This window comes from Ursus americanus, chromosome 7 (genome assembly GCF_024610735.1).
Source record: "Ursus americanus isolate L20-20 chromosome 7, mUrsAme1.1.p, whole genome shotgun sequence".
In the NCBI taxonomy this organism is placed as follows: domain Eukaryota; kingdom Metazoa; phylum Chordata; class Mammalia; order Carnivora; family Ursidae; genus Ursus; species Ursus americanus.
Window position 1 is genome coordinate 34,327,061 of NC_142133.1, and position 64,123 is coordinate 34,391,183.

General features: G+C 43.0%; 1 protein-coding gene and 1 long non-coding RNA gene across 2 annotated transcripts; one reads left to right on the top strand and one right to left on the bottom strand.

The window, feature by feature from the left end:
* Positions 1-9,865: 9,865 nt before the first annotated feature.
* On the bottom strand, positions 9,866-28,309 carry LOC123786012 (uncharacterized). Its single transcript, XR_006777855.2, has 4 exons — positions 28,220-28,309; positions 23,877-23,989; positions 10,857-10,995; positions 9,866-10,184 (listed from the first exon to the last, which is right to left on the bottom strand). It is a non-coding gene; the product is annotated as an uncharacterized LOC123786012 (long non-coding RNA).
* Positions 23,217-49,391, top strand: PLEK (pleckstrin). The gene is made up of 9 exons (XM_045788138.2): positions 23,217-23,365; positions 33,501-33,656; positions 33,906-34,087; positions 35,719-35,810; positions 38,836-39,020; positions 40,379-40,483; positions 45,362-45,445; positions 46,306-46,375; positions 47,697-49,391. The coding sequence occupies exons 1-9, from the start codon at positions 23,324-23,326 to the stop codon at positions 47,834-47,836; spliced, it is 1,056 nt and encodes a 351-aa protein (XP_045644094.1). The 5' UTR covers positions 23,217-23,323; the 3' UTR covers positions 47,837-49,391.
* Positions 49,392-64,123: the final 14,732 nt, after the last annotated feature.

Sequence of the window (64,123 nt, forward strand, 5' to 3'; positions counted from 1 at the left end):
CAAAGATGACCTAGGTCAAAAGAAGCTGTAAAATATACTCGGGGAGCTATGAAAAAGAATTCAAACCTTATCTACAGAGAAGACTGGGTAACAGCAATCTATTTCCAAAAAGTACCATAGGTTTTGGGAAAGAATTAAATATCCATCAGCAATAGAACAGATACATTTTGGACAAGAGAATGCCATACTTCAATGAAAATGAACAAATTGAGCTATACGCAATAATAGAAATGCATCTCTCAATGCTAAACCCAAAAAACCCAAAAAACCACCACAATAAAAAAAACCAACCCAACACGATCCTCAGGAGTACAAATAGGATTCTACATAGTTCCAAAATACGCATAATTGAGCTAGAGTCATCAAAATAGTTTGGCATTGGCATACAGGCAGATATGTAAACTGTGGGATAGAAGAGAGACTCCAGAAATGAACCCTTGCATATATGGTCAAATGATTTTCAACACGGTGCCAAAACCCTTCAGTAGGGGAAAGGACAGTTGTTTTCAACAAATGATGCTGAGAAAAACAGAATAGCCATATGGAAAAGAATGAAGTGGGACCTTTAACCTACAGCATATACAAAAAATAACTGAAAATGGATCAAAGACCTAAATATAAGACCTAGAACTATAAAACTCTTAGAAGAAAACATAGGGGAAAAACTTCATTACATTGGTTATGGCAATGATTTTTTTGGTTATGATGCCAAAAGCATAGGCGATAAAAGTAAAATTAGGTAAATTGGACTACCTCAAAGTTAAAACCTTCTCTGCATGAAAGGACACAATCAACAGAATGACAAGGCAACCTATGAAAAGGGAGAAAATGAGAATCAGATTTCTGATAAGGGGTTAATATTCAGGATATGTAAAGAACTTCAACTCAATAACAAAACCCCCCAGATAACTTCATTAAAAAATGGGCAAAGAATTTGAATAGACATTTCTCCACAGAAGACATGCAAATGGCCAACAAGCGCCTGAAAAGATGCTGAACATCACTAATCATTAGGGAAATGCGCATTAAAACCACAACACAATATCACCTCACCTCCGTTAAGATGATTGTTACCAAAAGAAAAAAAACCAAAACCAAAACACCCCGAAAAACCCCAAACCAAAAAAACAAAATAGCAAGTGTTGAAGAGGGTTGGAGAAATGAGAACTGTGCACTGTTTGTGGGAAGGTACAATGGACAGCTGCTCTGGTAAACAGTACGGTGTTTCCACAAAAAATTAAAAATAGAATTACCATATGATTCAGCAATACCACTTGTGGATATACCCCCAAAAGAACTGAAAGAAGGGTCTTGAAGGAATGATTGTACAGTCATGTTCATAGCAGCAATATCCACAATCCCCCAAAGGTGGAAGCAACCCCAGTGTCCACAACGGGTGAATGGACACACGAAACGTGGTCTGTATATGCAGTGGGATATTATGCAGACTTAAAAAGGAAGGAAATTCGGACACGTGCTACAACATGGGTGAAACTTGAAGACCTGCAATGTGAGATAAGCTAGTCACAGAAAGACAAAATACTGTATGATTTCACTTATATGAAGTATCTAAAGTTAGTCAAACTCACAGAAACGGAAATTATGGTGATTGCCAGGGACTTTGGGGGAAGGGGGAATGGCAGTTATTTAATAAGTATGAAGTTTCGGGTTCGCAAGATGAAAAGTTCTGGAGATCTGTTGTGCAACGATGTTAATGTACTTAACATCACAGAGCTGTACACTTTAAAATGATTACGGTGGAAAAATTTGTGTTATGTGAATTTTACCGCAATTAAAACATTTAAAAAACAGGCAAAATTGCTGTGCTGTTTAGAAATACACTCCTCTGTGTGCATTTATGTGTGCACATAAATTACAATGGACACCCAGAAAATGATTACCACGCAGTCGAATAGTTGTGATCTCAGTGGGGAGGGAGAAATAGATGAAGGGGAAGGGCGTATGGAGGTGGGTAGGCTAGGCTGCCTGGAATATTCTATTTCTTTTTTTTTTTTTAATGATTTTTTATCATATTGTGTTAGTCACCATACAGTACATCCCCGGATTCCGATGCAAAGTTCGATGCTTCAGGAATATTCTATTTCTTGACATGGGTGATTGTTACACTTATATTTACTTCATAATTTTTCTTTAAACTGCTTATATGTTTTATGTATACATAAAAGTCCTATAATGTGTTTTATGTATACATATGTTTTATGTATACATATGTTTTATGTATACATGTGTATACATATGTTTTATGTATACATAAAAGTCCTATAATGTGTTGGCAGGGCTGAGGGGTTTTTTTTTTTTTGTTGTTGTTGTTGTTTTCTGATAGCTCCAGGGGAAAATCTTTCCTTGCCGTTTTTTAGCTTCTAGAGATGACTTGCATTCCTGGGTCATGGCTTCAACTTCTGTCTTCAAGGCCAGCAGCATAGCATCTTGCAATCTCTCTGCTTCTGTCATCATATTGTCTTTTCCTGACTCTGACCCTCCTGTCTCCCTATTATAAGAAAACTTGTAATTACACGGGGCCCAATTAGATAATCCCCAATAGTCTCCCCATCTCAAGATCCTGAATTTAATCATATTAAAAGCCTCTTTTGCTGTTTAAGGTAACATATGCACAAATCCCGGGGGTTAGGATGTGGGCATCTTTGGGGGGTCATTGTTTAGCCTACTGCAAAATGTTTATTGGTTTTTTTTTGGTCTTGGGTTGTTAGTTTTTTCATTATGGAGTTTTGAGACTTCTTCATATATTCTAGATAATGTGATCTGCAAATATTTTCTTCCAATCTATGCCTTGTCTTTTTGATTTCTTCATGGTATTTTTTTTTTTAAGGAGAAAGTTGTTAATTTAAAAAAATTCCAATTCATCAATTTGTTTTTCTTATGGATCATGAATTTACTGTTGTATCTAAGAAATCTTTGCCCAACTTAAGGCCACAACATATTTTGCCTCTTTTTCTTCTGCAAGTTTTCTAGTTTTACGTTTTGCATTTAGAGACATTATACACTTCAAGTTAATTCTTGCATAAGGTGTGAGGCATGTGTCTTTTTTAGGACTTTAAGTCTCGAATGAATAATGCAAAGATTAAAATACAGTTCGAATTCAGTGGTGGAAGTGGTGGTTCATGGTGTACATTCTGGAGTAACAGCAGCCTCTTGGCTGTGTTCCGGCCAGAGTACCCTTGATTTCTCTCCTCAAGTACCACAAGGTAACCATGCTGTAGATAAAAGTTGTATTTGTGTTCAACAAAACACAAACGATATCCCCAAATGACATCAACAACAAACAAAAACACCTTCCTTAAAAACCAGTTTGAGATGACACGTGCCCTTTTATCTACCATATTGAAAAATGTGCAAATAGAGGTTTTATTATAGGTACCGAACAAGAGTAAGACTGATTTATGTTGCACTGTTTATTTGAGAAGTTATGTGAGGAAACCTGAACGGAACAGTATAATTTTTATTTATCCCGATGGTATTAGATTGACATACAGATTGACGTCCTAGAATATTGCTTGTTTGGCCCACCCCTTCGTGCAGATCTCTGTTTAGGTGTCTCTTCTCAGGTTTCCATAAGGGAAAGAGATTTCCCCCTTTTTATTATAGTCTAATATGACGTTCCTATTTGGTTGAAATTTGGGAGAGGAGGGGGATGGCATATGGGTTTTCAAAACACTCTGGACCTTTAAATGCTTTCACATGATTTCTTTGTTTACCTTTGCCTTTATGCTGTTGTTCGTTCTGTTTATTTTATAACGGACATACAGGTTTACATGGATACTTTCTGAATGAGCACTCACAAATGCTCAATGCTCCAGGATCAGAGATGGGACACTATGGGCCTTGGCACTAGGTCGATCTGGGTTTCAATCCACGCTTTGGCACTTACTAGGCTTTAGAGAGTTTCCTAGTCTCTCTGAGCCTCAGTTTTCCCTTCTGCAAAATGGACATAATGATACCTTCCTAGGATGCCCAGACTCTGTGCTTTATAAACACAGCTCTGTAGAGGAGGCCATCGAAGGTGGAGAGGAGGCTGAATTTACATTCCTGGAACATTGACTGGAGAGAGCTCCGAGCTGGGTCCTGAGAGACCAATAGGCTGCTTTCTCTGACTTTGGCTTTTCACTGTGACAAAGCACGCGCCCCTCCCCCACTGCCTGTCTTTGCTGTTACCATAGCAATCCAGGTTCTATTTAGTCAGAGTTTGTGGCAGGACAGATCGGTTTTGTGATTTGTGAAATCTCACTCTCTAAAATAGGGACCAAACAGCCACAGAAGCAGTAACTACGCGGCGTGGGGCAGAACTTCTGCCACCTGTCACAGTAGGGAGAGAGCCTGTTGCTAGCCTGGCTCTGCGGGATATCAGGAGGGCCGGTACCTGAACTGATCCAATACAGTGTTTGAGAACTGCCCTTCATCCTTCAGCTTCCCTTCCTAGCAGTTTCTTTTTTTACTCTGCCTGCTTTCATATTCGGCCATCAAACCCCTGCTCTCAGATCATTGGTTGTTATGAACTTGACACGGAAGTTATTAATGGACATTAAACAGAGTTTCTTATCACTGACTTCAGAAAAGTTTTCGTTATGGGAATTTTCAAACATAAAAAAGCAGGTAGTATTCCTCACCCAATTTCAATAATTATCAGTTCATGACCAGTGTTTATTCTCATGCAATTTCACTTTCACCCATATATTTTTTTTAAAGATTTTTAATTTATTTATTTGACAGAGATAGACAGCCAGCGAGAGAGGGAACACAAGCCAGAGGAGTGGGAGAGGAAGAAGCAGGCTCCCAGCGGAGGAGCCCGATGCAGGGTTCGATCCCAGAACGCCGGGATCACGCCCTGAGCCAAAGGCAGACGCCTAACGACTGCACTACCCGGGCGCCCCGCCCTCACCCATATTTTTGAAGCGAATTTCAGAAATTATATCACTTAGTCCACGAATATTTCAATAGAACTTCTAAAAGACAAGGATTGGTGTTGTTGCTAGTGTGTGTGTGTGTGTGTGTGTGTGTGTGTGTGTGTGTGTGTGTGTCTTTAACATGACCACAATATCATTTCAATTGACCTTGGAATTAGTCTTTAGCACTCTTGGGGAAGTATGAAGGACAAAATTATTGACTTACACCTCTTCCCATGAAGGTTTAACTCTAACAAGAATGTCCCTCCTCTCATAAGGAGCTAGAAATTCAAACAGCAGAAACAACTATTTTCAGACAGTGGACAGCAGGTAGCAGAGACTGTGAAACTTGAGAGAAGGGAAATAATCAAGACGAGCCCTCTGATTGTCTCCGCTGACTGTCTGAAGCCATTTCCAGGCCGTGGAGCAGGCAGGAGAACTGAAACAGAGCCTAGTAGCCCCACGGAACTGAGGAGCAGAGACGAGAGGGAGGGGAGACTGGCTAGAATTTGCAAGGCAGGTTGTTCGTGGGGAGAGATGGAACGGAGAGATTGAGAATGCTCTAGATATCTGCAGAGCAGTCCGCTTGGACCTTTGGCTAACTACTGATCTGTGCAGGTATGGGAGCAAAATTCTACAAGGTCAGGAAAGAAAGCTGTGGGTTGATTCCTTCCCAGCAGTAGGGCTGGGAATAGTTTGCATTGCTGCCAGCCAGAGTGGGAAGACCTTACAGTATTTGCAGCCTGTTTGTTGGACTTCACCTTGGACGTTGTGGAAACAAACTGTTAACGGGGTAAAATCTATAGAAGACGTATGTAGATAAATATTGTCCAGTATAGGCCCCTGATACAGAACCCATGTTGTGATAACCAGTTGGCAGAGTCTCCTATTAAATCATAGGATAATTCTGAGGGGTAGAAAGATAAGCAGTGTGATCCATCTTTTAAGTTTCTTTCTTATTAATTTTTAACAGTTCTTGGATTATCTGTAAGCCTCTCCTTATCTGTTCCACTTATTACATAGGGAATGGAGAAAATGTATTTTTCTTTATGTATATGTATATTTAAGTTGTTATGAAAGTTATTTAATTATGATCAGAAAGCTTAATATAAACTCCTTATAATGCAAGCTATTAATTTTTTAGCATCCCTTACTTCAAAACCTATTGATTGATTTTCAACAGCTTCATAGGGAAGATGAATGTGATTAATTACCTTAGGCTACATTATTTTCCAACCTCTCTCTCCTGATGGGATGAGTAGAGGTCCATGCCCAACATCTGCCTATCTACTGCACACCTCGTCCACTCTTCTGGAATGTCTGCTGGGTAATATTCCAGTCCAAAATCATTGCCTATGATATACAATCTCGATTAATCATTTATAGGTTTACATATATGATAAAGCAGACCAACAACTGTTTTCCAATAAAAACCTTTATTTTTTTTTATTTTTTCAAAGATTTTATTGATTTATTTGGAAGAGAGCAAAGGCAATCACAGAGTGAGAGGGAGAAGCAGACTCGCTGCTGAGCGGTGAGCCCGACAAGGAGCTCGGACCCAGGACCCTGAGATCACGACCTGAGTCGAAGGCAGACGCTTAACTGACTGAGCCACCCAGGCGCCCCCAATAAAAACCTTTAAAGAAATCCTGTAACTACCAAACGTAGAAGAGCACTGACTTATTGAGGTGCGAATTACTTGTGCCTTTGACCAGACTTAGCCTGTGCCAGTGGAAGCAGTACTACCTTTTTACACAAACGGTAATGTGCAGTGTTACCGCTGTGCACCTTGATTTTTCACTTAACAATATTCATGCTTCCATTCACTTATCATTTAAATCTTATTTACAGAGTTGCTCGTGTGTCCCAAGTCCTGTACTGGATGCGGGGATGCAGCCTGCGTTCTGGTGCACTGTCCTCCCTCCGGGAATAATTCCAGGTTCAGACTAGCAAGGCAGCTAGTAGGACTCAGTCGGACCAAGACTAGCATGAAGTTTACTGCGGAGACCGAAACAGGTCCGGAAAAACAGCACGTGAAGCGTATTTGGTCTTCGCATTGGGAGTTCAAACATCGTTTCCATGAGCGAGGTCAAGGTATGTGTGATTTATTCGGAAACAGAGAGGGTACTGCCCTAGTTCCCCACCTGCCTATATAATTCCAGTTACAGCCCCAAGGCTCGAGGGCCGGTTTGCAGCTCTCCCAGTCAACAGGACAGATAACCAACTTGTGGTATCCACATTTACACAGGAAGTGGCGCCGTGAGAAGGCAAACCGGGATCAGCTCCCCAAGAGCGCCTGCTTCTTGCCCTTTCCTCACACACACACCCTCGCGGGGGAGATGGTCAAAACAAACATGCGGATCCTAAGGACGGCATTGGTGTTATTGTGACCAAGGGAGGAGAAAGAAATAGAGGATGGTGGAAGATACAGCTTTGTACCTTAGTGAGGGGAGCCCTCGTATATTTGTTATTTGCATGCAAGTAAATATAGCCAAGGCTTTTTGCTCAGAAGCAGATTTTCTGGGTCAAAGAATATGTGCTTTCTGTCACTTTGATGACCGTTGCCAAATTTCCTTCTGTCGACTTTGTTCTACTTAATACTCCCCCCAGCCATATGCCTATTTCCCTGCCCCTTCATCAACAGAGCGTGATCCGGGTTTTGAATCTGAGCCGTTGGATACGTAGACAATATTATCTCGTTCCTTTGTGCGTTCCTTTTATTATGAATGGGTTCACACATTTTTCATAAGCTTAGGAATCATTTGGCCTCCCTTTTCTTTTTTCTTTCTTTTTTTTTTTTTAAAGATTTTATTTATTTATTTGACAGAGACAGCCAGTTAGAGAGGGAACACAAGCAGGGGGAGTGGGAGACGAAGAAGCAGGCTCCCAGTGGAGGAGCCTGATGTGGGACTCGATCCCGGAATGCCAGGATCACGCCCTGAGCCAAAGGCAGACGCTTAATGACTGTGCCACCCAGGTGCCCCATGGCCTCCCTTTTCTATGAGCTGTTGGTTCATATTCTTTATCCATTTTCTTTTCTTTTTCTTTCTTTTTTTTTTTTTTAAAGATTTTATTTATTCATTCGACGGAGTTAGAGACAGCCAGCGAGAGAGGGAACACAAGCAGGGGGAGTGGGAGAGGAAGAAGAGGCTCATAGCGGAGGAGCCTGATGTGGGGCTCGATCCCAGATCGCCGGGATCACGTCCTGAGCTGAAGGCAGACGCTTAACCGCTGTGCCACCCAGGCGCCCCTCTTTATCCATTTTCTGTTTTTATCTTATTTTTTATGTGAATTCTTAGTACACTAGGGAAACGAGGTTTTTGTCTGTGATTGTATCATCACTTATTTTCAGTTTGACATTTGTCTTTTTGATTTGTTTGTGGTCTTTTTCTCATACGTAATTTTTTAAAAAAGATTTTATTTATTTATTTGACAGAGAGAGAGACAGCCAGCAAGAGAGGGAACAACGCAGACAAGGGGAGTGGGAGAGGAAGAAGCAGGCTCCCAGCGGAGGAGCCTGATGCGGGGCTCGATCCCAGGACTCTGGGATCACACCCTGAGTCAAAGGCAGATGCTTAACGACTGAGCCACCCAGGCGCCCCTCATATGTAAATTTTAACTTCTATGTAATTTAATCTATCAATCTCTTATGGCATCCCCATTATGGGATTATAAAAATAATTTTATCTCATCTTTTCTGATAAAGCTTTCCTGAAATTTTAAATATTTATATTTTTGATCCATCTGAAATTTATTTTGATATAAGCTGTGAGATGTCGAATCCAAATTTATCTGTTTTCTTTCCCATAGGCTATCCATTACACCACCATTTATTGAATAATAACTTCATAATATTTCAGAGTATATGTATCTGCTAATAATTACACCTAGAATATACACACTTTAGGCCTTTGCCAAAGACTATAATGTCCAACTTTTTGCTGCTCAACTTTTATCTTGAGCACTGTGATGAAAAATGATTTGTAGGGAGAACTGTTCAAAGGATATTCATCTGAGGGGCGCCTGGGTGGCTCAGTTGGTTAAGTGTTTCTTCTGCTCAGGTCATGATCTCAGGGCCCTGGGATCGAGCCCCGGATTGGGCTCCCTGCTCAGCAGGGAGTCTGCTTCTCCCTCTCCCTCTGCCCCTCCCCTCGCTCATGCTCTTGCTCTTGCTCACGTGCACTCTCTCTCTCTCAAAGGAATAAATAAGAAATCTTTTGAAAAAAGGATATTCATCTAAGATTTTATATATATGTGTGTGTGTGTTTGTGCTTGTTTGCTTATTTATTTATTTTTTTATTTATCTCAGGTTTTATTTCTGGATTAAGATAGATGATTAGAAAGTTATATATATAGGGGCGCCTGGGTGGCGCAGTTGTTAAGCGTCTGCCTTCGGCTCAGGGCGTGATCCCGGTGTTATGGGATCGAGCCCCACGTCGGGCTCCTCCGCTGGGAGCCTGCTTCTTCCTCTCCCACTCCCCCTGCCTGTGTTCCCTCTCTCGCTGGCTGTCTCTCTCTGTCAAATTACTAAATAAAATCTTAAAAAAAAAAAAAGAAAGTTATATATATATAATATATAAATATATATAAATAACATATATATAAATATACATAAATAACTATATATATATTGTTTAAACACCCTTCAGAAGAGAAGTCTTTTTTTTTTTTTTTTTAAAGATCTTATTTATTTGTCAGAGAGAGAGCACACAAGCAGGGGGAGCAGCAGGCAGAGGCAGAGGGAGAAGCAGGCTCCCCATTGAGCAAGGATCCCAATGCAGGGCTCAATCCCAGGACCCTGGGATCATGACCTGAGCTGAAGGCAGTCATTTAACTGACTGAGACACCCAGGTGTCCCAAGAGACACCTTTTTCAAGTTGAGTGTATATTTCCTTACCTCAGATTTGTCAAGAGATTTTTAAGAAATTGCTATACGAAATCCAAGATTGCGTTTATTGTAGGGATATTTTATTTATTGGTGTCTATATAAAAATACACAGTGAGCTTTTTTTTTTAAAGAACAAAAAATCAAGGAAGCTTTATTTCACTTGTGGAAATGGTGGCTCTCTTTGGGGGTTGATGTGAATTTAATTGATTTATCTTGGCTGCCATGCACCACAGACTAGAGGTGACCACATGCCAGGTATTGTGTGGAGCTTGCAGGTTCTGGAATGAGACCGACCTGGACCAAATCCCAGCCCATTCTCTCTATGAACGCAGGTGACGTGGGTAAGTCATTCCACTTCTCCGTGCTGGCCGCCCCGTCTGTAAGATAAGGTGATAGTAATATCTCCCTGGTTAAAGTGGGAGGATTAAATGAGTTTAAAATTAAGGATTTAGCACAGCGCAAAGACAAAGTAAACATTTAATAAATGTAAGCTCTTATTGTTGTGGATTCACGATGATCAAGGTGTTAAAAAGAACGCCATTTTTAAAACAATTGACAACATTTGGAAAATTAACCCGAGCCTTAGATGTGCTGACATTTGTCCCTCTCATAAGAGGTGAGTCATTTCTCTTTTGTTATCGTTCTTGATAGCTTACAAGCCAGGGAGCTTGAAAATATCCTAGAAACTCTGGGCTTGAAAAAGATCAAACTACCCCAAACCAACCAACCAAATATGAGCGAATCCTACTTATTTCATAGAATTATAGAATCTAGGTGTTGGAAAAGAATTTAGGTGTTGTCTAATCCAGCTTCCCTTCCTGGAGTTACTTGGTAAATATTTTGGTAAACCCGATTTTACCTTTTCTTCCCTACAAGTGAGACTAAGTTATCTTTTAAAGAAATGGGAAGTCTGTTTGAATCAGGATGAAATATATATATATATATATATATAATTTCTGAACTTTAAAGTGTCAAAATATTTTCAGAACCAAGTCATGATCAGCTATTTCATTTGGTTTAAATTCCGTTGGGAAAAGAGTTTCCTCCACCTTTTATGGGACGTCCGCTGCGAGAGGGTGCGCGACGTCGCCGCTGCAGGTGCTCTTCCCGGGTACCCCACCGTGTCCCGCGCAGGCAGGCGGTCATCAGCCACCACTGTCGCTGCTGCAGACAAGACGTTGTGCTGACCTAGAAATAACAGCTCGGAGCTGATGATGTCAGTAACTTTTAAAATAGCTTGTTTAAACATCTCTTCAGTGACCTCAGCTCCACTTAATGCCACTTAGCTCATCTGGAATTGGGCAGGAAATGTAAGAAGGATGGGCGACAGCTGGACCTCCAAGCCCAGCTGTATCTTCAGAAGCCTGTTTTAGGAAAGCACTTGTTTGAACAAGTTGAAGATTGAAGACACCCTTGGTGTCAGTGACCGTGATGCAGATACAGAAACTGCGTGTCCCCAGTCCCGCGAGTCTGGGGGAAAATCTGGCTCACGCGGCAGTTGCACAGCTGTGCACTGACCGTCTGTGATGGGGGGCTCTGACCCCCTTCCCTGGGCCCCTGTGTAATTAGAAGATTCTGCCAGAGATAGCTCACGTGGACTCATGGACATGGCCTGTCAGTTACTGTGGATTTCTCCTGTTGGCCCTCCTTAGATTCTCTCCTGCAACCCCTGCGGCCACTGCAGCCCGCGATGCCTGACATCAAGGACGCTGCTGTCTGCTCCGTGAGCACGTCTCCTGTGGCAGAGCCCAGCTGAGGGTGGTGCTGCGGCCAAGTGCGGATGGGCCAGAGCTCCTGAAAAGCTGTGCTCAATCTTCTGGAACCTTCCGTGCGCTAAAACTATACCAAAGCAGTGGGTACTTTGGCATTCATTAATGCCATTCCTCTGTTAATTGGACACCAAAGCTATGCTATAAAATCTCCAACATGCTGTCCCTATAACTATTGAGATATTTATGACATGCCCTTGTTAAAAATGTGGCAGTTTATTCCTCAGCACCTAGGTCATCACAGGACTCCACCCCTTTGCAGCCTAATAAAAATTCCACGTTCGCTATATAAAAATTAGCACATAAAGTCTCCAACTGGTTTGTGTCCTGCTTTTCCCACTCATGCCTACTGAATGCCATTAATATTATTCTACTTATGCTTCATAAATCAGTTAACCAAGCTTTTATTCTTGCATATTTAGATACCTCCCCCCAACGTCTCATTATTATAAACCGTACTGCAAAGAGCACCCTCATGGCTAGTCCCTACGCTCCCTCCCTCCCAGCCGTCATTATTTCCTTAGGAGGGAATATTCTAATTATTGAGTCAAAGGGGTTGTGTTTTGTAAGGATTTGATACACAGTATCTAGCTGCCCACTCAAATGGTGGGACTGATTTACATTCCCGCCATACTCTTGACAACTCTGGGTAAATTATTAAAATAAATGCTTACTGAATTTAAACAAAATTACTCTAGTAATACATGCACATTGCAACATGTTCAAACAACACAGAAGTGATTAAAATATGAGGCGAAAGCCCTCTCTCTTACTTCCACTTGGTGAAACATTTGGTAGTGCGTTGGTAGTTTTGTGTGTACCTTTCCAGACACTCTTGTGTCTGTGCCTGTGGAAGGATGCAGTGCTGAGACTTTGCCATCCACCTGCTCTGACGTAATGAAAATCAGCCGATGGAAATACAAAATCACTGGTTTTAATGGAAAACATTAATTCACCCTCTTTCATTCCCCTGCTTATTTCAGTCTTTTCTGGACTTTTTGACATGTTTAAAAGCTCATTTTTTTTTGATAATCCAAAAAATCCACCAGTATATTTATGAGTACATTAGAATTGGAATAATCTCTAAGGAATGCCATCTATTTCCCCAAACCAGGAAAAGGAAATTTGTTGTGTTTATTGTAATATTTGCATACTATGGAGTATTGAGAAAACAGTTAGAAATTTGTTGAGAATTTTTCTGTTGTGGTCTAGAGTTGGGAACAAAGGCTCATACTGTAGCCCATTTATCAGATTAAATGGAGTTCCATCTTTCAGATTGGGGGTCAAAAAACCCCCAAACAAAAAACAGCCCTTGGGCTAAATTGAGCTTGCCACCTTTTTTTGTATGGCCTGTAAGCTAACAATGGCTTTTACTTTTTTTTCTTAAAGATTTTATTTATTTATTTGAGAGAGAGCACAGAGGGAGAGGGAGAGGGAGAAGCAGACTCCCCGCTGAGCAGAGAGCCCGATTTCGGGCTCGATCCCCAGACCCCTGAGATCATGGTCCGAGCCAACACTTAATGGACTGAGCCACCCAGCCGCTCCTGCCTTTTACATATTTTAATAGTTGAGAAAAATCAGAAGAAGAATGACATTTTGTGACCCATGAAAATGATATGAAACTCAATTTTAGTGTCCGCAAATAAACTTTTATTGGGACACATCCACACTCATTCATTTACATATTGTCTATGGTGGCTTTTGTGCTACAACAGTGGAGCTGAATAATTGTGACAGAGATTGTATGACTCTTAGAGCTGGAAACATTTACTATCTGGTCATAGTACACAGAAAGAGTGTATTGTGCCCTAATTAAGATTTTCAAATGAAAAATAGATTAAATTTCATTACTAAGCAGACAAATCTGTTTATTAATGTATTAATTTAAAGATGCATGATCTCATGATAGATTCTAGAGAGGAATCAGACATTTGAGGTGCAGACCACAAATGAAATCTTGTAGAATGAGTGGACACCTATTTTTTTTAGAAGGATCAATGATCCCCTCTGGGATAAGCAAGTGTGGAAAGTATATGATCCTTGGGGGTATGTAATTAATCTGTCTCACAACATGGATTTAAATTTTGGGCGGTACTAGCACGTTGCTCTCCACAGAGACTTTGGCTAATTTCTATTTTCCCTAAGAGTATATGGTAGCGCCTTCTTGCTCTCACCAATATGAAAAAGATTTTAAGTCAGAGGGCAACATAGGGCATATCCTAATTGTTTTAAGCTGCATTTCTTTTATTACAATTGAGATGGGCACTTTTTTCTTTATTAGTAACTTATGCTTATTTTGTAAAATGCCTTTTCATATCTTTTGATCATTTTCCCCCTTGAACTTTCTTCTTCTGCTTCTTCTGTTAGATTTGTAGGAGTTCTTCCTATGTTATGAATAGTAATTTTTTGAATTTTATATTTATTCCAAATATTTTTTTCAGGTTGTCATTTTGCTTTAACATTATTTTTGTTTTTCTTTAAAGATTTTATTTATTTATTTGAGAGAGAGAGAGAAAATGCACACAGGGGAGGGGCAGAGGGAGAGGGAGCCCTACGCGGTGCTCGATCCCAGGACCCTGAGATCATGACTTCAACTTAAAAAAAAAAAGAATATTAACAAAAAAAAAACAAACCCTAATATTATCTAATATTTAGTAAGCACTTACTGTGTACCAGACACTCATCTAAAAGCTATAGATAAATGACCTCATTTACTTCTCATAGCAAGTTTATGATGTGGGGACTCATTACCCTAGTGTTACAAACAAGGAAATTGAGTTACAAAGAAGCCAAGTGACTTGCCCAAGATCACACGGGTAGGAAATAGTGGAGCTAGGATTAGAGCTCAGGCAGCTGGCGGGGGGGGTGGTCAGTCGTGGTGCACCTGCCATGCAGGGGCACCGAGTGCTGATTGGGGGCTGTGCCAGCAAAGCAAGACCTAGTTCAGGGCTGACCCAAGTGAGCTATGGACCTGGGGCAACTGAATGAGTAAGGCTACTCATGATGAGTCTGCTTGAAAGACATCTGCATAGTACGGCATCTTTCATGGTCCCTTAGATTATTGTGAAAAGCAGAATTTTCCAAATTAAGTTCTAATGATGTGCGAAAATGAGGAATTAAGGCACAGTGCCTAATAGACTCTCCCCTCCCCCCAAGCACAGGAGCTAAGGCAGCTGTCCCAGATGTTCTATGGAGGGAGGTCTGATGATGTATCTTTCACCATATACATGTTTTCCTTAGACCCTGGAGAGATCAGAAAGTCCAGCCTAGCAAATAGGATGGGAGGAGGAGCTAGGACAAGGTGAGAAGCTGATCATTAATCTTCCTCTTTCATTCCAGGTTTCAAACCAGGGGGGAGGAAATACTGTAAAATAACAAAAGGGTGTTTGGAGTATTTTATATTACACTGGGCTAGACTTAGATGATCATTAGACTGTTTGGATTTTTTTCTAAAACTAGGAGTTCTTGGGAAATATGTAGAACCTGCCCAAGATTTCATCCAAGAGGCTGAGAAAGAGCTGTCAGAGTGCGGAGCGCTGAGAAAAAAAGAGGGGCTCTGTGATAGCACCTAAGCCCAACTTCTTCAAGAATGTGTTCCATTTGCAGGTAACGCTTTTCGCATCTACTGATTTTTCTGTTTACTTTTTGTCCTTAAAAAGAGGGATCTGTATATTTGAAAGTTAAGTTGGATGAGTTCTGTTCCTGTTCATAAAATTCAAGCCCAAATAAAGGAAGTAGGGAACATTCAGATTTAATATTATTTTGTTTTGAAAGACTAGAGCCCTGGGGGTGCCTGGGTGGCTCAGTCGGTGAAGTGTCAGACTCCGGATTTTGGCTCAGGTCATGATCTCAGGGTTGCGAGTTCGAGCCCTGCATCAGCTCCATGCTCAGTGGGAAGTCCGCTTGAGATCCTTTCTCTTCCTTTCCCTCTGCCCCTCCCCCTGCTCAAGCTCTTTCTCTTTCTCTCCCTCTTCCTTTCTCTCAAATAAATGAATAAATCTTTGAAAGACCAGAGACAGCAGCCAGGAGGTGAAAGTGGGGTTGCTTCCCCAAATTCTGTTTGTGTTGCTGCTGGCAGTTTTCTGGGAGAACTCCCCAGGACTGCGGGTAGCCTAGAGAGTGCCATTGTGTAAATTAGCACAGGCACCTCTCTGGGCAGAGCAACTCCACGACCACAGTGCTTACCTGAGGAGGGTACGATTATACAAAGGAAAAAGGGGGCCTTTCTCCAGGGCAACCTTAACTTGTGCTGAAGTGCAGGGCTTGGGGGCTGGTCAGATACGTGGATTGTCTCCATGGCTGGCTCCCATTGTGCAGCAAACAGACCGCACAGTGTTCCGTAAGCCTGCAGCTCCCCTCAGCTCCCCCTTTCGTTGGCCTAACTGCCCTCATTCGCTGGCAGCAATAGTGTTGTCCCTCTCCTCCTTCAGCTGCTCCCCTCTTGCTCAAGGTGTGAGCTGGCAGCAAGTGCCTAGCTGTGCCAGTCCACACTCTCGGTTTGTGGCCCTACTCTGAATGTTCTAGTGGGACTGGTGTGGGTCCATCTGCTTCCAGCTTTCAGCAGTCCACACCTCCAACAGCTTGTGCTCTCAGCTTTGGCCGTAGTGGTGGGATTCTCCTGGGGATCTATCCTCTTAGTTTTTGGTTGTGATCGGTGGTATAATGCCTTTATTTAATAATATCTTTAAAAATATGAATTTTGAGTGCTTTCCCTCTTGAGACAACTAGAGAATTATACACTGCATTAAAATCCTAAACTTAACCAAGGCACACTCTTTAAAAAGAGGTCTTCTGTACCTCCCTAATCCTCGGAGGGAGAGGAAGAACTGACAGAACACTTCCCACTGCAAAAACAGTTCTTACTGATTTAAAGCCTTTTTTTTTGTACTGAGGTATAATTGACATATTAGTTTCAGGTGTACAACATAACGATTCAATATTTGTACTTTTTGAGAAATGATCACCACAATAAGTCTAGTTACCATCCATTGCCATACATGATTACAAAACATTTTTTCCTTGTCATGAGAACTTTGAACATGTTTTCTCTTAACAACTTGCAACTATGCGATACAGTAGTATAAACTATAGTCTCCACACCGTGTATTATATCTCCAGGAATTTCTTCTTTTTTAATAGCTGGAAGTTTGTATCTTTTGACTTACTTCCCCCATTTCACACCATCCAGCACTCACACCTCTGGCAACCATGAATCTTTCTCTGTGTCTATGAGCTTGGCTTTTGTTTTTTTTTTTAAGATTTCATAGATAACTGAGATCATATGGTATTTGTCTTTCTCTGATTTATTTCACTTAACATAATACCCTCGAAGTCTATTCATGTTGTCACAAATAGCAGGATTTCATTCTTTTTTTATGACTGACTAGTGTCTCACTGTATATATGTGTGACCATGCCTTCTTCATCTGTTCTTCCGTTGATGGACACTCAGGTTGTTCCCATACCCTAGCTAGTGTCAGTAATGCTGCAGTGAACGTGGGGATGCAAATACCTCTTCAAGTTAGTGAATTTAAAGCCTTTCTGAACAAATGGAATGTGAACATAACTATACGGAAATTGTCGTGTTGGAATCTCCATCTCACTTTACCAAAATTAAGAAGGTGGAGATGAGTTAACCAATATCTGTACATTAGTATTAACTAAAGTCCATACTTTGAAAGATTTACTTAGGCTTTTCATAATGTGCTTTCTGTGTTCTGGATCCCAGCCAGGATCTCCCATTTCATTTAGTTGTCATGTCTCCTTAGGCTCCTCGTAGCCGTGATAGTTCCTCAAACTTTCCCTTTTTTGATGACCTTGACAGTTTTAAGGAGTGCTGACCAGGTATTTAGTAGAATGTTCCACGACTGAGGTTTATCTAATGTTTTTCCCATGATTAGGTATCAAGGGTACGTACTCTCAATCTGACTTATCGCTGTTGTTATTGACTTTTGATCACCTGGCTAAGGTAGTGTTTGTCAGCTTTCTCCACCATAAAATCCCTCTTTTTTCCTCTTTCCATACCGTACTCCTTGAAAGGAATTCACTGTAAGCAGCCCACAATTAAGGAGTAGAGCTAGATGCTCCGATTCTTTGAGGGGACGGTATTTACATAAACTATTTAGAATTCCTGGAATAGATTTATGTATTCTCCCTCATTTATGTATTTATTCAACCATTTCTTTACCTATTTTATGCCTTGAGATATATATAACCCAATACTACTTTACTTATTTTGTGGCTCAAATTGTTTCAGCTTTGGCCATTGGAATCTCTTCCAGTTGGCTCCTGTGTCCCTTTGACATAATCCATCATTTTGGTTTTACTTTCTGTTTTTTAATTAAACAAATTTTTTTCAGTGCTTCCTTCCTTACTTCGTTTTTTTCAGAGCGCTGCAAGATGCTCCAGGCTCATCTTGTATGTTTCCTGCTCCAGTCCTAGAATCATCTATTTCTCCAAGGAGCCCGGTTCCTGTTATTGGAGAATAGTACAACAGTTCTGGGCACTGTGTGTGTCTCAGTCAGTTTAGGATGCTGTAAAAACTGCCAGAGACTGGGTGGCTTATAAACAGCGGACATTTCTCACAGTTCTGGGGCCTGAATGTCTAAGATCGGCATGCCAGCGTAGTTGGGTTCCTGTGAGAGCCTTCTCCGGGTCGCAGATGGCTGTCTTCTCATTTTATCCTCATATGGCTGCAGAGAGAGAAAGCAAGCTCTCTGTCTTTTATAAGGGCACTGACCCCCTTCATAAGGGCTCCACCTTCATGACCTAATTATCTTTTAAAGGCCCCACTTCCTAATACCGTCACATTGGGGACTAGGATTTCAACATATGAATTTTGGGGAACACAACTATTTGGCCCATACCATTATGCCCATTGCTACTGGGGTGTGGCTGCTTCTAGGCCCTCTAGGCTGACAATGCAAGGAAATGTCTGTGTGGAAATACTTTCTTTGAAGCAAATGGGCATATGTATGTTCACACTTTTATATTTCTTTTAGCATTTCCACATAAATTTTGTGTATTGGTGTCTGTTGGGAAAGAGTTGCTCAATAATGTGGGCGTGGTTCCCCATCTTGAGATGAAGGCCCATTGGGTACCAACTAGATATTTTCTAGCGGGGTTTAAACGAATTAAAAACTTAAGGCTTTCCTTTTGTTGGGAGATAATTCTCCACGGATCTCTTATATTTCTCTACAACTTGCAGGAAGAGGCATTATCTTTTCCCGGATGTTTGTATAGTGAATAGCATTGAAAGCTAGAGATAGTGTATTCCTCAAGAGCCAAGGGCAGATTTAATCAGTATAATCGAGATAACATGGCAACCTACTGAATGCAAATCATATATCTCATATGCGGTTAATATCCAAAATATGTAAATAACTCATACAACTCAATAGCAAAAAACCAAACGATCCGATTAAAAAATGGGCAGAGGATATGAATAGACATTTTTCTAAAGACATACAGATGGCCGGCAAATACCTGAATAGATGCCCAATGTCACTAATCATCAGGGCAATGCAAATCAAAACCATAATGAGATATCACTTCACACCTGTGAGAATGGCTATTATCAAAAAGACAAGAAATAACAAGTGTTGGCAAGAATGTAGAGAAAAGGGAATGCTTGTGCACCATTGGTGGGAGCGTAAATTGGTGCAGCCACTGTGGAAAACAGTATGGAGTTTCCTCAAAAAATTAAAAAGAGAACTGCCATATGATCCAGCAATTCCACTTCTGGGTATTTATCCAAGGAAAATGAAACCACCAATTTTTAAGGTATTTGCATCCTCGTGTTCATTGCAGCATTACTTATAATAACCAAAACATAGAAACAACCTAAATGCCCACTGATGGATGAATGAATAAAGAAAATGTAATATATATGTAGAGTGGAATATTATTCAGCCATAAAAAGGATGAAATCTTACCATTTGCCACATGAATGGTCCTTGAGGGCAGTATGCCAAGTGAAATAAATCAGGCAGGAAACGATAAATATCAATCTAAAAAAAATCTAAATACCAATCTAAAAAACCCGTACAAAACAACATAAAAACACTGAGCTCACGGATATAGAGAACAAATTGGTGGTTGCCTGAGGCAGGGTTAGGGTGGGTGAAATGGGTGAAGAGGTCAAAAGGAACAAATTTCCAGTTATAAAATGAATAAGTCGTGCAAATGTAACGCACAGCATGTTGGTTATAGTTAATAATATTGTGTTGCGTATTTGAAAGTAGTTAGGAGAGTGATCTGGAAAGTTCTTGTCAAAAGGAAAAAAATTTGTAACTATGTATGGTGACAAATACTAACTGAATTTATTGTAGTGATCATTTTATATGGAGTAAAGAAATGTTAAAATCAGTTTTCAAAGGGGCAAAAACCTGGCTTATTTTAGTGGGGGTAGGGTGGGGGGTGGAGTGGAATAGAGTCTATTGAAGCTCCATCAGACAGAATGTATTTGCATGTTTATAGACAGGAATTATTTGCGTTGCTACCCATTATCCACAATTTACAGAGTTGTAAAATAATTCAAATACAAAAAAAAAAAAAAAAAGCACAAATTCCATAGAACATGATGACCTGGAACGTGTGCTGTAAATGATGCAGTTTTCCACTGGAGATATGCAGTAGTCTTTTTTGCTTACTCCAAAGTCTTAAATTTTCCTTACACAGATACAGTGTCCTACAAGCATGTCTCCAAGGTACAAGTCACATGTGAGAATTAAAAGGAGGACAGAAAGAGATTTAAAAAAGTAATCCTAGGGGCGCCTGGGTGGCACAGCGGTTAGGCCTCTGCCTTCAGCTGAGGGCGTGATCCCCGCGTTATGAGATCGAGCCCCACATCAGGCTCCTCCGCTGGGAGCCTGCTTCCTCCTCTCCCACTCCCCCTGCTTGTGTTCCCTCTCTCGCTGGCTGTCTCTATCTCTGTCAAATAAATAAATAAAATCTTTAAAAAAAAAAAGTAATCCTAGACACACGTACATGAAAAAGATATTGGAAGAGGTTGTAATTATTTGATCTGGGAATGGGATCTGACGGAGCTGAAGAGCATTTGCTCAAACCGTGAAGAGAAGTCCTAAATACGTCATTGATCCGACAGTTCCTCTACTGACCACTAGGTGTTGCTAACCAGGCACGATGACCTGCGGCAGGAGGAGGAGAAGCCCGAGAGGCAGCATGGAATCCATCCGTCCCACATTCAGCTGATCAACAAATCTGGGGCGCTCTTGGTGGCAAGACATTTTTAGCTAGTCCAACACCTGGCACATGGTAACCATTAAACACATATTTCTTGAAATAAATTATTCAGAACGCAGAGGCATCCGAATGATAAGACCTTTCCTGTGTAAGGGTTCTTCAAGGCCTCTCGTCATGTTAGGACAAAGAGAGAAGACACTATAAATTAGAAGTCGCTTGATGAATTAAACAAAAGGAGATCAACTTAGCCATGAAATGAGACTTAGTAAATCCATGAACTATTTCCGTTGCCTATTCGAACACAACCATAGCAAAAATACTTGTTTCAATGCAGACATGGCAAATCATCCCTTTATTGTTTCTGTTTCACTCAGATGCCATCAAATGTTGATTCTTCTACTCCTACTCCCCCCAGTTTTTGAATAATTTTGGTGCAATGACAAACCAATGGCAAGCCATCTATAACTGTCAGTAATCTGCATTAGCGAAAAGTGAGAAACAGAGGGGCAGTCACCGCAGGTTAGACACGGAGCTGAAGGAAGGAGGAGAGCGAATCGGGAGGCTCTTAGAAAACCCCAAGAGCAGATCTTCCTGCTCCCGACTTTCCTGCTTCCTCAGATGCCTTCTGCGGACATCAGTTGGTATTGCCTGCCTAGGGACCTTCCACACTCCTACTGTGAACAGAGCCTCGGTTTTCCTCGAGGGATGAGCCCTGTCGCGATGGGCTGTCCGTTCGCAGGTGGCGGAGAGGTAAGCACGAAGCCAAGCTAGGCCAGTCAAAGGCTCAATCCCTGGAACTTGTACAACCTGAAACCCACTGGTTTTTTAGCTTGGTGTCTCAAAGAGACCATTCATTAGTTCTCGTTTCCTGGAACCCCACAGTTGCCCTGGTTTCTGTTTTTCCAAAGATTTAGTTTTCACTTTTTCTTCAAGTCTGTGAGCCACCCCATATCCTTCCAGTAATTTAGCTAGAGTTGGTTTCCGTTGACTGTAGCCAGAGAATGGTGACTGGTAGAATGAAGAAAGGGAGCTAATAAAATAATGCAGTCCTGTGATTACTTCCGTAACCTCTGTCGAACTTATCATTGAAAAAGATCAGCCCTAAGTTAATGGATACTCCCTGAAAATGGGGAATATGACGTTTATGAACATTTACTTTGTTCCAGACACTTTTAAAAACACTCACACATATTATCTCATTTAATCTTCAGAATGACTCAATTGAATAGATGTTACTATGCCCATTTTGCAGATGAGAAAACCGAGGCATAGAGTGATTAAATAACCTGCCCATTTTCACGTGGCCATATTCACATTCCCAAAGTTTCTTCTATAGAATACCAGTTTTTCAGGATTGTGTTAATTTCCTGGGGCCACTCTAACAAAGTACCACAAACAGAGCTTAAAACAACAGAATTTATTGTCTCACAGTTCCGAAGACTGGAAGTCTGAAATCAAGGTGCTGGTAGGACCATGCTCTCTATGGCTGCTCTAGGGGGAGAATCCTTGCTTGCCTTTTCCAGCTTCTGGTATTTGCCAGCAATCCTTGGCATCCCTGGCTTACAGACCTATCACTCCGATCTCTGTGTCTGCTGTCACATGGCTGTCTTCACTCTTCTTATAAGAACACTAGTCATATTGAATCAAGGGTTCATCTACTCCAGTATTACTCATCTTAACTAATGACAACTATTTACAAATAAGGTCACATTCTAAGGTACTGGGGGTTAGGACTTCTTTTGGGGGGAACACAATTTAACCCATAACACGAATGGTAATAAAAATTGTTCAGAAAGGTATTCTGTAGCCAAGTGAGTTTGGGAAACACAGGATTGAACACCATTCCAGTAGGATTCTTTGCTGCAGTACTTTGGGGAGGGTCTTTAATTTGTTCATCTGAAGGGGAGTCACAAAGTTGGGACTATTACGGACAATTTCTCAAACATGTTTCATGTGGACTTCCTTTTATAGGTCTACTGTGGGCTACCGTTCTGTGTGACACCCAGCTTTCAGGCTAGATGTGAGGCAGCAGACGCAGTGAGGTCCCTCCCTACACTTCTGGATTCACCTCTTAACCTGCTGTGTGACCTTGAGACAACTGCTTTCTTCTCTGAGCCTGAGTTTCCTTATACCGAAGAAAAAGACAATATCATTTCCCCATGGGTTTCTTGTAAGAACTAAACAAAATGAGGTTTTCTTGCTCATTTTCCACTTCCTTTCACTGTTTTCTTCCCTCCCCCCCTTTAGGAGAATGTTTTTGTTTATAGTAATAAAAATTTACCTGGGGTAGATATCAACCCAACTGCACTCTTAGTAAGTCTCCCATGTTAGCAAAGAATGGGTTGTTTCTCTCTGCAGTTCCTCATTCTGGTCTCCCACCCCAGTGAGGGGAAGAGGATGTGATCATGCGATCGCCAGCAGATGGGAAATTGTGAAAGGGACCTCGCTCTAGAAAAGCAGCCCACAACTGCCTCAGCTCTCAGAGGAGGCTGAACTTCTAACAGGACTTGTCTGAGAGTGGACTCGGCTGTCTGTCCATCCGACATGGAGCCAAAACGGATCAGGGAGGGCTACCTTGTGAAGAGGGTAAGCGGCAGTGCCACTGACAAGGGTATCACTGAAGTTAGGGTTGGGGAGGATTGGTGCCCAGCTTTGGACTCTCTAGCCACTCACTCTAGGAATGTTTTGTGCTGAACTTATTGGGCTGACCCAGGAGAGCATGACGACCTACAGAGTGTTGGGAGGGAAGCCAGCACACGTTCCACTGCATTCTGTTTCTTAAAGGTGAACTAACCCAGCTCAGGCATCGGCACAGCTTGATCTTGTGGGACTGCGAATTCTAGACTCCAGGGTCTGGATGGTGGGGGCCTCAGCAAAATCTAAATCATGATTTAGAGCGTTTTTGTCACGTCCCGCATGTGTATATTATGCTAGAAGACTCACACTCTTCTGCTATAGAGGTTACTCAAAGAGATTATTCCTTTGTTTCTTAAATTCCCCTCCTTTATTTATTTATGTATGTATTTACTTACTTACTTATGGAGGAGAGGAAAAAGAAAACGATTAAAACGCAGATATAGGGACACAGTAACTGTACCTTATTTCTCGGGCCATCTTCTAAAACTTGGTGCATAAAAAACCTTATCTTTTTCTTCAGTTGGGCTCGAATCTCTTCATTCACCATTCTGAGTGAATTCGTCTGCTGTACCGCTAAGAGAGTAGGAAGTAATTTTAAAGATTAGGGAGCAGGGACACAAGTTTACTCAAAAATGCTTGGTCTCACTGGTATGACATCAAAAAATTGAATTTTCTTAGCACTGCTTGTTTTTCTCCAAATGCTGGGTGTGTGCCATGTCATTGTGTGAATCACACACAGGGCTGGTTGGCATCCTGTGGGCAACAGCTCTGTGACGGTCATGTGAGCCAGCCTGCTTCTCCCTCTCCCTCTGCCTCTCCCCCAGCTTGTGCTCCTTCTCTCTCTCACACTCTCTTTCTCAAATAAATAAATAAATTAATTAAAAAAAATAAATTTGGAAGGGACTTTAGATCACCTGGCCTCATTCCCCCATTTCCAGGAGAGGAAACTGAGACCAGGAAGCTGGGTGACTGCCCAAGGTCACATGGCTGTGACAGTTGACATCAGAAACGCACTTGCTTGCTTTGGTTTCTGACTCATGGTGCTGAACTCTGTCCAGTACACCAGGATTTTCTTAGAGCAGTGTAACGTGGGTTAGGGTTTGTCATGTCTTTGTGGCAGCGAGTGTTGTAAGTGGGTGCTGGACAATAAAGGAGCCCACAGCCCATGTGCTCTTTAGCTGGCATAGCATCTCTAGCTATTTTGAAACACCCTTTGGAAAAGATACACATATGTATACACGGGGGTGCATGTGGATTCCTTGCAATAGATACGAACACTCTCTTGGAATGTTGAGTAATAATTAATGCTGGCATTTCTTTCCTGATTGCTTGGGCTAGTATCCAGAGAAGAGCAAGTGAATGGAAACATTTTGCAGTGAAAATTGCTGTTCTGAAGTTTGTATGTTCACATTTTAAACTCCATAAATTATAAAAAATATAGAAGACTAAATCTCTAATAGTGAGACTGCCCCACTAGAAAAATGGGGATGAAGGTTAGGTTTGTCAAGCTTACAGATTTATGTTAATAGCTTTTGTTTATTTTATTTTATTTTATTTTATTTTATTTTATTTATTTATTTATTAGATTTTTATTTATTTATTGACAGAGAGAGAGACAGCCAGTGAGGGAGGGAACACAAGCAGGGGGAGTGAGAGAGGAAGAAGCAGGCTCCCAGCGGAGGAGCCCGACATGGGGCTCGATCCCAGGATCCCAAGATCACGCCCTGAGCTGAAGGCAGATGCTCAACGACTGAGCCACCCAGGTGCCCCTAATAGTTTTTAATCAGTGAGAGTAATTCTCTCAGATTATGGCCTCTAAAAGCCAATTTAGAAAATGTACCTAGAAAAAAAGCATGGCGAAATTTCATATTGATATTTCCAGTTTCCATCTTCCTAATTTTCATGTCTATAATTTATATCTTCCATAATTTTTGCATTTTTCTCTGGGACCTTTTGAACAGTATTTGTTGTAATGTGTTAAGAGCCTCTAATTTATCACTTTGAAGGCATGCCTGATTGAGAACTGTTCCCTTAGTTGGCTACGGAACTACACCTGAGGCCAGAATTTCCCAGTAATGTTTGTAGATGTTAAGTTTCTTTCAGTTACCTCCTACATATGGATTAAACAATATGTCAGGAACCCAGCGCATAGTACGTGCTATATACGTGACCATGATTATTTATATTGGTATTGACGTACACTTCAGTAGTTAAGGGTCCGTTTCTACATGCTGACAGGGGTCTGTACTGGTGCCTGGGTTGGTTTTCAAGTTAATAGTGAAGAAAGGACCATGGAAATCTGTCTCTGGCAAGGCTGTTAGATGCCTTGACTATGGTTATTGATGTTAGAGCATGACAAGCAATAATATATGAATGTCCCTTCATTTACTTTTTTCTCTTATGCAGTTTAAGATACCTGGGTAGTAATAAAGAGTATATATATATATTTTTTTTAAGATTTTATTTACTTATTTGACAGAGATAGAGACAGCCAGCAAGAGAGGGAACACAAGCAGGGGGAGTGGGAGAGGAAGAAGCAGGCTCATAGCGGAGGAGCCCGATGTGGGGCTCGATCCCATAACTCTGGGATCGCGCCCTGAGCCGAAGGCAGACGCTTAACCGCTGTGCCACCCAGGCGCCCCTAAAGAGTACCTTTTCTCCTATGTCTTGTTTTGTGAAATAACTTTATTGGAGATAAGATGTTTTGGGTGGCAAAATACAACATTAGAAATGCTGGTGCAAGGATTTTGCCAAGTCAGAAATCTTGGGGTCAACAGTCAATGGCATTGACTATGAAATGTTCCTGATTTTCTTCTGTGCAAGATAACTACACACATTCTACAATTCCAGTTTCTTCCTTTACCTCCTGCCTAAGGTCTTTAAACAGAAATGATGGTTAGAGAAGGAGGGAAAATACATGATTCGTTCACTTTGCAATTTTTTCATTCTTAAAAAACCTAGATCTCCTTGCCCCAGAGTCTCGTCACTTTTGAGTTCAAGGAAAAAAAAAAAGAGCACTTCCAGCTGACCATACAGCCACTAACCACTGTACGACCACGATCTCATTCAATCCGAATCACCGTCTGTGATAGTGTCCTTATCGTCATCTCACAAGATGAGAAAACGGAGGCGCAGAGAGACTGTATGACTTGCCCACAGTCAAACTGCTGATAAGTGGATGACCTGGCGTTCAAATTCAGACTTGCCTAACTAAGGGCAAAGCCCACAATCCCCTTGATCCCAGTTAGCATTCTAAAAGGCAGGCTTATCCAAGGCAGCAAAAGGGAGGTTAGACAGAGCTAGAGTGGAGCCCGGACAAGTTGTACTGCGACCGAGATTGGGTTAGTAAACTCAACCTCCCTCTCTCTGATTAGGGGTTAATTCCAGCCAATAAACCTAGACATCTTTTGGATGTCCTTGAAACCATACTATTGATTTGAATATGTTTATAATCAATCATAGCTTAAAAAAAAGAGAGAGAGTGGAGCAGTTTCCACGTAACAAACAAGCTAGACTCCACCAAATCATGTCCCAAATCAACCTCATTCCTAGAGGTTTCTGGAGCAAACTGCTGTTGACAGATTGACAACCAACCAGCAGGCACTTCGCTCAGCAGGGAGGATCCAAAGAGCGGCTTTGGGCTTGGGGTGGTCTGTGAGGCTGGGCGGAAGCACAGGAACTGGGGTGATGGGAAAGAGAAGGACGGGGGTGCTTGGGCAGGAAAGAAAAGGGCTGCAGAAAGCTGAGGTGGAAGGAAGAAAGCTTCGCATGCAAGAGAGCTGGAGAGTCAGGAGTCCCAGCCCAGGAATTGTTTCACACAGCGGACCTTGTCTTCTGGACACACTACCGTGAAACAATTCCAGGCAATTTGCATCATAGTAGCTAACAGAGGGGGGTCCTTACCCTGCAGCAAAGACAGATCGAGGCATTGAATGTGTTAAGGCATTTGATATTTGTAACAACTCCACAAAGTGGGTGCAACTATTGTCCTTGCTTTTCAGAAGAAGCTGAGGGACAAGAGAGGCAAAGGGCCTTGCCCAAGGTCACACAGCTATTAAGTGGCAGAGCTGTTCTGCAACTCAGCAGTGTGGCCTCAATGTCATGAGGAACCATGCCTAACTGTGTTACCTGTGGCCTCCATGAGCTCCTTTGCAGTGATTTTCTTCTCAGAGCACTGTTGCTGTGGTGGGTGGTGCCCAGGACAACCTTCACACTACTGCCTACAAACTGAAATCTTACCTGTCTATGTGGTTACCATTATTTGAGCACCTCTTATAAGCTAGCCTCTGTGCTAAGCCCTTTCGCATATTATCTCATTTAATCTCCCTTAAGTGTGTTATCTCATTTCATCTTTGCGACAGCGGGAAGTAGGTGCTTTCTTACTTTCATTTTACAGGTGAGGAGAGAAATGTTTGGAAAAATTAACTTGGCTGAGGTCGCACAGCCCGAAGAGGCCAAGTTGAGATTTGAATGGGAAGCCCTGAGACTCCAGAAATCACTCTGTTGAGCACCTGGTGCTGTTTCTCTATTGCTCACCTCATATGCTTTTATTGAGAAATTGCCCAATTTAGAAGGGTGTACTTAAGTAAAAGATATGCTCCTGAACAGAATAGTTTCTTTCCTTGCCTTCAAAGAACTTCAATTGGTACAAAATGACCATTTATCTGAGATGTTATACAAGGGATTTCATGGAACAGTTTGGAAAAGTAGATGATGCAATTTTTGAGGTAGCAGAAACCAGGACTCTAATACAACAGCAACTTAAAATAACATGTCCCGTGGTCATGGGAGGATAGACGATACAGTTCTGCTTTAGTTAGGTACGTAGTTTTGCTCGTAACACGATTTCCTTTGAATTCCAACTACGTGGCAACGTATGAAAAGAGAAGTCTGAGGGGAAGGGGAAGGAAGTTAAAGGAGGTGGCTGCACTCTGTGGGAGGTGTCTGGGAGGGGTTCGCAACACCAGATTCAAATTGCCCCAACCCACAGCCCTGAGTTGTGGCTTCTTCCAGCGAAGCTATGCAAAGCTACACAGCAAACATGCCTCAGTGTGCGCGTTGGTCCCGCTGAGCTGGGGCTGCCCATCCAGGCTGCTCTCTCCCCCGTTCGGGTGGGGACAGTTTAGGCGGAGACCGCCTCTTGGTCCATTTTATACCCCAACCCCCAGGCCAGTGTCTGAAGCATAGGAGCTGTTTTATCACAATGTGTTCAATGAACATGTCTCAAAGAAAGAAATTTGCCAGAAATAGACCCAAGAAATCAGGGCTTCGTATTATAGTAACTTTTAAACTATTAGAGAACATTTCCAATGGAGTATTCAGTTATAGATGACCTGTTAAATGTTTTCAAGATGTATTTATTCTTGGCTTGTAGGTGACTCCCAAGGTTTGGCAGGGCATTGTAAGTAGAGGACTCAAGGGTTAGAAAGGACAATAGGTTTTTTGGAATAGATACTTTGGAATTGAGTATTTAAATAAGTATTTCATTGACCTTTCCCATCATGGCTTACATTTCTTTTACTAATTCACTAACAAGCATGCTGGAATACCTCTTGTGACAGGGAACTCACTTGTTTAAATTTCTCCCTTAAGTTATGCAGCAAACTGTTTTTTTGTTTTTTTTTTTTCCCGAAACTCCACGTTTTGGGCTTCCAAACAGTCTATGAGAATGTTTCACACCTTTGAAAACAGTCCTCATCTGCTCTGCCTGTCCCCTTTTGGGCCAAAACCTCATTGCTTCTCCCAATAATTCTCCAAGAGAGAGATGCCAACTTGTCACCCTCTTTTGAACAGGCCCCAGTTATCTGCAGCTTTGAGGTTTCCTGAACTCAAGGTCATTCTCCAGGTGCACTTATGAGCACAGAATTACAGGGAATAAAGCCTATTTGTTGGGTGCTCACTGTGTTCTAGACATTCCCCTAAGCAATTTACATGGAGCATTTTATTTAATCTCCCAATACCGCTAAGAAATAGATAATAGCATTATCCCTGTTAGTCAGATGTAGAAAGTGAGGTTTAAAAACTTGCTCAAGGCCACATGACTAGAATGTGGTAGAGCTGGGATTTGAGCCTGGGCTATTCCGCTCCAGATCCATGGTCACCTACTGGCTATACTCCATTTAAAGTTAGAATATTACTTTCATCACTTTAGAGCCTATGCTTCTGCTTATATAGCCTGCAATGACTTGAATTTTTTTGACAGCCACATCGAACTGCTGACTCACAGAGCTCCTTTTTTTTTTTTCACATGCCCATTTCCCCAAATCTTCACCAATACATTTTATACATCTTTTGAAAATTTTTATTAAATAACAAGATTATATCTAGTTTAATTTTAATTTGCATTTCTTTGAATACTATTGAAGCACTGCATTTTCATGTTTATTCAATCCAGGCTTTTCCTCTTCTGAGAATTACCCATGCATATTGTTTGCCCATTTAAAAAATTTAATATATTTAAAAAATATATTAAAAATATTAACCTTTAATTATATGAGAATATGTTATACCTATCCACACACATTCATATTTGCTTTTTGGTTGTTGTAGGATTTTTTTAAATGTATAGAAATGTAGTTTTTTATATGGTCAAATGTCTTGTCCTTTAAGATTTTTTCCTTTGGTGTCATGCATTGCCAGACTCTTGCGCACTAAAGTATATCAGTACCCAGGATGATGAACTGTTGTTTGCCCAGAAATTTTAAGTCTGACTCAATACCTAAAACCTGCCCATTGTGACATGAAATTGTTTAGGTTTTGGCCTATAATGGGAAAAAACAGACATATACTCTATATATGTATGAAATCATAAAATTTATCTATAAAATCATGATATAATATGATTAAGGTATGTTTTATGATTATTTATATGATTATTTTTACTTGATTATATAAACAAGTCCCTATGTTTATGATTATGTTATATACATTATGTATTATACATTTATGATATATCTATGCTTGTATATATATTTAAGTTTATACATACGGCTAAGAGGCCTAAAATTTTTCATTTAGAATCCAGAATTATTCACAGTTATGTAAGAACAGAAATGAAGATGGCATCTGAGGGAAAATGGAAAGAGCATAAAATTGAGAATCGGGAGACCTGGATTCTGGTGACAGTCCACATTAACTGGGCAGGTGGACTAGGCCCAGTCACTTGGCTGGGCCTCAACATACTTCCCTGTGTAACTAGTGGTGGTAGATGATCCTGAAAGCCTTTCGGGCACGGACGCTCCGTGATCGCGCTCCCAGGTGTGCTGTTGAATGGGCACCAAGAAGCCTGGGGATGGAAGAGGTAGATATGGGGGTGGCTGAGGAGAGGCGCTGTCAGGTTACCCCAGCGAGCAGCCGCAGAAACAGCTGAGAGGAGAGAGATCACACACAGCTTCACCACCCTAACCTAAGTCACCACTACCAAGCCTGGAAGAAAAGTTTCAACTTTATAAATGGTCAGATATCTCTTGTTTCCTGGAACTTCGGCCTCCTCACTCTGCATAATGCGCCTGAATCCCAGATGGCACATTCTCCTCTGAGTGAGCTGACAGAGTCCCTAAGGCTACATTTGAATTAGGAAAGCCCAAACTCATTTTGAACACTTGGCTCTGGAATAGCTTTATTTTAATCATCTAGAGAAGGAATGCAGTACTGGCTGACCTCTCCCAGTTTATCCCCGCTCCAGGGTCAGAAGCCCTGAGTCTGGCCTTTATAAATCTTGATAGGCCTGAGGTAGGATATAAAATTTTGGACTTGAATGACATTTTTGCAGTCATCCAGCGCAACTTCTTAACTCCCACTTCTGGGAATATATTCTTGATTATTTTTAGTTATTTTGCTTTTTTATTAAATAGATTTCCCATATTTCTCTAAAAGTACATCCCAGTTTTGATATATAGTAAAGCCATGGGTTGTTCATTTATTTATTAATTTTTCTCAATTATTTTGGAAAATTTCAAACCCATAGAGAAATAGGAAAAACAGTAGATTACCTAGATTAATCAACTGTTAACACACGGATGCATTTGCTTTCTCTCTCCCTACCTCTGTATGTCTATATGAACACACACATTTTTTTTTTTAAAGATTTTATTTATTTATTTGACAGAGAGAGACAGCCAGCGAGAGAGGGAACACAGCAGGGGGAGTGGGAGAGGAAGAAGCAGGCTCATAGCAGAGGAGCCTGATGCGGGGCTCGATCCCAGATCGCCGGGATCACGCCCTGAGCCGAAGGCAGACGCTTAACCGCTGTGCCACCCAGGCGCCCCTGCACACACACATATTTTTAAGCTGAGATCTTCGAGAATAAGTTGCAGGCATCATGTTACCTCACATCTAAATACTTCAACATATATCTTCTAAGAATTAGGACATTCTCCACAATTTTCCAAATTGTGTGGACCATTTTGCGCTCCTGCCAGCCATGTACGGAAATTCCAGTTACCATCCTTGCCAAACCTTCTCTTCTTAATCTTTTTAATTTTAAATACTCTCATGGCACGTGTGTAGAGATATCTCATTTGGTTTTAATCTGCATTTCCCTGGTGAAAAATGATTTTGAACACCTTTTCAGAGGCTTTTTGGATGTCCTCTTTAGTAAGAAGTCTCTTTCAGTCTTTTGCCCACTTAAAAAATAGATAGTCATTTTCTTACTGATTTGCAGCAGTTCTTTATATTCTGAATAGGAGTTTCTCTCAGATAGATGTAAAACAGAAAGGCATTATTATTTCATGTGTTGGCATGGGGTCTGACATTGCCTATTTTTTAAATAGATAAATAATCCAGTATAAGTATGGATACTTATTCTGTCTGTGCTGAAAAGAGATAGTGTGTTCTAATTTAAAATTATTTTTTTCAGTAACTAAAACAAAGGAAACACTTGGACAAGCAAAATGATAGTCCCGCAAGTTTTTATCTTCATTGCATAGTCTTCCTTCTGGGCAACTGGACCTTTATTTAGAAGCTCTTTGTATTTTAAGATAAGCAGCAGGATCTGCTGGGAACTGGATGATAATTGTTTTGTGGTAGTTATGACAAGGTGACACCATGGGTTCAAAGATGAGAAGCAAAGAACCTCTTCCTTTTCTAAAGTCCTCCCAAAATATAAACAAGAAAGATACTTTCTTGCTAGAGTCAGAATAGTTAATTTATTGCTACAAGTGTGGTTGGCATTTACCCCAACTGAAAACATTTTTTTTTAAAGATTTTATTTATTCATTTGACAGAGAGAGACAGCCAGCGAGAAAGGGAACACAGCAGGGGGAGTGGGAGTGGAAGAAGCAGGCTCCCAGCGGAGGAGCCCGATGTGGGGCTCGATCCCAGAACGCTGGGATCACGCCCTGAGCCGAAGGCAGATGCTTAACGACTGCGCCCCCCAGGCGCCCCCCAACTGAAAACATTTTAAATAAGGATTTTGCTAAGGCCACATTGACATGGATAGTCTCACTCTGTCGTTATAGGGCATTTTGCAAGTGATTTTCATACAACTTATCCATGCTCATACACAAGGCTGCTCTCTGAATTTCTTCCTGATGTTCATATTCAGATAAAATCCGATTAGACCAAAGGATGGAAGTAACTGCAGCTAGCATGCCATCACTTGCGGCTTCCATGCCCATGCTCCAAACAGCTACTGGATTATGACACTTTTCCAGTGAGTCTGGCCTCAGGTATTGGCTACTATTTGGTCTGAATTGGCCCTTGAGATGTATTTGCAATCCCTGAGTGGAATGAACACAGTGGGCAGAGCTGGGAGCAGAAAATAAACCACAGAAAGCCAGCCCGAAATGCACACGGAGGAGAATAGAGAGCCATACCATATTCCCTTGGTAATTGCCCATGGGAAGCTTAACATCTCTGCTTATAGATGTATATACAGGTTATCTTAAAAAATTTTTTTTTTAAATTTCCATCTGAACGGCAGTGTCCTTCTCCCCTGAAGGCTGCTTTCCTACCAGCCTCGTCATACAAATGTGCACCACCGGCATCCACACTGGCCAAAGCTAGGCCATCTGCCAAGTTATGCACCATCCATAGAATGGTTTTAGAAGACGTTGTTGCACAGCTCTCTTTGTTGTCATTATAGGGGAGTGTGTTCAACACCTGGAAACCCATGTGGGTTGTACTGTTAGAAGATGGAATTGAATTCTATAAGAAGAAAAGTGACAACAGCCCCAAAGGAATGATTCCCCTGAAAGGAAGTACACTGACCAGCCCTTGTCAAGACTTTGGCAAAAGGATGGTGAGTCAGCATCACTAGCCACAGTGGGTGTCTTGTCGTGCACTGACCTTTAAGCCTGTGCGTAGCCTACAGTGTGAATGGTGCTCCCTGGCTCTGTCCCTCTCACCACCACCCACGCTCCACCGCGGGCACTTGGGTTTCTGTTGGCCAAGCACTTCCAGAATGGGGTTGACTCAACTGTTGTGCTTCATGAGGGATCTCAGCCCTTTGAAAAGAATCATTCCTAATGGGATACCTTTCGGTTTTTAGTTTGTGTTTAAGATCACTACGACCAAACAGCAGGACCACTTCTTCCAGGCAGCCTTTCTGGAGGAGAGAGATGCCTGGGTTCGGGACATCAAGAAGGCCATTAAATGCATTGAAGGAGGTCAAAAGTTTGCAAGGAAGTCCACCAGGAGGTCCATTCGACTGCCAGAAACCGTTGACTTAGGGTGATTTTCTGTGTTTGCTTCACTCCACCCCCTCCTCATCCCCGCTCCCCACCCCACCTCCCCGCTATGGAGATCTCACAACAGATCCTGCTGCAAGGCTTGCTTTGGTCACCTCTGAAGGCTGTATCCACTCTTCCAAGCTGCGACTGGCACTTGGTATACCGAGCTGTTTTCATGAATCTGAAGGAGTGATCACAGCCTCTCCAAGGCCTAGCAGCTGAGGAGAGGAGGCTAATGGAGTATGAATTCCCTCATTTTGGGTAACCTTGTCAGAGGCAGAGAGAGGGAGAAAGAGAGAATGCATAATTGTATTTATGAAAAAGCATAATAACTTAGTCTTGAAAGTAAGGTTCAGGATCTCTAGATAGGTAGAAAAAGGCAGGGGCTATGTATCAAAGCAGGAAAGGTTTCAAGTTCAAGTTCATGCATTTACACAGCCTACAAGAGCCAGTCAAGGTGAACACCCATTCTGGGCAGAAGCCGTTGATGCCATGACTCGGATTAATGGTCTCTTGTATTGGCTGGTTTGGAATCGCAGGTGATAGTTGTTTCCTAAAGATTTTCAGAGGCTTACAGGTAAATTCAGCACCTGCCAGGGGTTTGGAGCAAGGTTTCTTCCTTCCTGCATGCTTCACATCTCCTACCACATGAGCCTTTTTCCCTGGAGTCTCTTCACTTCTCGTAGTTTTGTTTTTTATGTTGAACATATCCTGAAACAGGAGCCCTGCCAAGAAGAATTCTATGTTGGTTGCTTAACATGTTCAACAAAGATTTTGTTTACAAAATGGGGAGGGCTGGTGGGAGGGGACTGAAAAAAACCCTTCTGTAAGCCCAACACAGGTCTTAGCATATCACAGGGATTTAATAAAGTTTGCACCTTGAGCTTAGTGACAATAAGCCCCTTCCCTCACTGAGAAAGCTTTTTGGTGAAGACCCAAGAGGCAGTGCCCAGTCCAGCTGTAGGTGCTGGGAGGGGTTCTCAAGTGACCATGTTTCTGGCCACAGCTGTCCATGCTAAGTGGGAATGATGCTTGTGCTCCTTGGAACCACAGGATACATGAAAGTGGCCTTCTGTGTTGTGGTCTGCAATTTCTGTGATAAGGCCATCTTTAATGTATTACTTCAAGTACAAAAATGAGACCTTGCCATCTCTCATAATTTCTAGAATAAGAGAAAAGCTTAGTCGAAATATTCACTTTCTTGGAGGCAATTATCAACAACAGATCGTCTCTTGAAGGACACTTAAAGAACTGAGACACAAGGATTGAGGACAATTAAAGATCTAGAATGTGTATGGACAATTGGCCCTGAGAACCTCTCATCTTGGTACCTAACTGGGGTGACTCTCTACCTCGGGCACTAGGAGTCAAATCACCAAAGAGCTTAATGAATGTAAGAGACATTAAGTACCTTCCTAGTATATTTTGCTCAATGCTGTACAAGCCACAGTGTCACCCAAATATGAACCCAGCCCTTTACTTATGATCCAGTGGAGAGACTAGGTTCAGGGGCCACCTGAGGATGGGGGAAGCCTGTGGTCATGGCCAGCCTTTCCAAGGTGGTGACTCCCAGAGAGGACTCACCATTCTGAAAGGCTCCTCACTCACCTGTTTGTTTTGAACTCCGCACAGTGCCTTGTATCTGTCCATGAAAGATACGGAGAAAGGAATAAAAGAACTGAATCTAGAGAAGGACAAGAAGATTTTTAATCACTGCTTCACAGGTAAAAGATCTTCCAAGTCTGAAATGGGGCACCATGGGAAGGCAATATGTAGTTCTCACTCAGCCTTGAGTGCGGGAGGGGGTGTGATGGCTGGTGGGTGAATGGGGTCATAGAACACAGATTGGTGAACATGAGAATTGAACTTTCCCAGGGTGGAAACAGAAAGGAAGGTGGAAAAGAACTCTGTTGTTCAAGCTAAAGTTTTGGAAGTTCAAGCTAATCAATCAACAGGTTTCTGCCTTATCCCCATACCCCAAATAAATGGCATTATGTTGAAATAGACACAGAACTAAACAAGAGAATAAACAGGAATCAAGGCATACAATGTAAGATTTAAGTGACAATACTAGAGATGTCTGAGGTTGCGCAGGGTCAGGCAGTAAGTGCCATGAGTTTAGGTAGACGGCATAGATGTTAAAAACACGTTCTTTGGAGCCAGACTGCCTTAGTTCAAATCCTGGCTCTGCCTCTCACTTGCTGTAAAACCTTAGCCGTCCTGTGCTTCACTTTCCTTGTCTATAAAATGGGTTAATCTCAGTGCACCTACTTTATAGGCTTAGCTGTAATGTGTTTTGGACTGTGCGGAGTACGCACTAAATACCATATGGTGTGAGCTGTCAGTGTGGTTGTTATAATTAAGAGGTCACATGTCTGCACAGACAAGGCTGAGTTCAGAAAAGAGAAAGAACTCGGGAGGTTGTTGTTGAGATGAACAGAAGTAGGAGCCTAAATTTTACCCAAAGAGATGGGTGGCATTTCATTAAGTATGGTGAGGACAAAGTTATGGGGCAGAGATAACCAGAACACACATCCAGAAGAAGAAAATGACCAGCTTGGTAGAGCTAATGGCTCATTTGGGGGCTAAATGGGACATGCAGTCTGGGGCTAGGTTGTCGGAGCTGGGCATGCCTTACTTATGGTGACAGAAGAGTTCAAGAGAGCAAAACTCTGAGAAGATACAACAGATGTAGAATATGAGGGGCTATGCAATCAACAGAAAATTCATGAAAATGGTTCAGGTCAAAGCCAGGAAGGTGGAGGTGTGATCTGCAGTAGGAGGGTGATATTCCAAGGGAATCAGCCTCAGAAAGTTCATGTTGTAGCCTAAGAGCATCAGAAAAGTCAGGGCTGAAAGTTGGGACCAAGATACCAAGCTGTGGGCCGCGATAGATAAGGGAAACTGACAAGAGCAAGGCATCCTCTAGCAAAGGAAGAGGTTCTGAAATAGGTCTGGGCACAAGGTCCAGGCCATACTTATTCCCTGTGTAACATGTTGCTGAGTCCCAGAGTATAGGGCTAGAACTTCTGAAGTCTTGTTCACCGAAGGTCAGGGTGGGTTCTAAAAATTCAGGTGGGGTCAAGTTTTCCTGTGGGACCCTGGTGGTCTCAGTGGAGAAACAAGACTATGGCAGAGACTGGGACTCAGGCACTGCTGACAAGTGATGGAGGACCTTGAATGTTGGGTGACAGGGAGATGGAACTTGTCCTTCCAACTTCAGCATGCCTGGCTGAGCAAATACGGACTCTAGGGTTAGAACACGAGTGAAGGGCCATTAATGGTGTAACTCAGGCCTAAGGTCATTTAAACTCTCTGGGCCTTAATTTTCTCATTCTTAAATGAGGTCTGTAATTACTGGCCTAACTCTTTTATAGGGTAACTGAGGATTAAGAGCAGAAATGCAGTATTAGTTTATCCTTCTACAAAAGAAAAGTGGGTATGAAACTCATAGAAGTCTCACTAGCCAACTCTTGTTTCAAAGATAGTCTATGCTATTGCTCTTGCTTTGATGACCCGGAACTTGTTTCCTATTATGTTGGCTCCCTGGTTGTTTACCTTTGTACAGAATATGCCATTTTCTGTACAAGGCTTTGTTGTAGCCTGCTAATAATCCAATTGATGGGTCAATTTCTTTTTATCCTCTTCGCAAGCCTCTCATGAGGCAGAAGTTTGATTAGATGACTTCTCAAGGTCACTGCTAGACCCTGCAAGTGACATGATCAAATTTTAATTTAGGACCATACATGTCTGATCATGTGATTATTTTTTTAAAGATTTTATTTATTTGACAGAGAGAGACACAGCAAGAGAGGGAACACAAGTAGGGGGAGTGGGAGAGGGAGAAGCAGGCCCCCCACCGAGCAGGGAGCCCGATGTGGGGCTCAATCCCAGAACCCTGGGATCATGACCTGAGCTGAAGGCAGACGCTTAACGACTGAGCCACCCAGGCACCTCTGAACATGTGATTTTCTGCTTAAAAATTTGCAATGGTTCTTCATTGCCAAATTTCTTAATATGACATCAAAGCTCTCCCACTCACCTTGTGCCTTCCTCTTTCTCTTATTTCACCTTCGTTTCACCAGCGCTGCCCTCTGCACCCCCAAAGGGGCTGCTTCATGCCTGTGGGCCTTCGTGCCCATGCTGCTGCTCCCTCAGCCTGTGTTGGCTCCCGGCAGCCCCCGTTTCACATGCTTGGCAAACATTTACTCATGTTTTAAGCCTGAGCCCTGTGCTACTTCCTTTATGAATCTTCTCCCGAGAGTGCATGCCAGCCCCCCTACCCTACCAGCCCTTTCCACACCTTCCTGCAGATTTGACCCAGTAGCCCCACTGCACTGCATTGACCCACGGCAGGACGCTTGTTACTGTCCTTAAGTATATCGCATCTCTTCCTTTCAGATTCCCCGAGGGAGTGGCCCCAATATCCGTCACAGCACTTAGCACCCAGTAGAGGCTCAAGTGTCTGTTCATTAATGGAATAAATGAGTGAGTTAGTAAAACCTATTTCTTGGACGCATGCATCTCTCCTTAAGGAGCATGTAGATGCTTTTAAAAACCTTCCACAGGGTACCTTTTGTTTCCAAATATCTATCCCACTGATTTCATTTTTCCTTCTTGGAATAACAGGGAACGCGGGACAAGTCAGACACATGGGGGCTCTGGAGCTCTTCAGGGGTGACTGTCAGTGGCTTGTTCTTTGGTGCTTTGGTAAGGAGCGTTAACCTGCCTTCTGATGGTCCCATCCAGGTAACTGTGTCATCGATTGGCTGGTGTCCAATAAGTCTGTTCGGAATCGCCAGGAAGGCCTCATGATTGCCTCCTCGCTGCTCGGTGAAGGGTACCTGCAGCCCGCTGGGGAACTGTCCAAGAATGCAGCGGATGGAACTGCTGAAAACCCTTTCCTGGACAACGCTGATGCCTTCTATTACTTTGTAAGTGAGAAATGCTACCCACTTACTCTTCCCGTAATGGGGGTTGCCCTACACAGATTCCAGGTTGACTTTAATTCATATCCGCATGTGTGAAAGAAAGAACCCAGCCCTGTGGAGAGTAGTGAGATGTCTCTGACTTGTCCTTCTCTGCAATGCCTGCTCTATCCAGTGAACCGGTTTAAAGAAAAATGTTGTTTACTTGAATAGTTTTTCAAATTGACTTTGAAAACTTTATTCTTCTTCTAAGCAATAATTCATTTATAAAAACTTACTAGGCCCTAGTACATTCTAGGCACTCCCCTAGACAAAGGAGATATAGCAGTGAAAAAAAAAATGGGCCAAAATTGTGTCCCTCAGGGAGCTTCTTTTCTAGAGGGAAATCTGTAAAATCACAATGTGCTAGTTGTATTTTTCCAAATATATATTATAATACACTACTCTTAACACTAAATGTGTTCATCCAGATCCCCTTCTCCAATCATCTTGCTTCTCTCCCATGTATGCTTACCAAGATTGGGAAACACTACATTGCACAATATGGACCTAATCTTGTGCCATATGAGAAAGCCAGGAGCTGTGGGTTTCTAGGGGGATTTTGGCAGTTTTGTTTCAATGTGGGGGCCGAGTGCAAAAGTTAGGAAGCTACTTAAGAGAACCACCTTCTTACAAAAATGAAGTGAATATCCCCAAGAGAGTTTCATTTCACTTTGGGGGAAGTTCCACTGTCAGTTTGTTTTTTTATTTCCCCCAGACCTTTGATCTGGTTGTTTATAGCCATTTAAATGTGGGATTCTAAAAATACCCACCAGAACAGCTCTTCTTCCTCTGTATGATTCATTACCTGCTTATAGCTGAGCAAGTCCCAGTTCCCTCTTGACCTCAGAACATGAGGCTGGATGGACCCATCATGCTCTTGGTCTTCTCAAAGTAGAAGGGCTAAGTAGTAAAGGTCATAATGGAGATTGTGCCATGCAGTGGCTTATAAATGAGCCAACTCTGCTTTCAAGGACGTGGCCATGAAGGGCCAAGAGAAGAAAGGCTTTGGGCAAGGAAGAAATATGCTGAGCTAGACTTAGAATATGGCTTGGGAATCCAAGAAAATGAAAGGATTGACAAGGTCTCACTTGAGTGGAAATGAGAGAGCCTCTAGCAACAAGAAACAAGCAGCTAGAGACAAGAAATGCGGAGGGGAAATGAGCTCACCAAGGAAGACCTTTAACGTGTAGGTTGGGGTATGAACCACAGTAGGAAGGAGAAAAGGAGCCTACTCCAGTGGCTGGAGGGGAGAGAGAGAAAGGGAAAGATACAAGTAGCCATCTGCCTAAGAGTGGTAGACAAACTTGCTGGTTTCCCAACAGCCAGACAGCGGGTTCTTCTGTGAAGAGAATTCCAGTGATGATGATGTTATTCTGAAAGAAGAATTCAGAGGGGTCATTATCAAGCAGGGGTGTTTACTGAAGCAGGTGAGTGGCCATCACTCTTCCCTTCTCGTCTTTTCCCCCTTACCAAGTCCTTTTAACTTCTATGTTACCAAATGGTATTTGTTCTGTTTGTCCAATACTCAACAAGAAAATGAACCCCGCAGAGTGAAAGACAAAAAAAGCTAAGGAGACTATCAAAGTGGCATTAGGACAGGAGGACTGGGGCGGGTAGAGCCCAAGATGTACCTTGAAATGGGGGAAACTCTTCTTTTATCAGTATAGTGGGGGCAAAGAGAAGTTTCAAGAAAAATATTGACCTTTTCATTAGCTGGAAAAAATCAATTGGCTAAAAGGTGCCATCCAGAGGACAGAGATGTTTCATGAGAGAAGTACTTCCCCTTGCCTATCCCTCCTTTTTGCAAAGTGACCAGAAAACAGGAACAAGCCACACTCAGGAGAGGATCACGTACCACTGAAAGCAAGGAAGTCGTGTTCCAGACCGTGGGTAGGACATGGGGAGACCAAATCCAGGGCACGCCTGAAGCCATCTCTGAGGAGCCGTAGTGGACAAAGGTCCAACCCAGTCAGACGGCATGCACTCCGTCCTGGGGGCGGGGGCAGGTCAGGAGCAGTTAGATGACAGGTCTCCACAGGCACAGGCCGCTGTCCGTCGGGGAGGCAATGGCCGGGGAGGACTGAAGAGCTCTGGTTGGTTACCAGATGCCAAGACACAGAACGTCAAGAGGTAAGAGAATGCAAGAGCTGGGGCGGAGTGAGGAAGCCAGGGCCAGCACCCGGTAGAGGAAAAAGCAGCAGGAAGACATGGGAATATTCAGGGGGAGAAAGCTGATACTAGCATATGGTGTCCTGGAAACCAAAGCTGCTTTCTGAAGCCAAGGTTTTACTTTCCTGGCTGTGCCGCGAGCTGTCTTCAAGGCACTGCTTAGTTTATGAAGTATAGGACTGAGATTTAACTTTCCTCATAAGAGGACCCTGAACTTTCAGGGTGAAGAGGAAAGAGCCAAAGTTGAGCCTCTATTGACATTTAAAAAGAGCTCTGGACTCATTGAGATGAGGTGTAGGTAGGGATTTTGAGTTTCACTGAGGAAGAAGTGAGGCATTAATGTGAAACACTGATCTTAACATCGGGTTTTGAGAGAACAGGGTCCTAAGAGATAATACAGCAAAGACTGAGAAAGAATTAATTCACAGATGATTCTAACAACTTTTATGACAGCGTGACCACTGACTAGATTAAAAGGAATGTATAGGCACAGGGCGAACCTTCGATAGGGAAGGTTCTGACAATTGTCTGTGAGCAGTTTGCCCACTGATAGCGCCCTCTGGTTCTACCAAACGTTCCTGTGTTCCTGGCTCTTTGATTACAGGTGCTGGAAGGTGGTTGTTAAGACAAGGCGAACTTGGGAAGGAATTTCATTATCTCCTTATTTTGTTGATTCAATCTATAGTTCTATCTTGTTATCAGTTGTGACTTTCCTTGACTTAGTTGATCTGACAAGAGTTAGTCGAGAGTGGGGCCCTGAGAAAACTGAACATGAAGGTTGGAAAGGGTAGACAAAGTCTGGGCCGGACTGAAGTCAAATCTGGGCAAAGCACCCCAATGGGTGCCCTAGGGGGGGGTCCAAAAAATTGGCTGAGGGTAATGGTTCTCTGAGTGTGTGTTGAAGATACTAGGGACTTGAAGTAGGCTTACTTCTGTGTGTTTCTTCACCTTCCTTTACTTGGCTTTTGATAGGTACAATTTAGCCTTAGCTAGCCCAGTTGGTACGTATTTTAATCCTCCAGGGAGCTGTTAAAATTGCACCCCAGGCCAATTAAATCAGTCTCTGGATTTTACAGCTCTGCAAGTGATTCTAAACCATGGAGCTAGCCTTTTTCTTAAAAGTGAATTTATCCTATTATAAAATACCACTGTTTAAATAGCCATCCCTCAGCCTCCTCTTAACATGAAAACGGAAACCTATGTGTGTTCAGGAGTTTTGTTCACTTACAACTTTCTTTCCTCTACTTTTAGGGGTGGGAGAGGGAACAGAAACCTCTTCTATTTTGATTGATGCCCCCCCCTTAATGTTTCCAACCTCTTAGCTCAGTGGTTTATAACCTGGTTCATATCAGAATCACCCGAGGGAATTAAAAATTTTCTTCAAGTGTCACAAAGCTCAACCACTCTGTGTCTGCTGCTGGAAACTAGCCAGGGTTAACGTGCATAGAAGGCTTCTCATGACAAAGGACACCTGTGTCCCACACCTCACAGGTGGGAAGTAGCTGTGTCCAACTGGAGGTCAGCACCCCCCCTGCCCCGCATTCTTCCCACTTTTCCCATCCCAGAGGAAATAATTCTACTTGGGAGATGAAGCAAGTTTGAGGAGGAATGATAGTGAATTATATTCAATATAATCCCTTTAACATAACTCGTTCTGTTGTGACAATGAATAAAACATCTAATTTCTCAACCATGTGTAGGTTTTTTGATGAGGAGGGACAACGTATTATATGTGTTTTTCTCCCATCTGTTGAACAGTTCAGCATCCTTGGTCTATAATAGATAATAAATCTTTGTAGATCAAATGAAATCGAATATAAGTAGCTGGAAGGTCAGCAACAATTCTTAAAAACCCCAGGCATGCACACATTCCTTCCAATGCCCCAGGAAATACTCATTAAATGAAGGATGGCCAGATACCCACCTACTAACATTAAACTTTTCAATGTGTCGATTGTGATGTCGGTGAGGGCTTCAAGGCAGTAGGTAGCTGGCCAGGGTTGGCTGATTTCACATCCTCCCGTGACCTTCCTCTTCCACGATTCCTAAGAACTTGTTATTCACCCAGGGCTGGCACGAGAGATCCTGAAATGTGTGTCCACAGGTCAGGAGGAAATGGTGTCAGGCAGAAACTTTCGTATTCTCATCTTATGGGCAACATTAGCTAAGGCAAAGAGCAAGAATTCATAAAAAGAATTTTAGAAATCGATGTTTTGCAAAAGCCATTTGACTCTGTTCTCCCATATGACTCCATAGGGTTCCTGGCTTCATCCCTTAGGCAAGTGAAAACCTCTTTGGAGATGAGCTCCTTGACCAAATGCTTGGCCGAATAACTTAGACCCATTCTTGAAAGCTCCCTTTAAACTCCTTTGACCTAGTATTACGAAGGAGGCACTGTTTGCTAAAACCATAAATGTTCCACTGTTTTCTATATAAGCACAATGAAAAATATTGGAGAATTTGTATATATGTCTTTCAATATGTGGTGCTTTAGAATTTACAAATAATATGCTTCATATTGGCAAGGTAGAAACTATATATCTTCTAATCTAATATATATATATATATATATATATATATATATATATATGAAATCTAAAAAAATATATTTTTTGCTAGTGGAGATATTTAAGTCATTTGAACTTTTCATGGGAAATAATGAATATATTCATATATATTCATTATATATACATATATATATTTTTTGCTAGTGGAGATATTTAAGTCTTTTAAACTTTTCATGGGAAATAATGAAATCAGGTTTACCATGACATTTTTAAAATTTGTTATAAGCTAATTGAAGAAACTGGGTAATTCATGGCAATTACAAACAGTCATGAAGCAGCTTCTGGGGTGAGATTCTCTATGCCAGGCACAGGGCTGGGTATTGGAGGAACAAAGATAAACAAGACACAAATCCTGTCCTCCAAAGTCACTGTCTCAATGACATCACTCCGTTGCAAAAGCCCAGGTCCTATTCGCTTTCATCATGTCTGTCACAGGGCCGATTCCTTCCCATTTCCGTTGCTGCTACCTGACGTTAGTTCCTCGTACTTCTATGTGTGGATTGTTGCAATCATTTCCTAATGACCTTCTTTTTACCTTATTATCTTCCCCCTGGCTTATCTTTGACCTAGCCAGCTGGACCGTCCTATAGATGGTCGCCATGTTAATCTTCCTAAAATGTGATTGTAATCTTTCCACCTCTGACTCAGAAGCTATCAGCAATGACCTTCACCTCGTATTTTAAGTCTCTTTCCACTTTCTCAAATTTTCCTCTGCTGTTCCTCATGAACCCTGTGTTCTAGCCAGAGTGGTCTTATTCACCAATGTCTGCATACGCCTGGTGTGTTTCCACTGCTGCTTTTTTGTTGTCAAGTCTTCCCACCCACCTCTTTCTCACCCATCTGATTCCTGTGTGTCCTCTGTGGATAAGTTCAGATCTTCATGAGGTTCTCTTTGACGCCCCAATCCCACATTTAATTCCCTTGAAATCCATTATCCATACCAATTAGATTCGGACATTTGTTATTTTATATTTCCACATAGGTTATAAACTCTTTGAAGAATAGGGCTATGTCTTAATCTCTTTATATTCCCCGTATTACCCAATAACATACAATATATGTACCTTGTATATAGTACCATCTTCTGTAATACTAATATAATACTAAAGCTGGAAGACAATCTTAGAAGTAATTAGTCCATGGGGCACCTGGGTGGCTCAGTCAGTTAAGCGTCTGACTCTTGGTTTTGGCTCAGGTCGTGATCTTGGGATCTTGGGATGGAGCTCCGAGTTGAGCCCCAAGTTGGGCTCTGCACTCAGGTGGAGTCCACTTGTCCCTCTCCTTCTGCTCCTCCTCCTGCGTGCACTCTCTCTCTCTGTCATAAATAAATAAAATCTTTGAAAACAAAAAGAAATAATCCATAATATCACAATATTCAGATTGTTCACTGGCCCTAGTGTCATGTCCCTGACAAAGACCTGGGTTGGGCCCCGGTTCTCCTGGAATTGATATTTCACCTTTTCTTTTTTCCTTTTTTCAACTCAAAAAAGACTTATTATGTAGATACTATGTGTACAGAGTCATGCCAAGTACTCATCATTCCTCTTCTTATGTTGATCCTGGATACAGGGGCACAGGAGGAAAAACTGGAAAGTGAGGAAGTTCATTCTGAGAGAAGACCCTGCCTACCTGCACTATTATGACCCAGCCGGGGTGAGACTGTGGTCCACAAACCCATCGCACTCAAAGCCTCGGCTGCATCCGCTCTCTGGGCCTCCCAGTCTCCTTTCTGCTTGGTTTCTCTCACCATTTTCTCTTTACCTTCCCACTCCTTTTTCTCCTGCCCTCCTCTTCCTTTTCCTCTCCCCTCTCACGGTGAAGATGGGAGGTCTTAGGCTTTGGGACCAGCATAAGCTCAAGGATGAAAGAAAATATCGCTATATTGTCATTTATTTGGTCAACTCAACATAATTTTTTTTTTGGTCCCAATGTGACATTTTTGGAGGAATTCAACCAGTCCAATTCATTGTTCTTATTTTAATATGCAAGAAAGTGATAATTCCTCCTCTGGGCCCATTTGGATGAGAGCATTGAGTAAGTCCAGCCATTTGGGCTGTTGGCTATTCAGAAGAGGGCCTTTTCCTTAATAAAATGAGCCAACTCTAAAGTGTAAAGACAGCTCTATCTGGGTTGGGTCCTCAGCCTCTGCTTGCAGTGCAGGACTCTTTGATTCCATCCTGCGAGGGTTATGTTTCTGTGTCAGTTGTGTGGGAGCCGGAGAGCTCTGGAAACGTGCAGTGATTCTCTCATGGGACATGGTGATGCGGTCTCTTCACCTGCGCTGTCCTTTCTTCCAGAATGGAAACTCAGATTGACTCAAGTCTCGTTGCCCAGCCTCCCCGAGTAAAGTGGGGCGTGGAGGCTCTGGAAGGGGTTTTCTTCAATCTCCTTCTGCTCTTACCCATTTGGGGTGCCCTAATCTATACCAGAGAGAGTCTGTGTGGCTTTTGTGCCAACAGGATAAGGCATATTCATACACTGGAAACATAACGAAAGACTCCTCTCTTCTCTAGGGGGAAGATCCTCTGGGAGCAATTCACTTGAGAGGCTGCGTAGTGACTTCAGTGGAGAGCAACCCAGATGGTAAGAATGAATTTTTGCTTGAGAGAGGTGTGTCGAGCGGCTTCATTCCCGCACCTGGGCGTCCTGAGCCAACAGCAATCGATCGCTCACTTAATCAATCAGGCCAAGCATGAATGAATTTCTGCCTGAACACCTGGGAGACGCCAAGAGTTATTTTCTCCCAGATGCTTCCCTAGCTCTTTGGGCCTTGGAGAAGAGGAGTGGCTTTCTAGATGCCTTGAGTAAATCCTTGAGCAACGTTGAGAAAAACTTAGCCCTCGGAACTGGCTGAAATGGAGAGACTTATTACCTCCTGACGCCTGTAATTAAGCCATGACATTCCTTAAAGGGGACCTTTGACACATCCAGACCAGGAAATGTCCCACAGCAAAAGGGGCATTTGTGCAGTGAGGCAGGGTAGTGAGTGGAAGGTGCCCCTGGCTTATAGTGACGTCTGTGCCAGTCGGTGAGTGGCATGGTCTTGGGTGACTCACCTAATGAACCTGGGCCTTAGCTCCTCCTCTGGAATGAGGGGTCACACCAGTGACCTCTGGCTCCCAGATCACAAGTCGGTAATGTGCTGCGTGGAATAGCATGCTGGTGTCGGCTGCCTCCACAGGTGCGGGAGTGAGGGGGATCCCAGCGGAGAGGGGGTTTAGACAGCCCGGCCCTGGTTTTGCCATGTCATTTTGGGGTTGTGATGTTACAGAGGCTGACGGGAAAACACTACAGCTGCAAAAGCTAGATTTTCACTACTCCTGGATCTGCTCACTGTCCTCTCCTCATAGAATGATGATTTTTGATTTGGTGTGGTTGTTTTAGGTCTCGTCACACTCTCGGCCAGGTTATTATATTTCCATCTTTCAGCAGAGACTCTAACTTAGCCCATGATAAAAACAAGTTGAGGCTATGCTGGTGGTACTGGAAGTGCATCTGGGTTTTCGGTTTTGTTTTTCATTCTAGTATATTAGAGTCAGCTCTTGGTTCATATTATGAGCAGAGGAAATGTGCTCCTTAGACACAGTCGGTGTGCAAAAGTGAGAAATTTAGTTTGCTTGTAAACTATAAAAGCAAATGTTTGTCCTTGAGTATTTTACTTATTTCTCAAGCACACAAACTCACACACATGCACAGACTCATACTATGTGCCGATCTATATAAATACTATATATATATAATTATACAATAAATACATATGATCAAACAATGATGGTAAGTTTGAAAACCACATATTTAATTTTTTTAGAACGCTAAAAAAATTAAAATTGCAATCCTTGCAAAAGGCGGATGAACTGGGCGGCCTTTCCGGTGCACGTGCGCTGTCATTCACTCTCTTTTTCAGCAGTCAGGAAGAGTGAAGAGGAGAACCTCTTCGAGATCATCACTGCTGATGAAGTTCATTATTTCTTGCAAGCGGCCACCCCCAAGGAGCGCACTGAGTGGATCAAAGCCATCCAGGTGGCCTCCCGGACTGGGAAGTGAGAATATTTCTGCAGCTCATCGTCGCTCTCCTAAGGGTACCCCACGGATAAGCTCGGTCCGGGACTGTCCACTTCTGGTGACACATCAATGAGAAAGGGCCCAGGGTTGGGAAATTTTTGTCTGCAGAGGTTCTGAATGTAGCTAACCACATGCTGTGTCCTGTTCACCTGCGCCGACCACATTGCTCACTGAAGCCTCTCTGTGTCCCCCAAGCAGATGTAACAAGCTGTGTGGCCTGGCCTCACTGCTTCATCTCTCCAGGCCCGAGCTTCAAAACCAAAAGCCCTGGGATTCTAATACCCATGGAAGTGAAAGTGTCTCTAGTCCCCAGTAAGTGCGTGCCGCTCTTAGGCTCCATCTTGGCCTTTGGATCCCGACACATTCTTCCCTTTAAATCTGTCCCTAATCGGTACTAAGGGGACTAGGCATAAACCTCTTGTTCTCATTTGCCACCTTCTCTTGCTCTTGGCCATTAGATCACGTATCATGAAGGAGAACTTTCTTCTTCCTTCCTCACTCAGACCAGAAACTTCCTCATAGCCACTGCCCCAGGGTTGGCTTTTAGGTTGAAGCCTTCTATCACTTACTACAGCCTGGAAAGTTCTATCTTCTGGGAAAATGACCCAAGGAAGCCAGGAATAGCCGAGGGTCTTTTCCGTGCCCTGAAGCCATCCAGAGCAGGCATATTCCCCTCTCACTTGAGGCTGATCTGAGATGGGTGTATCTTTGTCCCTTTCTGGAGCATTTCTCTATCATTGATTGTAATTAGGAGGGGGAACTCCAAATCTTTGAGGTTCTGTTTCGATTGAATGTTTGCAGGAAAAAGTGGTCAGATGGGTTCCCTCCATGGGTTTCTTTCTTGGGTGAAGGGCTTGGGGGGGCTGGCTGGCTGATATATCCCCCCACCCAGTTCCAGCGGCTGCAGGGGCTGGACTGAAGGCTGGCAGACTGGATGATGGGCTTATACAAAGCACTGAGATGACTTAAGTCTAGACAGAACTCATGGAGGTGGCCGTCCACACTGCAGCGCCTCCAATTCCACGGTCAGCGATACTCTGGTTGTCCTGAGCTTTAGGCCCAAGCTGTAGCTGCTCTTGCTTGGCCTCTGCAGGGCCTCACGAACCCATTACCAACCAGAGTGATCTGACTTAGATTCAAATTGGGTACCTGTTTTCAACCTTCGACCCTGTCCACCAACTAGTGATTCTACCCCCAATTTGAGAAAAACCCCAGGTATGTGTGTGAAGGTGCATTTTTTCAGTTTCAGATTTCTAACTTTAAGGCTCTAGTGAGAAAAGGAGAGCAGAAAATTCTTCCTGATTTTATCACCTCCTCTCTTTCCCTCCCCCCATTGCACATAATACCCATGAGGCTATTCCTACTCCCAGATTGTTTTCTTAATGGACTAGGGGTAAAAGATTACCTTTCCTCTGATTCTTTAGTAAGCTCTCTTCTTAGATCATGCGCAATAGTTTTTCTATATTCAGTGTTAAAAATATTTATTAATATGGAGTCAACTTTATGTTTTGAAATAAACATGACCACGTTTAGCGTCTCTTTGGTGTGATGGTTCTGAAGTTTTGCTTCCCATTGATGACTCTCTTGTCCTACAACCCACTTTCGCTTCCTGAGGATAATACCATCTCTCATCTCTCAAATGATCTCAATGACTTTAGGACATTTTTTAAAAAACAAAATCAGTCTATTCCAGGGAATAATACAAATATGGGGACAATAAAAAATAAGTATCACTAATTTTTAATTCACAAGACCTTGATTATAATGTTCGGGCAAGCACAAGCATCTTTCAGTGGCCATTAACTATTAAGGATACAGAAAACTATTTACATTAGGGGAAAATAAGTTTCCCACTGAAGGGCTGCTATAAATGGTTGAGCGGAATGTGCACTGTTCTACTCCAGAAGACACTATTCATGTTGTAGGTTAGGTGACTGTCACTCCTTGGGATTTGCATTATATCATCTGCAAATGTGTACCCAGCAGTATGCAGAGAATTCAAAGTGTCATTATGGCTTCCTAACATGGGTAGTTGATCCTTCCTGCTGAAATGAAAGTGTCACTTGTCAAAGTGGATATTTAGAGTTCAGGCATAGATGCTGTGTCTGAATCTATTTGGTTAAGAAATCATGCTCAGGTCCTTTCAGGCATAGTAATAGGAAAATCCTCATGAGACCGAACCCCAGGCTGACGGACATTTCCCTCAGTGAGGTGGATGCAGGAATTTACAAACCGTCTATTCCATTTGGAGAACATTTAAAGATGGAAAGAAAGGCTGCTCAGTATCTACCCAGGATTCCAATTTAGAGTGGGAGAAAAATAAATTGTAAAATAATCAATTGTGGAAGAAAAAAAGTATATATAAAGGGAAGGAAACATCTTCTTGTCTCATGTGACTGGCAGCAAGTTAGAAAAATAAAGCATTCGATCTGAAAAATCTAACACCCTTTTGGGAAAAAAACAGAAAGATGCATTGTAAGGTAAGAATCTTATATGCACGTGGAGAATACAGTCGTGATTTAAGATGTGAAGTGTCTCTTGTAGACACACACAGACACATACACACATACAGTGGCTGAAGTTCTACCAGCAGAGGCTGGCTTTCAAAATGAGGAGCTTGCTTCAATTAAAATAATGAGCCATTTCCCAGGGCTCTGATGCCTAGTGGTGGACATTAGAAAAAGCTAAGGGGCGCCTGGGTGGCTCAGTGGCTTAAGTGTCTGACTGCCGATTTCAGCTCAGGTCATGATCTCAGGGTGGTGAAACTGAGCCCCGCATCGGGCTCTGCACTCACTGCGGAGTCTGCTTGAGATTCTCTCTCTTCCTCTCCCTCTGCCCCTCCCCCGCTCTCTCTTTCTCTCTAAATAAATAAATAAATAAATAAATAAATAAATAAATAAAATCTTAAAAAAGAACACACAGAAAGGGGCGCCTGGGTGGTGCAGTCGTTAAGCGTCTGCCTTCGGCTCAGGGCGTGATCCCGGCGTTCTGGGATCGAGCCCCACATCAGGCTCCTCCGCTGGGAGCCTGCTTCTTCCTCTCCCACTCCCCCTGCTTGTGTTCCCTCTCTTGCTGGCTGTCTCTCTCTCTGTCAAATAAATAAATAAAATCTTAAAAAACAACAACAACAACAAAAACACAGAAAAAGGTAAACAGAGCATTGACATCACGTCCTTTGGACTTTGTGCGAAGTCTACCGTGGACAAAACCCCCCTGTTGCCACCCCACATCAGCTTTAGGGTAAAAGAAAACCGCAAATGGAATTATTTAAGATTTCAGGTTCTATTTTGTGTCCTTCTCTGAAAATGAAGAGTTTCAAAACTCTGTGGGGTGGATTAGGGGAAATCGTAGAGAAAAGGGTGGGAGAAAGAGAAAGATAGGAGATGCCTGCTTTGAAAAATAAACTTAGCTTGAAGTGATAGCCCTCAGTGGTTTGGGCTCAGTTTCAGGACACAGGAAAGGTAAAATTTAGACACCACTGGAGGAGAGAAATGAGGATGGGATGAGTGTTTATGAGCTGTGCTAAGTGTCCGGAAAAATGCACTCGGGTGTTTATTGGGAGGTTTATGTGTTACGGCGGGAAACGCAGTGGTCCTGGAGCCCAGGACCTGTGTTTGCATGCCCAGTCTGTGACTTTCTGCATTTGCAACATGTCTGAGTTAACAGCTTGTTTAGGCCTGCGACAAGAATCATGACGTCCTTCTTACAGGCTGTTGTTGGGACTAACTGAAATCACAGCTGTGGGTCACCTGGCACGGAGTGTGGGCACTCAACAAATCTTCGTTTCCTTTCCTTCTGAGCCCTCTGCCATGGAAGCTGTTCACGGTCGTCAGGCTTGGAAGGCTCTGCAGCAGTGGGTTTCAGCTTTGGGTCAATGTCACAAGGGGCTGTGGATTCTTTCACTGAACACCTGCCTGAGCCTCAGATTCGGGGATTCTGACTTCAGATGTGTGCAGAGGGAGCTCTAAGTTTGCACTTCTACTTTTTTTTAAGTAGATGGGTAATTTTTGTCAACATTAAGGTTTAAAACTACCAGTAAACTCTGAATCCCCGCTGCCTAGACATGGCAGGCACTAGCCCAGGGTGAAGGCCCTTCACAAACTGGCCCCCGCTTATTCCCTACCAGATTTTTCCTTTCCTGCCTTCTCTTCCAGACATACTGTCCCATCACTGGTCCTTGGGACCACCATCACACCGCTGTAACCGCCTCTTGTGGGCACCCTTCCAAGGCCTAGGGCATTCTGTTTGGTGTCTCTTACTCTTCCTGCAAGTTGCAACTTAATGTTTTTGCTGTTCCTTCTCTCTTTGTACTTGCCTCCACTTCAGGTAGACCCTAAGCCTCTGAATTTCTCTCCCATCTATTCGTACCATCTAGTCATGTACCATGCTGGTTGATGTTATTAACCATCCTTCCTGTTTGAGGGTTTGTGGTCTTTGGGGGCAGAAAAGTGTTTGTTTTTTCAGTGCCCGCCTAACACCTAGTTCAAGTGCTCGTGCTGACAGGTGCTCTATAAATAGCTGGTTAGTAAATGAAGTCATGGCTAGTCACAGTCAGAAGGCTCCTGTACGCTGACTTGACCTTAGAGAGATCACTGCAGCTATGACAGCAAACTCTTCCGGTCGCTCTCCTGTCACCCACCATTCTGAGTACTTGCAGATAGAAACTGGGTTAACGTTCATAACAACTCTGGGAGATCTATGCCATGTTATTTCCATTTAATGGAAGAAGAACTTGTGGCACAGAGGGGTGAAGTGACTTGTCCCAGGTCACATCGCTAGGAATTGTCACAATGGGAGTTCTGGCCCAGTTTGGCCCCAGAGTTCAAGCTCTTCATCCCCTCTTTAAATTTCCCCTTTATAATACGGGACAGAGTTTAATCAGTGCTGACCCTGAGCGCCAGGAACTTTGTACATACACACAATTTCCCCCCCTTAATTTATACAACGGTGATGAGGCAAGGCAGCTTTATGCCCACTTGCCAAGGAAGAAAACACGTTTGGTCAAATTGCCCAAGACCCCTGGGCCAGTGGCCTCACAAGAGTCCCATCAGGGCCGAATGGCTTCTGAATTCACGTGCTTCTGTGCTCTGCTCTGTCACGGCGGGTATATTTGGCTCTTACCACCTTTTGGCTCTCTGTCGGGTTGAGGCAGGAACACCCTGTTACTGCACCCACCACTCCGGCTAGGTCAGCTGCACTAACATTTCCTGTCAGGCCGGGCCACAGCCAGCCACCACACTGGGCTCTAGGCTTTTGTTCGTTTAAAGGAAAACCTCCAGGGTCAGATACAGCAATAGAAATATCTCTGCCCTGCTGATATTGGTTTCAAGGTTTCTGAGGAGTCTGTGCTCTAACACATATATGTATATAGGTATGTGTATATTCATGTACGTGTATACACACTTGTGCACTCGTACATGTGCTTAAAACTTTTAAAACCTTGGGGCCCCTGGGTGGCACAGTCGGTTAAGTGTCCGACTCTTGGCTTCGGCTGGGGTCGTGAGATCAAGCCCCGCAACACGCTCCACGCTCAGTGTGGAGTCTGCTAAGTGTCTCCCTCTCCCTCTGTCCCTCCATGCTCTTTCTCCCTCTAAAATAAACAAACAAACAAACAAATAAATAAATCTTTTTAAAAAAGAAAACCTAACTTTGCTGATAGCATTGGATGTATGCACAGGAAAAAAACCCCCAACCTTGGAAAAGGGTGGCCAAAAGCCAGTTCTGCAACCCTTCACGCTTCTTTCATCTGGAAGGTCTGAAAGAGTTGAAGAGATCTGTTGGCAATTAGGAAGATTGTTTCTTTGGGGAAAGCAATTGCAAAGCAAAGGAATTTTCCTTTTCCCCCCCATGGGGGTGGTGTGCTGGGACTTCCCTTCATCCTAAATAGACTGTGAAGGGCTTCAAGAAGGTTCTGACCTTGACCTGTACCCAGTGGAATCTGTGTAGCCCAGAGGCTGGTGGTAGATCATGGCTGGAAAAAGCTTAAAGGCCGGAGGCTGTGGTTCACAGGTGCCCTGGTGGCAGAGGCAAGGAGAGGGGGCTGCACCGGAAATGGCCTGTGCTCCTAGATTGCTGGGGCAAAGATGCCTGCGTGTTTCCCAGTGTGGGCCCCAAGGGAGAGAGGGCTGTGTAGGCTTTAAGAAATCTTGCCAAAGAAGATTGCCTGAACAGGGGGGATATGAGCTTGACAGAAATGGACCATCGGATTCCGAGAGGCTGAAGGGCAAATTGTAGGCGCAGCACCGCGGGAAGTGCATCCTAATGTTGTTGGGGTGGGGGGGTGGTGTCTCTGGAAATCAACCAGAACCTCCTTGAAGAGGCAGTTTTGAACTTGAGCAAGGTAAGAGGAGACCAACCAGGTACCAGTGAAGTGAAACCTTTCTCATTCCTTGCCTCCCCGCTCCTCACGGGACTTCTGGAGGAGCTGAAGGGAGCCGAGGGCAGAGGCACAGGGCAGGGAAATGGCGAGGCCTTTACCATGTGCGCACCCTTTCCCTCGACAGACCTCTCCAGCCTCACAGGCCTGATCTGTGGGGAACAGACTCCCTAACCCTAAATGGGGTTCAGAGTATTACAAGGAATGCTACATTTTAATTACTCAGTTGAAATGGTTTTGTGACTTGAAATGACTGAGGACTTTTTATTACTTCAGAGAGACTGGAAAATATGATGGCACCTGCCTGAGGGTCCGTCCCAGGGTGGGAAAGATCCAGCTCCACAGAACTGATTCGAACGGATTGGGGGAGGAAAAAAATAAAGGCTTATTCTGATTGCCTCCTAGGAGTCTAGTTTTTCAACATAATGGTTACAGTAGGTATTGTTGGGACAGGGAGCTATTATTCATGGGGGCCTATGTGACAGTCCTGGGGGCTGCTCAGGGCACAGTCCCAGCTCCCTCCCAGGGACATGGCTGGATAGCACTTCCCGGCCCTTGGGATTGGGTGTCTCCATGTGACCAGTTTTGCAATGAGCATTTCATTGTAGCTTTACCACCCTCCTGAGCTCTCTTTTCTCTGTCAATGTCCAGATCCACCGTGCAGCCACTGTGTGGCCCCTGAGCACTTGAAAGTGGCTAGTCCCAACTGAGATGTGCTGTTAGTATGGAAGACATCCCAGATTTCCAAGGCTTCGTACCAAAAAAATGCTTGTAAGTACTTAATATAAGTAATATAGAGGGTTTTAGTATAAAATATTAATATATTTTTAAATTTATTGCTTGTTGAAAAGATATTTTGAATAAAGTGGGTAGAGTAAAAGATATTATTAAAATAATTTCATTATTTCTTTTTACTGTTTAAAATATGACTATTAAAAAATTTAAAATTATACATGTGGCTCACATTTGTAGCTTACGTTATGTCTTTATTGGATAATGTGGTTGCACAGAGTAGTTCTTCCATCAGTCTGGATGGTTCCTAAAGTGAGGATGTCAAAAACATGGAGCATATCCTACTGTCAATTCACGATGGACGTACAATGTGAGCAAGAAATACATGTTTGCTGTTTCAAGCCCCTGGGGCTTGGGGTTGTTTGTTTTGCAGTATTAAGGCCCTCACCGTCCTGATTGAGTCAACGTGGAAAAAAAGGCAGCAGAAGTGAACCTCGTTAATACTCTATCTCTGAAATCTCCACGAATGTCTATTTTGCTTTTTTAGACACCTCAACTCCATGACCAACAACCAGAAATATCAGAATCTTTTAGGGTTTTCCTTATCCTTTTAAATGGACTCTGTTCTGGTAGTAATTCAGAAGAGGAACGGCAGATCTCGTATCACTGTGGATTTTTTATTTTTTGTCCATGTCTTGACACTCAAGGAAGATAGCTTTCTGGTTGTCTTGTCTTTGCAAATGAGGCCAACATATGGCCAGAAGACTCATGCCCCAGTTTGGTCATTTGCTTCCTGTCACAGTGACCCTTGGATAAAGGCTTGTAGGTAAGCCTCCCTTCCTGTTTCTCTTGCTCCCTGGGCCTCTACAAAGTGTTCACGTTAGGGTTTTACAAGCGCATTCCGAGAACAGTGTGAAGGGTATATGGAGCTGGACATCTCCGGAAGAATAGTGGCAGTCAAACCTATTGTCATAATCCAGGGAAGACACGACAGAGTCACACCAGTGAGGGTGAGGCCGGTGAGACTCCATTTCAATCACCAGTCGAACAAATATTTACAGAAGGGACACTATACATAAGAAACTGTGCCAGGATAAGACGTGGCTAAGCCTTACTCTCTGCCCTCAGAGGGCTCTTAAGCTGATGTCTTCAACATCTTGTGATTGCTGAGTGCTATGATGCGCGAAGAAGGGGAAATGGGCTATGCAGTGAAGCCTTCCTAGAAATGCTGACAACTGAGCAAAGGTTTTTTTTTTTTTTTTTTTTTTTTTGTTAATGAAGTCTTGAAGGATGAGTCGGCAAAGAGGGTAGGAGAAAGATTTGAAAGATATTTAGGGGAAAGAATCAACAGGAAGAAGGAATCTCAGATGCTTTACAGTTTATGACTTAGCACCTGGAAGATGGTCACTTCATTGACGAGTATAAGGAATAAAAGAACAGCCTAGTTGGTAGAAAAAAACAATGCACTTAGATCAAAAACCAAAACCAAAACTGAGTTTAGAATTCTAGTTAGGAATCTAGGAGTGACTGCTCACTGGTGATCAGGGGATCTACAGGATTGGAGCAAAGAAGAAAGGTCAAAGGTTTTAGATTTTGGAGTCAAGAGCTTGTGTGTGGGGTATTTGAAACGATATTAATAGATGAGAACACGCAGGGAGAGCAAGTGTCTGTGCATTCATTCTCTCACACGTCCAGTATCTACTGAGTCCACAATGTGGTACATGAAGAAATGTGAGTTCAACCTGGGTAAATCGTACTTTTGAAAAGAGCAGGAGTGTACTTTTCTTTCAGGAAATGTGATTGTTCAGGGGTGCCTGGGTGGCACAGCGGTTAAGCGTCTGCCTTCGGCTCAGGGCGTGATCCCAGCGTTATGGGATCGAGCCCCACATCAGGCTCCTCCGCTAGGAGCCTGCTTCTTCCTCTCCCACTCCCCCTGCTTGTGTTCCCTCTCTCGCTGGCTGTCTCTATCTCTGTCAAATAAATAAATAAAATCTTTAAAAAAAAAAAAAAAGAAATGTGATTGTTCAGGGGAGGTGATCCATAGCTGATGATTAGATGGGATAGAGCACCAAGAGAACACTTTTTAAGGATGAAAGAGACTTTCTGGGGTTGAAACTTCAGTTGAATTTTACCTACATTTGGAAAAAAGCTTTTCATCAACGAGAGAAATATAACAAAAATTTCAGTTGATTGTACACATAGCTGTTAATATTAAAATTCGCAGAAGTTTCAATCATATTTATTAATGTAATTGTTTACTTCTTCCATCTGTTATCTGATTCTTCTGGCCTGCAAACAATGAATCTAGCAGTCTTAGGCTTCCAAAGAAGTTGATTGGACAAACTAATTGATCATTTCCTGAGGGCTTATGCAGACACAAAAGAGTCAAGACTCGATCATGCCCCCCTGGGACTTCGCATCTGTTTATAAAGATTAACGCCCATGAGCTGCACAGACGATCACTGTGATGAGATTATACTTCCATTTGTAGAAAATCTCTTAAAAAGTAAGAAAGTGGAAACATTGAGGAAAGTCTAGAAAACTAACTGGAGGCTCTATTTGTGCCAAATGTAAAGCTAATGAATTTGAGCTTTCGCTTTTTCCTTGTAGGCAATGGGAGCCATTTATTAAAAGGGGCCAGGACAGAGGGAGCTTATAGGACAGTGACTCAAGGGACAGGGTTATCAGTTGGGGACTATTGTGGTTTATCTGTATGGGAGGTAATAATGTGTAGGTAGCAGAGAGAAGGATGAGCACAACTATTTCAAAGGAAGAATCTACAGATCGTGCTCACTAAATAAGATGGTGAGTTAAAGGCACGCGGGGAGGACTGTAGTGTCTTGATCCTCTGAGGACAGCAGTTCCTTCACAGAAAAAAGAAAGTCACAGAGCGAGGGCAGGTTTGGGACATGAGTTTGAAAATAAGGAGGGGAGATGCAGGGATCTGCTTAGACTCCCGAACCAAGAAGTAAGAGCTGAGGTCTAAGGAGACATATTCACCAAAAGCGGATATGTGGAATTAAGACATCATTACAGCTTCATCTCAAACCACTGGGAAGAACCGTGGTGGCAATTCGGAGCAGGAAGAGGAGCCAGCAAAGGGATTGACAAAGATGTGGTTTATAGATGACTGTCGGAAGCCTAGGGAGAAGGGCGATTCTACAAGAAAAAGGAAGTGGTCAAAAGTGTCAAATGCGTACAGCTTAAGGAGGCTGAGGCCTCAAAAAGTCAGTTGCGTTTGGTGATTAAAGCACCATAGTGACCTTCAAGGGAACAGTTTCAGAAGGAGGTCAAGGGGAAAAGTCACAGCACAGAGACAATGGGGCGGGAAGGTGTGAAAGGGGGAAGCAGTGGTTGCAGACTATTCATTCTAGAAGTTTGTTACAGTGAATTATAGAGTAGAGAACCGGTTTGTAGCTTCCAGGAATAATAGAAAACTCATTTATTTATTTGTTCAATAGGACCATTTTTATCAGAGCCCACTACCTGCTTGTTCACTGCTAGGTGAATAAGGCGGGCATGTTATGAAATAAGCACATTCCCGTCTATGTAAAGAAAAAGCGCATAGGTCCTGAAGCAGGATTGAGTGCATACTCAAGGAACAAAAAGGAAAATGTGTCTGGTGCTTGATAAACTACAGGAAAAGTGATGAGAGACATCCAAGAGGCACAGGGAAGGACTTCGGATTTTATTCTACATGCAAGAGGACAAACAGCCTAGTGGATTTTAAACAAGGAAGTGACATGATCAGATTTACAACTTTCAAATTCTCTTTGGCCGCTTTGTGAAGAATGGCTGGTGGAAGAAAGCAAGAGTTCAAGCTTGGACACGTGAGAAGCTGCGGAGTAATTCCGGCAAGGGGTAAGCCTGGCTTAGACTGGGTAACCTTGAAAATGGAGAGAAGGGGTCAGATTTGGGGAATGTGTTGGTGGTAGAATTACAATAGGATGTGCTAAATGATGTTGAACATAAGAGGAAAAGACCAATGAAGGGTGATTTCTAGGTTTTTGGCCTGAGGGACTGCATAAACAGTAAAATCAATTGCTGACACGGGAAGACTAGAGGAGGCGCAGATGTGGGGCGTGGTAGGGAGTAGGGGTCAGGGGTTTCGTTGTGCTCATATGTGATGAGTTTTGAGTCATCCAGGTGGAGGTGGGGTTCAGAGGAGTGGCTAGAACCACATGAAAGATTTTTCCCCTAGTGAAGGACTGTGCATTTGTAAGCCATAGATGGAGGGCAGGAATACGCTAGAGAGAAGAGAGGAGGAAAATGAGGAAGGAGGGTTTTGGAGAGGGCGAGGAAGGATTGGATCACGGGGCCAGACAGAGGGTTGCCAGGGAAAGCAGGAGGGACTCCACTGATGCAGAAAAGGACATACAGATGCATGTAGCTATAGAGTCCTTGAGAGTTTGATGGGAGAGAGAAGACAGAGCTTAGGCTGAATGCCTTCTGACATCTCTCTCTGAAGTGAGTGATAAAGCCTCCTGCTCAGTGGGAAGAATAGTTGGAGCCCGAGGACAGAGGAGGTTTGGAGTAGACATTTTGGAGACTCAGTTGAGAGTAGAGAGCATCAGTCTTGATGTAGTGCAAGGAGTGAGAAACGCCCTTGACATCCGCCAGAGTCCTTAGTGACCCTAAGGCAAGGACGAGGAACCCCAAGGGAACAAGTCAGGCTGGGGTGGTGGCTCCGGCTGTAGGAGCAGGGCTTGTGTGGGATATGGAAGGGCGCCAGTGTTCTGCATGGGGCTAAAGGGTTAGGTTCCTGCTGTGGCCGAAAGGCTGGGTATGTTTGCAGCAGCATAGAGATGTGGAAGTGCAACTAGAAGTGGGATCCCCAGACCACAACGGCAACATCCCCTGGGAGTCTGTTCCAGGAAGCTGGGGTTCCAACCCAGATCTCTGAGTCAGACCGTGAAGTTTAACTAGATCCCTGGGTGATGTCCTCTGTATGTCAACATTTGTAGTGAGCTGTTCTAGGGAATGAGGCTTTCAAAGGTTATACACTTTTAAAAATAAGAATGGTGCATTTCTGCCAAAGACCCGAGGATCTTTCTTACAGATTAATTTAATACATTGTACTTTTTATATATCTTTATGTTTTCCTGATTTTAAAAAAGCATTACACTTGTTTCAGAAGCGGAAGTATGGGCATGTTCAAAGAGACTAACGTTCAGCCACATTCTTAGGGCCTGTTTCAGTAATAGAAGGAACTGCGTGGACTCCCGAAGGAGTATCATAAGGAAGGGCTGGGAGGCTCTCCTGGAGTTCAGTCTCCCCCAGGGAGTTATCAATGGGATGCAGTTTAGCAACAGAGCATTTAATCCTGGTTCGATGAAGTAACTTCAGCCAGTTACTTAACTTAGCCTCTGTCTCTCTATCAGCGAAATGGGTATATAAATACTACTACATAGGGTTAACATGAGGATGACACTAAAAGTTTATGTAAATACCCGAGGACAGTTCCTGGCACATAATAAAAGCTCGAGAGGTTATTACTATATATGAAGATTGTACTAGGGTGAGAAATCACAAAGCAAAGCAAACTTTTAATGCATATAATATACAAGTTCTCCTGCTTGGTGGTCTTTGGGCCACTTCAGGTACAGACCACCGTTTTGAAGATCCTTACCAGCGTTCAGGAGAAGAATCCCGGCGGCTGAGGAGACGAGATACACTCCCAATCTGAGGCAAACAGGGATTGGAAGCCGAGGCCTGCGCCAAGGGGGACAAGGGGATGTGAAGGCTTTGATGCGGGGAATTAAGAGCAACACAGCAGAAGTCCCGGTCCTGGGATGGAATACAAGTTTCTCCCGGGGCTCCTTCCACTTTTTACTTGGTGTGATGCCTTTTCTTTTTGTTCCGTAAGTCTCCGGCAGCAATGCGATCGCTTTTGCTGATAACAGCTGCAATCAACATGATACAAACCAGGAAATAAATGTATGCCCCCAACTGGCCCTGGCTGGGGGGTAAGCAATTTAGATATCCCTCACTTGCTCATTGTGGCTTTCCCACATGATTAAGCACTGATGAAACGCTATGGCACACGTTCAGCGTAATGGTGCGGAGGGGTATGTGAGATGTTTAATTTCCCATGTGGCGCGTACAGGGTTGAAGGAGTGCAGACTTTCTAATGCACCGAGTATGCCCCTCTTTTTGAAAGTTCCCCTAACTACAGCAACAATGTATCTACGTGTGCGGGAATAATGAAGAACCCTGGTCTTGCTTCTTCAACATCTTTTGTCTTTCCTGGGGGATGAGCGGGGGACTGAAGTTATTTTATGAACAGATTTGTTTGCAAGGGCAAAGATGGTACAGTTTGGGCGGCACAGTGTTAACCATGTCTGCAATTCTGGGGAAAAATGCGCGCTATCGTTTATTTCTCGAAGAGTGACACGTGTGATATTGGAGGGTCCTCGGATTTAATAAAATAACAGCCCTTTACAGACTAGGTAGCCTGGGCCAGGCACTGTGCTAAGGGCCGAGCAAGCATTGTTTCATTTCAACCTCATCCTAACCCTGTGAGGTAGTTCCTTTTATTACCCCCATTTTACAGCTGAGGACACTGAGGCTCACGAGGGTGAAATAAATTAGCCAAGCTTACATGACTAGAATAGCAGAGATGGGATTCGAACCCCGATTTTGCCCTTTTAATCAATGTGACATGTTGTCTTCTATTCCTCACACTTTTCCTCCGGGCGTCATTTGAATACCTTGCTACATTTAGCATCTGCTGTATCAGGAATTCTCCAGCCTTCCACGGTTACCTTTTCTTGTAGCATCCAAACAAAATGACTCTATTCCTGTATACCTGGATACCTGGGAAATCTGACAAACTCACCAATTTTTCCAAAACTTCTGAAGGGTAGAGGAGAAGACTTACATTCTTTCACCCCTTCTCATTCTGAATTCTTCCTCCTATCCTCGTTCTCACTGCCCACCCCTGACATGAAGCAGTTACAGTTCACTCTTTATATATAGCCTCATGCTACACGTGCACACGGCTCTTCCTCCCTTATTCTCCCGAAAACCACTCCTCCAAAGGGAGAACATGTCAGCTGGGTTCTCTGGAAAGCGGATACTGAGACAGAATTAGGAGTGGAAGGCATTTATTGAGAAGAGGGGCAGGGGTAGTAATCCCATGCAAGATAAAAGAAAAAGGAAGTGGAGTTGGGTAGAGAAAGCCTCAGACTGTGATGCTGATCTGATGGGGGTGGCCTCAGAAGACAGTGACAAAGGGTAATCCTCCCAATGGACAGAGGTCTGAGTTTGTGTGGAAGAAAAGGTGGTCCGGGATGATAATCTATATGGACTCATGAAGTGGCAAATGGACTAAAAAGAAAAAGATCATAGACAAGAAGGGCTGGGGTAGTAGTGTATGGACATAATGAAAGTGGGCCTCAAGTATGAAGGTATTTGTATCATTTGTTAATACCCCACGAAAAGCGTTCACCCTAAAAGTTGGCCAGTTGATGTTAATGAGTCCTCGGTCTGCTACAGAACCGGCACGACAGGCCCACGAATAGAGTGGTCACAGTGGCAGAGACGGCAGCAATGCATAGTGCCGACGGTATAGACCTCCACTTTCCAAGGCTCATCTAGCTACTGCCACCTCTGAATGCCCAACCTGTCAGCAACACAGACCAATGCTGAGCTCCCTGTATGGCATTATTCTTCAAGGAGACCAACCAGCCACTCAGCAAGTTGACTACATTGAACACCCTCCATCCTGGAAGGGCCAATGATTTATTCTCATAGGAATAAACATCAATTTTGGGTGTGAATTTTCCTTTCCTGTCCACAGAGTCCTCAGCCAGCATCACTATCCCAGGGTTTATAGAGCGCCCCACCTAAGGCATGGGATCCTATACGGCGTAGCATTCAAACAGCCGACCCGCTTCACGATGAGGGAGGTGAGGAAATGAGCCCATTACCATGGGATCCATTACTCATACGACATACTATGTCATCCAGAAGCTTCTGGGGTGATAGAATGTTGGAACAGCCTACTGAAAGCACAGCCACAGTGACAGTTCAGAGCAATACTCTGCAAACAGTGGGACCACCATCAAGGATGTAGTGTATCAACTGAATCAGAGACCTTGATGTGACATTGTGTCTGAGAACCAATGGCTGGAAGCAGGAGTAGCCTCACTTACTATCATGCCCAATAACGCACCAGATGACTTTGGGCTCCTGGTCCTTGCAATTCTGGACTCTGCGAGTTAGAGGTCCTCATCCCCAGGGAGTGCATTCTGCCTAGAGGACTAAACTGCAAGTTATTGTTGCCACCTGGGCATTCAAATTCCTTGTGTCATGGGACCCGCAGGCGAGAAGTGGAGTCACTAACTTCAAACAGAATTGGTATGTATTTTTTGAAAGAAGCCTTTCCTGTATTTCAGAAAGTGTCCTTACATATCTTACTTTTAAATTTCCTTAGTGTCTAGTTAATTTTTAAATGAACTCTATCTGATTCTACAGCTTTGGCTCAACTGAACATAAAATTCCTTTCTTGCCCAATAAAACTTAGCACTTGCTAATGAAAACATTGGTTTTCAAAACTATTATCTCTAAAGTGGGTATCAAAGCCTAGTTTGGAACTAAAAGCCGAACATTGTTTCCTTTTTTTGGTAGCTGGGTTCTGCTCACCCCTCTGAAGAGACTAAGGGAGCAACAAATTGCCAGGAATAAAAAGCACTTCTGATAATATTTCGAATTGTTACCCTGCATAGATTCATCTCGTGAATATTGCATGAAAGGAACCAGCCCCTAAGAATACGTACTGCATGATTTCATTTATGTGGTGTTTAAGATCCAGCAAAATTAATGTTTTTAAAAGTCAGAATATGGATTACTTTGGGGGGCATGGGATATAATCTGGGAAATTGCAGGAGGGAACCTTGTAGGATGCTGGAATGTTCTATAACTTGATCTAGGAGCTGTGGATTAATATGAAGAATGCTAACCTGTTACCTGTAAGTTTTACGCACATTTGTGTGGCTATCATTATGCATTCATGCGTCGGTGCTAAATGTTCTCTCTCTCCATGTGAACGTTTCTTCAGGGCTCACAGTCTTATCATGAATTGGAAAAAATATCTTTCCAGTTAATTCCCTCCCACATTCTCTATATCCTCACTCTTCATTTGCATTTGCCTTTGGGGG

What these genes read in the sequence shown, in the direction of transcription:
- PLEK (XM_045788138.2), top strand. Translation starts at nt 23,324, where the DNA reads ATGGAGCCAAAACGGATCAGGGAGGGCTACCTTGTGAAGAGG. An exon ending in AAGACTTTGGCAAAAGGATG is followed by an intron (nt 33,657 to 33,905) that starts GTGAGTCAGCAT and finishes TTCGGTTTTTAG; the next exon opens with TTTGTGTTTAAGATCACTAC. An exon ending in CTGATGCCTTCTATTACTTT is followed by an intron (nt 39,021 to 40,378) that starts GTAAGTGAGAAA and finishes GTTTCCCAACAG; the next exon opens with CCAGACAGCGGGTTCTTCTG.